The sequence below is a fragment of the Camellia sinensis genome, chromosome 14 (assembly GCF_055761805.1).
Source record: "Camellia sinensis isolate YWXY chromosome 14, ASM5576180v1, whole genome shotgun sequence".
In the NCBI taxonomy this organism is placed as follows: domain Eukaryota; kingdom Viridiplantae; phylum Streptophyta; class Magnoliopsida; order Ericales; family Theaceae; genus Camellia; species Camellia sinensis.
Genome location: NC_138974.1, coordinates 137,332,733 through 137,404,821, shown reverse-complemented (window position 1 = coordinate 137,404,821; position 72,089 = coordinate 137,332,733). Strand labels below are relative to the sequence as shown.

The 72,089-nt window shown below is 42.4% G+C and overlaps 1 protein-coding gene across 1 annotated transcript; it reads left to right on the top strand.

Annotated features, from left to right (window-relative positions):
- Positions 1 to 31,014: 31,014 nt before the first annotated feature.
- On the top strand, positions 31,015 to 53,663 carry LOC145807328 (uncharacterized). Its single transcript, XM_082905312.1, has 3 exons — positions 31,015 to 31,097; positions 51,881 to 52,463; positions 53,649 to 53,663. The coding sequence occupies exons 1-3, from the start codon at positions 31,015 to 31,017 to the stop codon at positions 53,661 to 53,663; spliced, it is 681 nt and encodes a 226-aa protein (XP_082761438.1).
- The last annotated feature ends 18,426 nt before the right edge of the window (positions 53,664 to 72,089 follow it).

Below are 72,089 nucleotides of genomic sequence, written 5' to 3'. Positions count from 1 at the left end.
GCCATCCAGCGAGCGAGGAGGCTGACATTGATGCATGTTGAGACAGTTGAGGAGGAAGTGGACAAACTGTTAGAAGCCAAAGCCATTATCGAGGTGAACTACCCTACTTGGCTGTCCAACATTGTGGTGGTGAAAAAGAAGAATGGTAAGTGGAGGGTTTGTGTTGATTTCACCAGCCTAAATAAGGCTTGTCCCAAGGACAGTTTTCCACTTCCCAAGATTGACCAGTTAATAGATGCCACTTCAGGGCATGGAAGGATGAGCTTCCTAGATGCTTACAGAGGATACCACTAGGTAGCAATATATCCCCTCGACAAAGAGAAGATTGCATTTATCACCTCAAAAGGGCTGTACTACTACAAAGTGAAGTCTTTTGGACTGAAAAATGCCGGAGCAACCTACTAGAGGTTAGTAACCAAAATGTTTAGACATCTGATTGGCAAGACAGTAGAAGTGTACATTGATGACATGGTCGTGAAGTCTAAAAAATCTGAGAATCATTTGGCCGACTTGAAGGCAGTTTTTGACATCCTGAGGACATATCAGCTCTGACTCAATGCTTCGAAATGCGTATTTGGAGACGATTCTGGTAAGTTCCTGGGTACTTGGTTACCAGAACGGGTATCAAAGCAAGCTCAGATCAAATCAAGGCCATCATTGACTTGAAAAGCCCGACATCGGCAAAACAAGTGCAGATGTTAACTGGAAGGGCCGTAGCCTTGAATAGGTTTATAAATAGAAGTTCGGATAAGTGTAAACCATTTTTAGTTTGTTAAAAAGGGTCACAAATTTTTTGTGGACAGAAGAGTGCGAAGTCGCCTTAGCCGACTTGGAAAAGTACCTGACAACAGCTCCAGTTTTTTCAAATCCTGTACTTGGAGAGGAACTGTTCTTATACTTGGCAGTTTCAAAGCACGCAGTGAGTGCAGTGGTAATCACAGAAGAGAAGAGAAAACAAATGGCAGTATACTATGTGACTAAAACCCTAGCAAGAGTAGAGACCAAGTACTTACCCCTGGAAAAATTAACACTAGCCCTGGTAATGGCTTCGAAGAAACTGAATCATTACTTCCAAGCCCACAAGATTGTGGTACTGATTGAGCATTCTTTGAAGCCCTTGTTGCAGTAAGGAGATCTGACAGGCAAGGTAGCTAGATGGGCAGTAGTGCTGGCCAATATGACCTGGAATTTAGGCCCAAAACATCAATTAAGGGCTAGGTGCTAGCCGACTTTATGGCCGAGTTCACACCTGGTGCCATCCCACGTCGGACTCTGGTGAGCCGCAGTTTGGGGTGCCCAGAAGAGCAAGAAGAAATCCAGCTGGGGTCAAAGAACCTCACTCAAGCAAAACAGAAGAAAGAGGAGAAACCAAAACCCTACAACATCTAGATCGGTGACTTCGTCCGCTTGTTTGTTGATGGATGTTCAAACCGTAAAGGAGTAGGGGCAGGAGTAGTGTTAGTATCGCCAAATGGGTGAATGTTAGAGCAGTTAATCCGTTTGGGGTTCAAGGCCTCCAACAATGAAGCTGAAACACCCCAAATTTCTAGCTTAAATGATAATACAACAATCATGGCTCTTTCATGAAAAATCGAATATAAATCTCCAAACTTACAGTACGTGATACAATAGTTCTTCATGCAACAATACATTAATCCAACAACAAGTAAATAAACAAATAAATACCCCAAAGGGTTTATAAGTTTCCAAGGCTTGAGCCTGGTTACACAAAATGGTTATTCAAACCCACACACATACAACCCTTGGCTTACACATAGAGTGACAGCAAAATGAGAGTCTCATACTCTCAACACATTTACTTGCCTTTAGTTAGGCGGCATCACCACATCTTTTTCTGCACAAAAATCCCGTAGGGTGAGCATAAAGCCCGGTAGGAAATCTTTAACAAAGTATATTGTAGACACCCTATTTTTGACCATCCTCAAGACTTGGTTGTGCTTGCAGGTACATCCAGCCACAAGTTCGATTGCTCATCGAGTACTCGACTTTCGCGGAAGAACGTCACAGGTTTGAGCTTTCCAAACCCTGTATCCTTTCTGCCCCATTTTTGGACCATGTGTTGGTCCTTTCAGCATGTTTCTCACAGTGCATTGCCAGCCACTCTCTGCTACTGCCGGCCATGCTTTTGTCCCTACCTGTTATGGATGAAGCCTGCCGGCCATCAATGAGGCATTGCTGGCCACTGCTGATGGCTGGTAGAACACTTTGTCTCAGCAGATTTCACGCCAGATCTTTTGAGCCAGCTGGTTTTCACTCATCCCTTCTCCATACACGTGTGTGGAGGGATGAAGCCCTTTCCAAGCTTGTTTAACAAGCTTCTCATTGCATTCTTCTATATAAGGAGAGGCTCTACCTCCCCAGCAGAGGTTCAGCTTTTTTAGAGAAGATCTCTCTCTATATATATATATTTCTTACTCTCTCTCTATATTGTATTGAATAGTGTCCTAAAGTGTGTTTTCTTTTCACTTTTGCAAAGGAACACTTAGTGATACACCACCATATTTGAGTTGAGGTTCTTGGGAGTGTTGTTTGAGATCTAAAAGTTGGTTTTTGGCCTCAGAGTTTGCTGGTTTCAAAGTTGAGCTTCAAGGGTGAGTATTTTCCCCTTTTTAGCATTTGTTTGTATCACATTTTGGCCATCCTTTCATGTTGTTTTAGGCCTTGATTTCAACTGAAAAAAGTTTTGTATTTAAGTGATTTTGATGGTTGTTTAAAGCCTTTTGGGGGTTGAGGGTCTTCTACCCTCCTATATGCCTTGTTTGGCCTTGTTTTGTACCATGCCTTAAGGCCTTTGAGTTAATCCTTATTTGGCCTTTTAACCACTGAAATCCAGTGGATTTTCAGTGGTAGGCATGTGGTTTTGAGGCCTCAAATCAGAGGGGGTGCCCTCCTTTCTTTTTGTTTTGTTTGCTTGTATTATTTGCCTATCAAATGAGCATGTATCTTTATACTTTGGAGGCTTAGTTCAGGCACTTTTTTGTGAATTTTAGGACCTGCATTGACTTTGTCCATGGCTGGTTTGGTCACCTTATGCATGCTTCTTGTATGTGTAGTGTTATCCCATTTGTGGCACATCAAAGTAGCATGTCTTTCTAGCATGTATTGGCTCCAATTCAGTAGGTTTTTGGTCATAACTCTGATTTGGGCTGGTGTGGTCACCTCTTGCATGCTCCATGTACTTGTAGTATAAATCTTGATTACTAGCTTTGTATGCATGATGTTTTGGCTCATCATTCTAGCATATTTTGGCTATGCTCCAGCATGATTTTATTCATATTTTGGGCTGTTCTAGGACTGTTTTGGGCTTTCATGGTCATATGACTCATGTTTTGTATAGCTATGGTGCAAATGCTTTGACTAGTCTTAAGTTTTGAGGCCCCTACCATGCTATACTTGTGATGTTTGCATGCTTTGGCATCATTTTAAATGTTATATCAGTGCATATTTCATGGTCATACACTTATGCTTGTCACTTTTTTAATGCCTTGGAGGTTTGGCTCTTTATGCCTCAAAAGTGAATCTTTGTGCATGCCATCATGCCTAGGCCTTTGGGCCATCATATCAGTGCATTTTTGGTCTTGTTGTATCATGATGTAACTCTATTTTTATGTTGTCCAAGTCATGCCATGTTGGGTCGAAATAGGTGTAGTGTAATCCCCTTTGTTAGCCTTGCATGCCTCATGTTTTTTGGACTTTTGTTTTAGCTTGTGTTGGCTAGGTTCTAGCATGTCTTTGGTCTTGTCTTGACCTGCTTTGGGACTGTTTTGGTTGCCCTTGGCCCTTTGGAGCTTGCTTGGCATGGCTATGGTGTAAGTCCCTTTGCTAACCTTGAGCTTTGAGCCTCTTAATATGCTATACTTGCTTTGTTTGGTTGATTTGGCATCACTCCATACATGGTTTTAGAGCTTATGGTACTGTCACATATCCATGCTTGTCACTCTTTAAGTGTGCTTAACAGTTGCATCTTTGTGCCTTAATCCTTGAGCCAATTGGCATACATGCTTGTCTTCTATTTTTCATGCTTTTCATACCATCATTTTAGCACTAATGGCCACTGATTTGGGCATGAATGAGGTCTACCCCTTTTGGTTTAAGTCCATTTGGCATGTTCACTTGCATGTTGTTTGTATGCTTATTTTGCTTTGCATTGAATATGCATGTCCATAGCATTGATAAGCTGCCCTTGTTTCATTGCATTGTGCATGCATGCATTACATTAAATTTAGAATCCTAAGTTGCTTTGCATTGAATATGCATGCCATTGAGCATTGAGTATGCTTATCTTACATCGCATTGTGCATGCCATGTAGTTCATAGCGTTGAGTATGCCATGTAGTTGCATGTTTGCATGCTTAAGTCACATTGCATGCATGCCATGTTATTTGCTTGCATTTGTTTGGGTTAAGTGTTAATCCAAGAATGAGAAACGAGGGACGTTTTATACTTCAAGTGATGAAACGTGCCTCGATTCTCGGTCACCGACGCTCTTGATGACGCATGATAGAGTTTTAGGCTTTATATGTTTATTTGTGCATTTATTTTACATTGAATTTGCACAAGTTGGCTCTTTGGCCATCATGCATCGGGATGCGTAATTGATGGTCTTGGATCCGACTATGCCTCTCCCTTGATGTTTTGAGGTGATATGGGTTGGCATAGTGCGTACATACCCATGGGAGACCCTCAATTTTCTCTATTTTGTGCTCTGCTGCAGCTTGGTGTCACAGCCAGTGGCCGACACCCTCTTGTTGTTGGCCGGCAGTCCTTCATTCTTGGCCGGCAGTACCTGCTCGTGGTCGGCAGGGGGGTCGGCAGAAGCTCCTCATGGCCGGCAAGCCACTGGTGCACTCCTCAGCACTATTTTGGTAAGATCCAGCAGCTAGTTTTGAAGGACACCCTGCAGGCAGAGCCTCTTGAGAGCAACCGGAGAGCTTTTCGGGACGGGAATCGAGCGTGCATCTTCAACTTCTTCAAGGCAGAGTTGAGGCAGCCTAGTTTACATATTTTAATGCTTACTTGTTAGTTAGTATTCAAATTTGTAATTTAATTAGTTAATTTGTTAATTAATTAAGTTTTGTAATAATTAGTTGTAGCTAGTTATTCATTCGGTTATGTAATAATTAATTAGCTTGTTAGTTAGTTAATTAGTCGGTTTGTATTATTCATTCGGACCCTCCGTCGAGAGGGCGAATTTTGTAATAAGTGTGCGTGCGTGTGTGCATATCTTCCAACCCCATATCTTTCTCCCTTTTACTTATCTGCTTTCGATGGTTAGTTTTAGGTCATTTTTAATTAGCATCCTTATGCTTTGCATGCGTGCATCCATTCATCTATCTTGCATGCACCAGGCTCGGCGCATCATACAAACTGCATTGTATTTCAATCCCTATTTGAATACACGTATCGAGTGTTGCATTTCATATTCCATTTTAGAATAGCCGAGCCTATTTCTAGTTGCATTTTGCATGTGTTGCATTAGCCATCTTAACATAAGCTAGGATCATGCATTGATTACTAACTAGCTATTGTTTTGGCTCGGAGTACACTGTAAGTGTTTATGCTTTAGCATCTTGCATGAGTGTGAGTGTTGCCATGATAGCATGCTTGCCATGAGGCTAACTGCTTATGTGATATAACTGCTTGAATGCCTGTAGGTGAAGGTTGGATTACTTGAATTGGAACAATTCATTAAATCCCTGATTTAGCCTACTTGCGAGTAGCAAACTTCAAACTATTTTCAAACAAATATGCAATGTTTTGTTCCAAATTAGGCGATCTAATCTATACTTGTTTGCTGTGCGCATCACATAGTAAGATTAGCTAATTAATTGGAATAAGAGCACATGTGTTTTCAAAAATAAGATATCATGTTAGTAAAGGCCGATCTTTGATCGGGCGAGCGGGGGTGCTCATTGCATGACCTTCCCATCTCGTACCCAAGTTCCCGAGCCGAGACAACTTTGGTGATGACAGACACGTGGCCTTAGGCACGAGTCAAGGTTTCCTAAATTCCCCCAAAACAAAATATTTAGGTGGCGACTCTGTATCTGGCAAAGCAATCCATGTTTGGCACTTCTTTATAAAAATCAGTTTTTCAAAACGATTTGTTGGATTTGGACTCTTTGGTAATTTATCAGTCTTGCATTGCACTTTGCGAGATTAGATTTAGAACCGTGACATGAGTCTGAACTGTAGTAGTAAGTCCAATGAACAAAACGGATTTCTGCGCCAATTTCGCGCCCGGTGGCCATGGCATTCGGGCACGTCTACAGTATATACATTTTATACAAGTCTCAAGAGATGAAATGCACTTGCCATATTATACCATTTTGAAAGAGAATCACATCTTCATCTTTGAAAACCATTATGCTCAATGATGTCATGGAATTTCGATTCTTCAAAACTTAACAATTCATTTCAAGAGCGGTAAACACGACTTTGGTAATCCCTAGGTCAGTGTCTTCAAGTAGACTATAGAAGTACTACCAACTTGTCATTTTTACCGGTATTAACCGGAAGGATTGACATCTATCCGCGTGGGTTTTTGGTCTTTCACCCCGGACTCTCAAGCCAACTTATTCAATATCATCTACACCACCTATCAAGACTTACCAACGTATTTACCCCAAAATCATTCCGTGAAAACTTGTTTCTCAACATTCTTTTCGCAATGCAAGTTTTCAAATCAACTTTCAAAGTTTAATGTAATCAAATGAATTGATATGCCAATAACACAAGATGAATATAATTTCAAGATGATATGCCAATAACACAAGATGAATATATCAACCAACAGCAGATTTGAACCCAGTATCCAGCCCTTGACCATATGCCTAGTGGGGAATGGACCTAGTTGGACAACTACCCCAAGCAACTGGGCAAATGAAGTTTCTGATGGTAGGAACTGATAACTTCACAAAGTGGGTAGAAGCTAAACCCTTTGCGAAGATTCAAGATATTGATGTGAAGAACTTCATATGGAAGAACCTCATCACCAGGTTTGGGATCCCAAGGGCGATAATAGCAGACAATGGTACATAGTTTGACAGTAAGCTAATCAAAAGCTTCTGTGCAAAGTACAAAATCAAGAACTACTACTCTACTTCAAGTTTCCCTCAGAGCAATGGTCAGGCAGAAGCATCCAATAAGACTATCTTGGATGGGATCAAAAAGAGGCTAGAAGCAGCAAAGGGAAAATGGGTGGAAGAGTTGCCCAATGTACTCTGGGCATATCGAACTACGCCAAGAAGATCAACTGGGGAGTCTTCATTTGCCATGACTTATGGCACTGAAGCAGTTATCCCACTGGAAGTTGGCATCCTTGGGATCAGAACCCAAGGAATAGAGAATGGGACTAATGAGGCATACTTGGCCTGGGATTTGGACCTGCTAGAGGAGAAAAAAGAGAGAGCTGCAATTCGGCTCGGGGTAAACGAGCAACAACTTGCCAGGGCTTACAACAAGAAGGTCAACCCAAGAGAGTTTAAGGTTGGGGACCTCGTCCTAAGAAAGGTCATCGCCAACAAGAAGGACCCCAGGGAGGGAAAACTTGGCCCAAACTGGGAGGGTCCCTATAGAATCATCTCGGTTGCCAGCAATGGAGCATATCGGCTTAGAGACACTGAGGGCAAAGAGTTGCTAAGACCTTAGAACACTTGTAACTTGAAGTTTTTTTATCATTAGTTTTTTGTTTTTGCAAAATCTATATCATAATTTTATTAGCTGAAGTAATAATAAAATGTTAGTTTGATTTTTGAATTTGAAATTTGTGCGATGTTTCCGAATGAAACATGACGAATAACTTAGACTTATTATACGGTAGAGTGGAATTATACTTGCATATAATAGAGTTGAACGATGTTTCCAAATGAAACATGACGAATAACTTAGACTTATTATATGGCAGAGTTGAATTATACTTGCATCTAATAGAGTTGAACTAAGTCAGCGATGTTTCCGAATGAAACATAACGAATAACTTAGACTTATTATATGGCAGAGTTGAATTATACTTGCATATAATAGAGTTGAACTAAGTCGGTGATGTTTCTAAATGAAACATGACGAATAACTAAGACTTATTATATGACAGAGTTGAATTATACTTGCATATAATAGAGTTGAACTAATTTAGGTTTGCCGTGTCGGCAGAGTTAAACTCAGAATGGAACTAAGTGTGCTTTAGTTGGATTAACAGAGAAACCAAGGTTGAACACCTTAGCTAGTTTTTGTTTGAATTTGACTTTGGCGAAAGACTATAAACGCATAATGTAAACTTCAGTGAAACTTAGGTTCACATTAGGGGGTAAGGAGCTGGAATGATGAATAAACTTGAGAGTTTGGGACATGTTGAAATTTTTTAGAGGAATTTACAAGTTAGAATTGGCTTAACACTTGTTGAAATTTCAGAAAAATTTACAAGTTAAAGTTAGCCGAGGTAATAATGAAAGAAATATCCGAGATACATATTAGCTGAGATGACCAACCAGGTTGCCAAGCTTGGAATTGATGGAAGGGTGAAGTCTTGATAGAAGATAGCAAGTAGAAGTAAAGAAACAGTACTTGACTGAATAAGTTTAAAGAAAAAAGCACTTGTAAAAATATTTCGAAATGTTTTTAAGTGTTAGCCGAGGTATTCCAATTGTTGGCCGAAACAAACAGTCAAGGTTCATATCCGAGGTGATTATACAGCTAAGCTGTGCTTTGAAGACATGCAAAAAATATTCAAAGTATAGAAACATGCATAGAAGAAAAGAAGTTCAACACTTAGAAGGAAATATAACACTTGCATTTAGAAGATGGAACTTGTTCACAGGCAAAAAGGCACTTCGGCTTGGCAAAACGAGAATTTGTTCTGGTACAAAAAAGGCACATCGGCCAAATTGAAGCTAAAACATTGTTTGAACAAAAAGGTTACAATTATTACAAAAAGGAAAAAGATTCTAAGTGTACCGCTTTGCATCGGCGATTGGCTGTGTGTCGACCTTGGCAGATAGTTGGGAAAGCTTCTCGGTAGTCTTCTCCGTGTTGATCTCGGCATCTATCTCGAGAAGAGTTTGGTCGAGGCTTTCTTGGCTATCTGTACCTTGGCTTCTGACGTGGCTCTCTTGGGAGAGGCACTCTTGGAGACCTTGTCCTCCTCATCTTGAGTTAAGTCAAGAACTTGCTCATTCAGAGTGAGGGACTTGGCCCCAACAGCAGCCTCGTCTTCATTCGTAGCCTCTTCCTCGGCGTTATTCTCCTCGGCATCATCATTGGATTCTTGTGGAGCCAGAGGGAAAGGCACTTAGAGTTTGTCAATATCACGGAGTGGAGAGTCCATTGGGACAGACATCTTGTTGAATACCACCGTCCAACCGAGGTAATAACCTCGGTCGCAAGCCAAGTTAACTTGCCCTTTATACTGATCACGGACGGCGGCCTGCCCTTCTTCAAAAGCCTTTTCATCGGCCGCCTTGACCTCGTCATCCTTGGAATCAAGGGCCTCTTGAAGCTTGGCCTCTAACTCAGCTGCCTTGGCTTTGGCAACCTTAAGATCGGCTTTGGCGGCTTCGACTTTGGCTTCATCCTTGGTCGTTTTTGCTTTCTCTTCGGCTTGGTTCTGAGTAGCCTTGGAAGCCTTGGCTTGATCTAACAGAGCTCTATTGTTGGCTTCGACATGGTTGAGCGAGGACAAGAGTTTGGCAACTTCTTGAGTTTTCTTTGCCAACTCCTTTGTTGTCATCTCTGTCTTGACTGCGTATGAATGCGTGTGCTAGATGACCTGTAAGGATTAAAACAGATTAGGAAAAATTTGACTAAATGTTGAAAAACTATAAAAGAGTAAATAAGGAGGCTTACCAAGACTGAGTGCTGCATCATCAGGTCGAAGTTCTCATACTCATGGAGGTCGGCCATTTGATACAAATCTTCTGGTAGGAGCACAACAGTTGACAAGGAGGCGCCGACCTCCACGTCTTGGATCACGCTGTCACCAGCTGTCAAAGGTTTGTCCCCTACCATGACCTCGGGCGCCCAGATCATGTTACAGGGAAAGCTGCTGCTACCTTTAGGGTGGTCAGACCTCGGCTTCTTTGCCGGAGAAACGTCGGGCGATGGGGTCTCGGCTTGCCTCTTGTCGGTAACAGGAGTATTCTTTTTAGTCTCAGCCAGTTTTAAGATTGGTACAGTGTCCTTAGAATCAACTTGAGTCATTGTAGCCTTGGCCTTAGCCTTCTTGACTCTCTTAGGCTTTGGCTTGGATTGAGAGGGAGAAGAGGAGGACTGAACAGTCACTACCCCAGGGATGTTGGCTAGAAGGTCGTCAATGATGGCCGGTTTGCGGCCTATTTCGTCGGTACTGGCAGCAAGTGTAACTTTGGTGCCGAAGTGAATGGCAAAAAGGACGATGGGAGGATTGGCTGGATCGTAGGTCAATGCCTCAGAATTTTGGCATTTACGGCTACGAGTTTGGCCTGCTGGTACATTTGGTAGAGTACGACGTCGACGTCGGCGTTGGCGTTGAGATGGTGGGATTAGTTGAGTTGGAGTAAAAGTGGAGGGTTGCTCTACTAGGTCCGATGAAACGGCTTGATCTGGTCTTGGAGATGAAGCAACTGTTGGAGTTGTTGCTGATGGAGGAGTCTTGCTTTGGCATGGGATGTTGGATAACGTGGACTTGTAGGTCGGGATATAATTAAGCAGCAAAGGGCTTTGCGCTTATTAATATCCAAACCTAAAAGCCTTTTTAGATTGGGGCTGGGGAAGAAGGTCTGCCCGAAATCCTTTGCTGGCTGGGGAAGAGCTGCAAGAAGAAGTGAGAAGAAGAACATTACAAAAAAACAGATAGATACTGACAAATCCTAGCCGAAATATGATTAAAAAGGTAGCTCAGCTCTTACTATCACCCTCTTTAAACACTGATCGGTGCAGATGATAGAGATAACGGTCATCGTTAGGTGCAAATTCTTAATTGCCTGAGACGATAAAGTAATCATCTCCAGCACGCTTGTTAGAGTCTGGGAGGTTGGCTATTAGTTTGTAGGCAGTGGACTTGGGCTTGAGGTAGTATATGTAGCCTTTTTTATGACTTAAGGCCACACATGGCGTAGCAAAATTAGATGTCGGCTAAAGTGATCCTAGCTTTTTCTCAGTGTGCTAGTTCATTTATGCCATTGATGACCCTATATGAATTTATGGCAAGTTGCATGGGGTTAAGTTTGTAATAGTGGAGGATTTCACGAAAGAGAGTGTCAAGGGGAAATCGAAGTCCGCATTCGATAAAGGTAACCACTGGGAAGGGCATGGAATCTCTATCCGGCATGATAGAGTCCTCCTCCCCAGCTAACCTAATCTAGATGTCGACTGGGATAGAAAACTCTCTCCGAAAGTACTTAAGTTTTCTGGGGTATCTACCCTCCTGTAGCACGTCCGCGAGGGACCCCGCTACACGCTACAGTTCGGACTCGATTTTGTTTGCGGTTCTAAATCTGAACCAAAGAGTCCAAATCCGACAAATCGTTTTGAGAAAACAGATTTTTGAAAAGAAGTGCCAAACATGGACTGCTTTGCCAGATACAGAGTCGCCACCTAAATATTTTAATGGGGGAATTTAGGAAACCCTGACTCGGTGCCAAAGGCCACGTGTCCGTCATCACCAAAGTTGCCTCGGCTCGGGAACTTGGGTACGATCGGGGAACGTCAGCTATGAGCGCCCCCTCTCGCCCGATCCGAAGACCGGCCTCTACTAACCGTGATATCCGTTTTTGAAAACGTTATGTGTTCTTATTCCAGTTATTAGCCTAGAATTACTATGTTATGCGCACAGCAAACAAGTATAGACTAGATTGCCTAATTTGGAAATAAGCATTGCATATCCGTTTGTCATGAAAAACACTTTGGAATTTGCTACTCGCAAGTAGGCTAAAATACGGATTTCAACGAGTTTTTTCAACTCAGACAATCCAACCTTCACCCACAGGCATTCAAACAGTTTATCACATAAGCATCTAGCCACATGGTAAGCATGCTGTCATGATAGCATTCACACGCATGCGATATGCTAAAGCATGAAAATACTTACATCGTATTCCGTGCCAAAACAATAAACTAGTTAGCAAACATGCATGGTCCTAGTTCATGTTAAGTTTGACTAATGCAACACATACAGGATGCAATTAGAGTAGGCTCGGCTAACTTAAATATGGCATGTGAAATGCGATCAATTGATGCATGTATTCAAGTTAGATTTGAAATACCAATGCAGTTAGCGTGATGCGCCGAGCCCGGTGCATGTAAGACAAATGAATGGATGCACGCATGCAGTCATACTGTATGCTAATTTAAACATGCCCTGATCTACCATCATAAGCGGGTAAATAAAAGGGAAGAAAGAAGTGGGGATTGGAAGACATGCACACACACGCACCTACACTTATTACAGATTCGCCCTCGCCCGGAGGGACCGAAAGAATAATACAGTTCGAATAATGAATTAACTATCCTAGCTAATTAATTATTACAGACCAACTAAATTAATTGAGCAAATTAATTAATCTAATTAAGCAATAAACAGTCCCGGGATGAAGGCCCAATGTAGTGCACGCTCGGTTTTGCTCGGAAATCCGCCACCATGCACAAGATGCCTCTGTTTTCCCTGCTTTACTCCTCTGATGACAGCCAAAGCCTCAGGGTTTACTCCGTGGATGCTGGGAAACACCACCGGCTGAAGGAGAACACCACCGGCTATGCAGAATGGTCACCGGCCGCAACTTTGGTCCATCAGCCAACAATGGTGGCCGATCGGCACTAAATGTGGCCGGTCGGGCAAAAGTTCCTACAGAAGCTGTTTTGACAGCAGCAGAGGGCAATACTTGGCATGGCAATGCATTTCAAGCAATGTATGCACCAACCCTATCCCTCATCATGTGTATGACTCAAAGGGACATGGTCCTTGGTTCTCGGACCATCAAGCGCGCATTTCCATGCGTGATGGCCCAAGGGACCAAGTGTGCACATTTTGATGTCAAATGCAATGCAAACCAACAAACCAAAGCCCCATTCCTATCACTAGATCAAGGAACAAGACATGCATGCTAGATGGAATGCAATCCTAAGTATGTAAACTAGCATACAATATGATCATGAGAGCAAGCATGCAAGCATGAACATGGGCAATGCACAAACATGCAACAATATGTTAAGTGGCTAAAGGAGAGAATACATGCCAAATGTATTACAACCTAAGCATACAACAACATATCATGCAACTCAAGCACTGCAACAAAATGCAATTACACATGGCATGCAACACAAGGTGAAATGGAGCGAATATGTGATGATATGCAAGGCATGCATGCAATAACATGAGAGGATGGTCTTACACTAATTTGGACAGCCCCATGCTAGGCCCAAAACAGTGGTCAACATGCTCAAGAATGAAGGCAAAATGACATGCAAACATGCATGCACACAAGGACCAACACTTAAGCATTAAAGAGCAATTCTCGAGCACACTCAAGAGGGTGCAAACATGGACAAATGACATGCATTAAGCTCTGAAAATCATGCGAGAACAAGGTACCAAACCAAGCAAACAAGATAGGCTAAACATTAGCATGCAAATGGCCTAAGTACTTGAAGCAAGTCAAGGGGACTTAAACCGTGGCTAAGCCAACCAAGCCTCACAAGGCCAAGAGGGCTTAAAACAGGTCCAAGGCAGACCTAGACCATGCAAAAGGGGACCCCTTAGATGGCGTCTAAGTGGCTCAAATTCAAAAGCATGCACAATGACCAAAACATGGAGCATGCAAGACAAGCTTTCAAAGCTTCAAAGAGGCATCCAAGGCAAGCATACAAGCATGTTAAAGGGACTGAAATAACATGGCAAATGGTCCTAACCCACTAAATTAAGGCAAGGATGCATGCTATACATTCACACACTTAAGGCGAACAAGCCAAAAATGCAAAGGGGCTATACTAAGCATGCCAAAGTCGACCCAAACAACTAAGGACAGACCTCAAACATAGCAAAATAAGCACAAAAGCTTCACAAAGCCAAGCCTAAAACATGCTAGAACAATGGTTTACAACCTAAGGCATGTTAAGGCAACAAAGTGGCATTACAAGGCATGTATGCTAAGCAAGCATGGTGTACCAAAACCAACTAAAAACAGAGGCATATTATGACATAATAAGCACAAAAAACAACTAAGGCATGGTCAACATGAGCCTAAGCTAGGTGCTCATTAAAGAGGCAAAAATGACCCTTTTCAAGGACAATAAGGAGAGAGGGTGGCCCTCCCCTTCTTGGGACTTCAAGGCACCATCCTTACCACTGAAATCTCTCAAGATTTCAGTGGTGAGGAGGCCCAAACACCAAAGTCCCGGAGCTCACTCAAAATAGCACAAAAAGGAGCCCCTCAAGGCTTAAGAGGGGTCAAACACCTCCAAACCACAAAACACTCTAAACAAACTATTTAGAGGGCCCAAAAACAGAACTTTTTTATATTATACACTAAGCTCAAAAATAGTTCTAAGATAGGCAAAAATAGTATGCAAGAATGGAAAATAAAGGGACAAACTCCTTACCCTTGAAGACCTTCTTCACAAATGGTGGACCAGCTGCTTCTTTGAGCTTAAACCAGCCCCAAAACTCCAAGAACAGACCTCTGGTCCTTCAGAACTAAGAAAAGGTGTAACACTATGTGTTTGTGTGCAATAGTAAGCCTAAATACACACTAAACACAAGAGGAAGGGAGATATAGAGCTAGGATATAGACAAACCCTAACCCTAGAACTCAAACCCTAAAAATGGCTGTCTAAAATGTCTAACCTCTTCAACAAGAGAGAAGATCTCTCTTTATAGAGCTTTTTGTCTTGTAAAGCTTACAAGACAAGCTTCTAAAGAGAGAGATCCCTCCATACACGTGTATGGAGGGGAGCCAAATGCAAGACAGCTGTGTCAAAATATCTGCAAAAGCAGATGCACAGTAGTCGACCGGCCAACGATACAATTGACCAAAAAAAGATAACCGACTGGCCATCTATAGTGCCGGCCGGCCAAATATTTGGCCGGTGGCCATAAAACACAGCCGATGGCCTCAAGCCACGACCGGTGATGGGTGGGGATGGTCTACAAGCCCTACCCTGCCTCTCAAAGGAAAAACACAAGTGTTTGGTGTCAAACCAAGCACAAAACAGTCGAGTTCGGAGATCCTGAGGCAAGGCGCATAGCCGAGACCTCCGGGAACTCCAAACGAACACAAACATGGATGATCACCGGGTGTTCAAACGGTGACGTCCAAGTCTTGAGGACGGTAAAAAATGGGGTGTCTACACCTCCACCTGAACATTCCCATTATCTCGGCAAGAAGGGGTTAAGCAACAGAGTGATGGATATAGGTTTGAATACCTCGGCTAAAACCTAAGCAGACACTGGTGTAAGGGTTTTTGAAGATCTAAGAGGAACTCGTTTCGATTTTTCTAAAGAACAAGGTTCTAAAGCAAATCCTAATCCTAGAAACTACAGAAACAAGAATTGGGGGAAAAATCTGGAAATACAATAAGAAAAGTAGAAAATGAGCAGGATTCAGAGTTAAGAAGCATAAAAGGCGAACGAAATTCAAGAATCAAACAAAACAAAAGTCTAGATATGGCAAGAGCAGTGTTAGACATTCAAAGTGACCAGTACAATATGCCAAGGGTGTGAAAAATTACAATCGCTGTGTGAGTGTGTGAAAGCAATGTGCACAAATCACAAGCAAATGCAATGATGAAAGTTTGAGGAACATGACAGATTCAAGAACAGAGAATGTCTCATACTAAACAAATTACAACTATGAAAACATATGTGATTTCCACAGCAACAGATAAGGAGTGGAACATATAGCAAAACTCAAAAGGAAGATATATTGAAGAACATGACCAGGAAGTAGAAATAGGAAACTGAGGACTTAACGAGTGAAGCCGATGGAAGGGATATCGGAATGAGTCTTGCTGAAGTCAAACGGCGTGAATAATCGAAACCAAATGACAAAATGCTCACCGGAGGAGATGATTAGAGCAGTTGCATGAGCTTGGAAGCACGAAAATGGAGGTTTGGGAGAGGAGCGTTAAAGAGAGAAAATTTGAAAGCAAATTGAATTCTCAAGAGTGAAGAAACGGAGAGAGAATGAGAAGTTTTGTCAAAATTATGAAAAGGCAGCAAACCATAATGATATGCCTTAGGTGATGTGTTTGTCAAGTGGCGTGCGTAGAAGCGACATGACTTGATAGCACGTGTCAGGTACGAACCCATGCGAAAAGGATGCGAGGCGGAGACGGTTGAGGAAAACCGTGCGTGACAGCTCATGTGCAGACAAAACTCTTGGAGTGCTTGATTTAATGAAGCAAAAATCTCAACTAAAGGAACAATCTTGGTTAAAGAACTTGGATCTTGGTTCTTGGCCATTGGTAAAGATGGACAGTTGAGTCCTGATTATATGAAACCGACGAGCCATGTTGTCGGTCAGAAGGATAAGTGAATTCTTAGCCGAAATAAAATTTGAATGAACGGTATAGGTTCCATCACCTCAGGTTGCCGAGGTAATAGAACCTAGGAGGCAGTTGTGGGGACATGTTTTGTGGATGACAGCATGTGGGCAAGGAGACGCCGTGCCACGTGGCCTAGTCCTGATGCTGAGGTGATCTCTGCTAGGCCGAGATTATTTGCGAAGATACTGGAATCCGAGATGAGTAGATAAGGGACAAGACTCCAAGAAAGGGGAGGATCTCAGTCTGGGTAAAGATAAAGCTCTTGAGGAGTTTATCCTTATCTAGCTAAGAGTCCAAGATGAGCATTGAGCCTGAGTCCATTGAAGTTAGGCCTCTATAGGGATCAGGTCAGTGCTGGCTATAAAAGCAGGGCACCCACGTGGGTCTAAGGTATGTGTGATATACTAAGAGTAATAAGCTTTTTCTTGTGAGTTTAAGCACACTTTGTTATCTTTGAGAGATATTGATTACTGACTTGATCGTCAGAGTGCCCTCAGGTGGACAAACCACGCCGGATTCGGATTCTTATCTTTCTATGACAGGTTGTTCGGACTTAATCTATTCTGCCGGTGCTCTCCAGCTGAGTTCCCTGTTTGTTTGTGTGGTTGGAAATCAACACCCACAATTACAAATTAAGAATATTAACAAATCAGTTTGAAGTTTTTATGCTTCTAAAACTCATTGATTAAATTTTTTTAAAAATGAACAAAAATTTATTAATTTTAGGAGAGTCCAATGCATACATATAATTGAACAAAACTCAAAACTTGTTTAACAACCAACGAATAAATGTTTAAATTTAAAGATAAACATAAATAAAATATTAATTTTTTAATATTATTAAGTTTGTGTACGAGCACGAAATAATCTTCTCTTATAATCCTGTTGATCAAGTTTGTTCTCTTCCAAACGTCGTCGCTTTGCTACCTGAAAACACAAACGTGAGCTAGCCAGCGGGTGTGTCCGGGAAACCTCTCTGATGCCTAAGTCAGCAAATAGACAATAGACCAAAGCTTTGTATATTTGAAAGTCAAAATTGTGATACCTGTACATAGGTCCTGTCATGAGCTTTTATAGATTCCGCCTGGCACAATCCTAGTAGGACTTCAACTCTCTTTAACAGAGTCCTCCTAGGAATCATACTCCTAAGGATAATGCCTATCCTGATAACATCCTACTCACTACCAACCAAGTAAGATGGCTCAAACCCCTTTACCTCGGTTTGGTAACAGCTCAACTGAGCTAGCATGGTCATGCCCTACCCCAGACTCAACCTTGCTCACACAGCACGGTGCTACTTTAGGCAATACTATAAGTCATTACTTGTTTTGACGACGCCCTGTAGAGCTATCATACACCTCGGTCCTCTTTCTTTCGATACCTCGGTTTAGGACAACCAGACCAGGCCACTAGTAGCCTACCACTGACCGAACTGTCGGGATAAAGGACCAAGCTTCATTACCTCGGCCAGTAGTTTGGCCCAACATCCAAGAGATTGGACCTAGCTCGGTCCATTTCAATAGTTGCACTTAGCTCAGCCCAATTTAGACATAAATTACCCTCTCAATTGCCCATAAATTGTTTCCACGCAACATGAATGGAATTAATTTTCTCAAGCCGTGCTAAGATATTCAACCCAACTGAACCAAAAAGTAACCTAACCGTGATAAAATACCCCTTCCATCCAACCTATAGATATACCCATTTATAGGTATCTCGGTTTATTTAGAATCGTGCTTGTCATACGGCCCGTCGTTTCACGTACCTGACATCGTGTCCTTACTGGGACACGTGGCATGCTTCCATTGGTCATTCGTACTATGACAACCATCTTGCATTTATCAAAAAATTTGAAAAGTCCCGCCGTTTTGATGCCTATACCAAAACCCTTTCTTCGAATACCAACTCCTACTGTTCATCTTCTAGCTTGCAAAAACCCTTGTTCTGAGCTCCAAATCTTCAACCCCTAATCTTCCTATGTTTCAAAAATGGGCTTTCGTATCTCCTACGTTCATTATAACTGCCAGCGTTATTTCTTCAGATTGGATTCGGATCTCATTCCCCAATCGGTAAGTTTTTCATCTTTGTACCTATTTCTGTAACACATGTTCCTATTTACTACTAAAGAATTTGTATCTTTGCACCACATAGGCACTTAAAGACTAAACTAGTGCTAAGAACCTTGAAACCCCATGTGTAACATTGAAAACACATTTAACTGGAACTAAACTAAGTCCTTTCACCGTGTGTTTGATCCAAAACTACGCCGCAACCAGAATGAAATCCCGTTTGTGGCTTTAAGGCTCGGTTTTGACAGGACTAAAGAACACAGGCCGAACAAACCAAGGTAAAATGCTGCCCAAGTCCTTTAACCGAACTGATTATACCCCTGTTCTCCAAACTGAAATAATTATGTTCTTCCAACTGGTCCTTAGCTGAACACAAACCCAGTACATGACCACGTTCTGCCGAGCTTAGACTTCAGTCTTAACTTGTTATTTAGCTTGGTTGGGCATAACCCCTTTCTATTTCCACTTTGCAGACTTTGACTAGGTTGGCCATGCACACCCGTACACTTTGCCCCTTGGTGCCACTGCTCAACCGAGCTATCCAAAGTCACATCAGCATCGAGCTAGGCTGCTGTGCTCATTTTTACACAATAACATTTAAGTTTAACGGGTAAATATCGATTCCTAGTAGACTCGTCGAGGGCCATGGCCAAATTTTGAAAAGATTACCATATTCCCGATGACGTCCACCTCTCCTTAGCTGACCTAGACACCACACCCTGGGGCAAACTGGGCTTCGTCCCATTTACAGTGATATCGATCGCAGAAGCCAGGCTTCGATTCCTTGTACAGCCCCTTATATGCGAGTTCCTTAGGCAAACAAGATCGTGTCCAACCCAACTCTCTGCAAACACTTATAGAATAATAAATGGCATCGCCAAGCTAAACCGCCGGCTTGGCCTTAACCTCAGATTGGCCGAGCTATTTCATCAATATTCATTTGGCCAAAATGACGACGGTTGGGTGTACTACCTCAGAGTAAGAAGAGGCCGAGAAAAATTTTCAAAAACATACCAAACAAAGACTTGAATGATGAAGATTTCTTCTGGGTTTCTGGCCATTTTGAAGATCAGGATGCCCAGATACCGGGCTATAATATAAACTGGAATAAAGGAACTGCCGGTAAGAACATTTTAGTTCAACTTTCTTTGGTATTCCAATAACCACCGGGCTAACCCTTTATGTTCCTTGTCTTTCTTTTTTACAGATTTAAACTAGCTTAAATCACATTAATCTTACGCTAATCAAGACACCTTTCGTGTCGCACTTCGATACCGCTACCGTGATTGGGCCAAGCTACTAAACTTCGAGTCGACCTATCGATATAGCGGAAAGAGAAAGACTAGGGTTACTGACTTTCTTCTCGAACCATCACCTGAACTAAACCCAATCCTACCCTAAATCAACCTCATTCCTCTGACTGAAGAGCAAGAAATGGCCAAGCGACGAGCCATTTGTGCCCTTATCACCAAGCAAACCTCAGCTCCCGCAGCCGAGGTTCAAACCGAGGTACCACAAGTTGGTCAATCACGCGACGTTGTGGTGGCCTTCCCAACTACCTGAGCTGCGTCATCTTGGCCAAACAAACGGCCCCGTACCAATTCTTCCCTACAGCGCCTAATAGATGAAGATTACTCCGAGTCGCCGGAAACCGAGCTGCCAGAAGCCACTCTGCCCCATGGTCACAACCGGCCAGGCCCTTCCAAACCTCCATCTCCTCCGGTGTGGGCACCAATCGTGTCCTTCAAGGGTCGTGCAGTAATAGCCTCTAACTCTGTTAGTGCTCTAACTCTGTTAGTGCTGAGAAGGATCATCTTCTAGCCTTCAATTTATCAAAGAGTGTCTGTCTGCCCACCGACATGGAGCGACACGAGGATTTGACTGAGCTGAAGGCAATCCGCTCGGCGTCTAAGTCTATGATACTGGTAAACTCTAAAATCCCTGTAACTCAATAATTGATACCATTATAGACTCAAAGCTCGGTTTTCTTGTAACCGCTTTGAATGTTGTGCAAGCCCTGTAGAAGAGCCAAGTGGCTCACAAACGTGTGCTTGAGCCGCAGAAGATGGCTCGGTCAGCTGTGGTTGATACAGAAGCCAAGGCAGCCGAACTAAACGAAGCTAAGGCCAAGTTGGCCGAGTTGGAATCTGAGAACGCAAGGCTAACCGACCTGGTCAGCATGGTAGAGGCTGACAAACAAAAAGTTTTAGTCGAGAAAAAAGACCGCTACCTGCGGGAGCTGGCTAAGTTGGAGAGAAAAAAGAACGCTGAGTTGGAGGAGATGAGGAAAAAGATGGAGGATACAGAGGACCGAGGCTTTAAGGAAGGAGATGAGACCTATGTCCAACAATGTGAAGCAACCAAGGACATTTTCTTCGAATGTGGTTGGAAAACTGCTGCTGAACAGCTTGGTCAAGGACATGACTCCGATATCTTCCTGAACCTCCCTCTCCACTTCATACCGGGATATATGTCAGACTATGCGAATATGGTCTAACAGAAGTTCCTTTAGGAGGGGGAGGAGGATGAGGTCCCTATTCCACTTAACACCTCTCCTTCCAACGCTCATCCCGGTCGCCGGTCTTCATCTCTAACTCCGGTGAACTCGAGCCAAGTCTTGCTCAGCGCGGTCGACAAAGTGCCCGTAACCGAGCCTACCCAGGGGGTTGATGCCGAAACCGACCTGCCTATGGGCGAAGTCCGAGTTGATTTGGAAGCCGAGCTAGATGATTTGTTTGCCTGATTTCTTTTTTCTCTAAGAAAATGTAACCGGGCTACAAGCCCCTCATTTTGTACTTACTTTTCAAATGAATGAAGGAAAACTTTTCTTTTTTAGCATGGTCGTTTTTGTTCAGTTTACATCACTCTTCCGTTTTGTAATGTATTAGTTTTGTTGCATGCCCTGCCGGCCTAATTTTCTCGGTTATGCCTTTATCATGCCCACCTTGTTTGGCCATGATACTTATCCTGGCTTGAAAACGACTTTAGGGAACTACAAAACTTTTGTAACCGAGATATGCGCTTGGATCCATATCTCGGCTAAAAGAAAACAGTTTTTATTATACCTGCCAACTTACTTGAGCCTTGACCCTTATCTTGGTTGAAGAACGAGCTAACTAATCGCACCTGCCAACCTTCTTTAGCCTAGATCCTTATCTTGGCTGAATAAGAGAACTAAGTGTTTGATCAAACCTGCCGATCTTCATGAGCCTAAATTCTTATCTCGGCTGAAGAAGAGAGGGCGTTGGTCAAACCTGCCAACCTTCTTGAGCCTAGATCCTTATCTCGGCTGAAGAAGAGAACTAAGTGTTGGTTAAACCTGCCAACCTTCATGAGTCTAGATCCTTATCTCGGCTGAAGAAGAAAGGGTGTTGGTCAAACTTGCCAACCTTCTTGATTGCTCCTAGGTGGCAATAACTATGAACAATTTCTATAAAGGAAAGAATTTTTACTGGAAAAAAACTACTTGTTTTATTGCAAAAACAAAAATTACAAGTGTTTTAAGAAAAAGCTAAAAATAAAATAGTTTGAGATTGGCCGTGTTCTATGGCCTGGGAATAGTTTTGTTATTCATATCTTCTAAGTGATATACCTCTTTTCCCGCTACGCCAATCACTTTGTATGGTCTTTCCCAGTTAGGTCCTAACTTGCCATCTCCAGGTACCAAAGTGTTGCCCATTTTCTGCAATGTGAATCAATGCCCTTTCCTTTCTTTCTTATGCGAGGTTGAGTTCGAGGGCTATGGCCTTTCCATTCAAGTTTGGATCAAAATTTCTGCTTCTAATAGTGGGGAGGCCCACCTCCAGGGGGATTACTGCCTCCATCCCATAGGCCAATGAAAAATGTGTTTCACCAGTTCATCGTCGGGGTGTAGTACGGTAAGCCCATAAAACATGGGGAAATCCCTCAGCCCACTTACCTTTTGCTCTTTTTAACCTCTTTTTCAGACCGTCTAAGACTACTTTGTTGGAAGCCTCAGCCTAGCCATTAACTTGGGGGTACACCAGTGTAGAGTTGTAGAATTCAATCTTGTTTTCTTCACTAAAGCCCCTAAAGATTTTGCCATCAAGTGGACTGCCGTTGTCGGATATTAAAGCCTTGGGTATGCCAAGCCGAGTTATGATGTTCTTCCAGACGAACTTCTTGACGTCTTTTTCTTTTATGGATGCAAGTACTTCTGCCTCCACCTATTTTGTGAAAAAGTCTGTTGTTGCGAGAAAGAATTTTCTGTTACCAGATGCAGTTGGGAATGGCCCAATTATATCCAGGCCCCACATTGCAAAGGACCATGGGCTGGTCAATGGTAGAAGCTCTCTGGCTGGTTGATGTATTTGGTTGCGAACTTCTGACATTTCTCACATCTCTTGACATACTTCTCTGAATCTACTTGCATGTACGGCCACCAATATCCCTGTGAACTTGCTTTATAGGCCAGCGATCTTTTCCCTTGGTGGCTTCCGCAGACGCCTTGTGACAACCCTCACCACTGCTTGCTGATAATACCACTGATTACTGCTAAACTGTGACTGAACTTGATTAAGTGACTGATTGACTGAAATTCTGAACTGATTGATTGAGTGTATTAGTTTAAATGCAAATTTATCTGTTTGACTGCTAAATGATCTGCTCATGTTTTATGTTTTAAACTGCAAATTGAAGGCCTTATCGGCGGCCGAATCCGAAATTGATTAGTGTTTCATGTTAATTAGAATTTATGTGATTTTATGGTATGTTTAATTGAAATTTGATTTGGAATGATTAAATTAGATTAAATAATGTTAAATTACATTAGTTTGAATAAACTACCATTTTGCCACTTAGTGGGCCACTTACTAAGGCACCTTGAGACTTATTCAAACACATTTCCTTAACCATTTGAGACCCATAACCGAGTGAGAGAGGGAGACTTGAGAGAGAGTTGCTTCATCTAGAGAAACTCTTGGAGAATTGGAAGTTTTGAAGAGAGGATTGCATATTTGAGCTTCTACATCTTGAATTGAGACCTAAGGTAGGAGAATCATCTTCTTGAACTTGTATTTAAGTTGTGTCTTGCATGATTCATGGAAATTTGGAGATTAATGTCAAGAATTGGTTTAAAATGTTGAATTGAGAGCTAGATCATGCATGAATGTACATATTCTTGCATTTTGAGTTTGTTCTTCATGAATTTCCACATGCATGTCCATATCTTGACCATAGTTCATGAATTCATCATGTTTTTGAAAGTTTTGACTCATTTGATTATGTACTGGAAGCTTTGAATTCAATTGAATACATGCATGTTATGTTTGAGCTTGTTCTTGAAGTTTATTTAAAAATGGTGTTCAATTGACTCGTCCTTGGGCTTTGATTTCTCAAATTGATCTTTAAAACATGTTATACTATGAGTTTTAAAGTGTTTTCCAGAAAATTAGCCCAAAAGGATTGAATTTGATGCTTTAAATGTTGAGTTTCATGCTTGGAGACAAATCTAGAAATTCCAGATTTTGGATCCACGCTCGAGCAAGGAACTTCACGCTCGAGCGTACACTCTGAGTTCATGCAGTCCGCTCGAGCGAGTAAAGTAACGCTTGAGTGTGAAATGCGTGTATCCAGTACTTTGCATGTGTTTTCAGTCCGCTCGAGCGAGGGAATGCACGCTCGAGCGAGGACTCTTGTCTCACGCTCGAGTGGGGGTCGAGCGCTCGTCGAGTGTGAATTTCATGCATCCAGTACTTTTGTAGTCCGCTCGAGCGAGGAAAGTCACGCTCGAGCGAAGATCCTTTGTCTACATGCCCGCTTGAGCGTAGAAAGCCACGCTCGAGCGAGACCCCTGTTTTTTGAAAATTCTAAAAAGTGTTTCAAAGTGCATCCTTGCATCCTCATTCCATCCTAGGCCTAGTTTAAGGCATCTTAATGAGCATAATGCTATAGAACCACACCGAGTCAAGATAGAGACTAAGTTATTGTTTCCCAAACGTGCAACTTAGTGTGTGTTCATCCTGTAACTGTGTAAGGTTGGCATCCAAGGATGCTCACTAGCCTATCTGTAGCCCAGAACTCTGTGAGTAACAATGTTGTAAAGATATGTTCAATCATGAATATTTTCTAAATGATCTACTGTACTGCTTTCTAAAATGATATTTCGTACTGAATGAATGATGTAGAAACTGTAACAAGCCCGCGGGGGACCTCGCTACAGCTCGGACTCGATTTGTGTCACGGTTCTAAGTCTGAACCAAAGAGTCCAAATCCGGCAAATCGTTTTGAGAAAACAGATTTTTGAAAGAAGTGCCAAACATGGACTGCTTTGCCAGATACAGAGTCGCCACCTAAATATTTTATTTTGGGAAATTTAGGAAATCCTGACTCGGTGCCAAAAGGCCACGTGTCCGTCATCACCAAAGTTGCCTCGGCTCGGGAACTTGGGTACGATTAGGGAAAGTCACTTCGTGAGCACCCCCGCTCGCCCGATCAAAGATCGGCCTCTACTAACCATGATATCTATTTTTGAAAACATTGCGAGTTCTTATTCCGGTTATTAGCCTAGGTTACTATGTGATGCACACAGCATATAAGTATAGACTGGGTCGCCTGAATTGGAACAAAACATTTCATGTTTGTTTTTGAAAGATGGTTTGCTACTCGCTAGTAGGCTTAAAATGCAAATTTTGCCACCCTCGGGTGGGCTTAGAAAAGATGATTTTGCCACTATCTAGCGGGCTTAAAACAAATAGTTGATGATTTATTCCAATCCAAATAACCAAACCTTCACCCACAGGCATTCAGGCAGTTATATCACATAAGCATTTAGCCTCATGGTAAGCATGCTATTCATGGCATTCACTCACACGCATGCAAGGATGCTAAAGCATAAAACTTACCGAGTACTCCAAGCCAAAAACAGAAACTACATTAGAAATCATGCATGAATCCTAAGTATACAGAGATGCCTAATGCAACACATGCAAGAATGCAAACTATAGCAGGCTCGGCTATTCTAAACATGGCATATAGAATGCTACAACTAACATGTATTCAATTTGGAATTGAAATACAAATGCAGTTAGTATGATGCGCCGAGCCCGGTGCATGCAAAACAGATGAATGAATGCAAACATGCTATCATACTGTATGCTAATTGAAATATGCCCTAATCTAACCATCATAAGCTGGTAAATAAAAGGGAAGAAAGACGTGGGGTTGAAAGACATACATCACACTCACGCACACTTATTACAATTATGCCCTCGCGTAAAGGGTCCAAATAAATATACAGTCCCAAATAAAAGAATATTACAGTCCGAATAATATACAAATTCCTAATTAATCAAATTAACTAAGAAAACTATAAAACTGGCGTGCAAACCAGGGACTGCCTTGCTTCTGATGAATGATGTATGTTAGGCTGCTTTGCGCGGAAATCCACCGGGATGCCCCGATTAGCCTCTGTTTAGCAGTTATTCTTGAAACGTGTGCCAAGCTTCGAAAAGTTGCTGATTCTTCATTTTGCTGCAACAGAGAGTAGGAAATGGGCATAGGAATGTATTTTCACAAATATATGCATGCCTCGATCCTCGTGCCACCAATCACGCATACCGAGGCATGATGGCCGAGGAGTCGAATTGCACAATTCAATGTGGGATGAATGCACATGAAAACACAACAAAACCTAACTCCATCATGGATGATCCGGAGTGTCGGTGACTGGGAATTGAGACGCGTTCCGTCACTCGGAGTACGAAATGCACCTTGTTTCCCGTGCCCGGGCTAACTCCTATCCCGAACATGATGCAATATGCATGACATGCATGAAATGCGACTAAGATACAATCCTAACATACACAATGCTATGAAAATAAGATGCCTCGAAATGCGTGCACACGGGCACGCAAACTGAGAAAATGACAGAATGTGATCTAAGATACAACCTAGCATGCACTATGCTGTAAAAATGAGATGCCTCGAAATGCGTGCACACGGGCACGCAAACCGAGAAAATGACATACGCAATGCAAATGACATGAAACTATGATATGGGCTTATACCAACATGAGAGAGCCTCAGCCACACTCACATAGGATGCCGGTGGATGAAAATGAGGTGCCTCGAAATGCGTGCACGCGGGCACGCAAATCGAGGCAATGGCATATGCAATGCAATATGGCTAAAATGGCATATAGAATGCAACATGGACTTGTACTAACATGAGAGAGCCTCAGCCACACTCACATAAGAGGCCAGTGGGTGAAAAAGAAATGCCTCGAAATGCGTGCACACGGGCACGCAAACCGAGGCAATGGCACATGTAATGCAATGCATGGAAAATGATATGCAAACATGTTAATGGATTTTCAGCAATGAAATGTGGGGGAAAACAGCCCCGAAATGAGGCGAAAACACACCCGATGCATGGAATTTCTCCCGAAACATGAATTTTGGCATCCGAAATGGCTTATAGCTATACCAAACATGCACAATATGGACATGCAATGAAAATACAGAAGCAAGGCAATCCCAAGATAAGCATTTTTCCAGTTCAAAACATGGCCAAACAGCAAGCAAAGATAGGGCAACAATGGCATGCAAAAATGGCCCTAAACATGAGATTATGAAGCAACTCATAGCTGCTAACTCCAAATAGGTTAGGGCCCTTCAACAAAGTTGAAGAGGGGCCCAAAATATGATGTTTTCCAGAGCTGTAAAAACCCCAAAAACAAACACAGGTATGGCTGCACTCCCATGCAAGAAAAAGGGCCAAAAGGTGGCCAAAGAGGCAAGTGGTATATGAAAAGCCCAAACTGAAAAATTCCCTTCTACAACATTGAAGAGGGACCAAAAATATGACTATTTACAGTACTGTAAAAACTCCAAAACAGTATACAAACATGCTAGAAATGCAATGCAAAATGAGGCTCAAAAGTGGCTATAACACAAAGTATGCAAAATATTCATCAAACAGCCAGAGACCCTTGATTAAACATGAATAATGGGAAAAAATAAAACTATTTTTAGTACTGTAAAAAGGCCAAAAACCGAAGCAAGATAGGCTAACAAATCATGCAAAAATGGGGATTAAAAGAGAGATATAACATGAAGTGTATAAAATATGCCTCAAACCATGAAAGGCCCTTAATTAAACATGAATAATGGGCCAAAATAATACTATTTTTAGTACTGTAAAAAGGCCAAAAATGGAACCAAGATAGGCTGCCAAGTCATACAAGAATAGGGGACCAAAGATGGATACAAAGACAAGTGGTACATGGAGGTCCCAAACAAATATGAGCCCTTCTTCAATGTTGAAGAGGGGCTCAAAATAAGCCTATTTATAGTTCATGAGAAACTCCAAAATAGATCACACGTAGGTTAGAAAAAGCATGCAAAATATTGACATACAAAGAGGGTATTGAAGCAAGTGCAAGATGGAGGGCTCAAACAGGGTTGAGCCCTTAATGAGACATGAAAATGAGCTCAAAAAAATGACCTTTTCAGTTTTGGTCGGAGCTCAAAACAATAAGCATGTATGGCTTGTAAAAGATACAAGAAATGGGCCAAAAAGGGAAAATTGCAACTCACCCTTGAAGACCAATTCTTTTGTTGCTTCTTGGACCAAATTTGTTGCCTTTTAGCTGCTGGAATTCCTCTCCTTGCTGCTGGATTGGAGTGGTGGTGGTAGAGCTTGGTGGTGTAGAGGAAATGGTAGTGTAGAGCTTGAAGGTTTTCAAGGAAATGAGGGAGATGGAGAGGGAATTTTCTATTCAAGCTTGAGGAGCAAATTTTCTAACCCTTGTATGCAATGTTGCCAGCTGATTATATGGAACAAAAAGGGGGAGTAAAGGAGGGGCAAAAGGTGGGGGAAAATAGGCAAGTTTTTCCCCACAAAATATCCCCCGGATTGGGATATTTTCTGGGGGATAAAGCTATACAGCTGTAAAGTGAACAGTGTGAGGATCATGGCCGGCCAGGTATTTTTGTTTCAGGTGGCCGGCCGGCCACACCCCCTAGCCGGCCGGCTAGGGGTCAAAAGGGTCAAGTTGGTTTAGTGGCCGGCCACCACATAATGGTGTCCTCTCATGTGCCCTCAACACAACCCTGTGGTTAAAAGTCCAAGAAAGTGGCTCAAGGGTGTTCAACATTGGCTCGGAAGGAGGGGTTCAAAAGGGTCAAGCAACATTAGTGGCCGGCCACCAACTTTTAGGGTCCTCCCAAGTGTGTACATCACAAGTAAGTGGTTCAAAGTTCAAGAAAGTGGGCCCAAGGTGTTCAACATTAGCCCGGAAGTGTGAAAAACGGGCATCGGAGGGCGTCGGGGGATATATAACTGGTTGCTGCAACAATTGCTGGCCTCCCACCCTTCTACGGCCTTCCCAGTGATAAAACAGAGGTACCTGCCAAAAATGAACGAAAACTGTCGCAAAACGAATGTTCGGGGGCCAAAACGCGCAGTTCGAGGTCCCAAAAATGGGCTGTTAAGCACCGAAAGTGGCATTCGGCCACGAAGTGGGTTTCTCAGACCCCAGTGTCCCTCAAAAGGGAGAAAATAAGATGTATGCCAAAAATCAGAGCAAATGGAGATGGTTAAGCGGTCCTGAACCGGGGCACACGGCCAATGGTCCCGAAAACCGGGAACCGGGTCCCGAAATGGGCAAAATGGCCTATAGCTACAAAATGTAGCCCCCAGCCACTGAGAGATGGTCTACGGGACCTCTCCCTCCCCTCAGGAAAAGAAACAGCGAAAACCGAGCCTGGTTCGCAAACCGAGGCAAAGCACAAAAGAGGGTTCGGAAGTCCGGAGACAGGGCTCACGGCCGCGACTCTGAGACTTCTGAACAAGCACAACATGCAATATCACCAAGTGCTCAACTGGCGACGTTTGAGTCTTAAGGTCGGTCAAAAATGGGGTGTCTACACCTATTGATGAACTGTTCTCGTGGTATCCATAGCAACTTATTGTTATTGTACTGCTACTGGCACAGAGATCTCTGTCAGTTCCCATGTTGGAACCACTACTGTTTACTATTATGATGGCCATCAACTGACTGTTCGGTCTGTTAAGACCTACTGTACTGTTTTGCTATTGGATATATCACTTATAACTGTTATGGTTTCTAAATGACTGATATGACTGTTTAATGACTAAAAGGACATTCATTCTTAACCTCTTTACGCATATGTTATTCACTGGGTTTTAGCTTACTGTTTATATATATATATATATATGTAGGTGTCTAGGCACCGGATCTAAGTAAGGAGCATTGGGTTAAACTCCCTTTTTGTCAAGCCAACTAACATGCCTCACTGCGAGGTTCCAAGTGTGTTCAAGCTTAGGCTTTTTGGGGTGTCTCAGTTCACCCTTCTGTCTTTGTTTTGTAATACTGTATAGACTTGTACTATACTATTATGGTGGGGATTTGGTCCCTAACTTGAATGATTGTATATGTACGTATATACTGTTTTGGTTCTGAATGTGTGTATGTATGAAAAGTCTTTTTGCATACAGACTGTCACAGCTCATTGGACATCTTTTATTACTATTTTGGCTTCCGCCAGTCCCTATACTCTGTATTACTGTTATTACTGTTAAGCAGGCCTTCGGTAATCACGGATTACTGGCCAATTATGGTGCTAAACTCATAGGGGCGGGTTTGGGTCGTGACACGCCTTCATGTATTTCGAATAAAAATGCCTCGACCTTACTGGGATGGACACACTTCAAGTAAGGTCCTGTGAAGGATTTTTTGTACAATGCTAGTGATGGAGAGAGCCAAAATCACTGTGATTTTGCTCTAACTTTGTCGGCTTTTTTTTTTTTCCAAGTAAGATGCCATCTTTTAAAAATACTATGATGGGGTTCATCCAAGAAGGGCCCAGCTCGGCACAACACACTTTGGCTACTTTGGGTTCTTCAATACTTGGTCTGGGTAGGAAGTCAATCAGCAATGGGTGTAGGGTAGATGTATCTGCCATTGACCCAAAATCGGCCAGCTTATCTGCTTTACTGTTTTCCTCTCGGCCGATTTGCTCTATCTGGACTACTTCAAACTTCATGATTTCCTTTCTGACCAAGTCTTGGTATTTAGCCATCTTATCATCCTTTACCTCGTAGTCGCCTGAAATCTGGTTGACTACCAGTTGGGAGTCACTGTACACCATCAACTCGGTGGCCTTCATGAGAAGTGTTGATTTCAAACCTGCAAGCAAAGCTTCATACTCCGCCTCATTGTTGGATGTTGGAAAGCCAAGGTTGACTGCCTGTTCAATTATTGGGCCATCCGGTGAGATGAGGACTATGCCAAGTCTTGCACCGTGCCTGTTGGATGCTTCATCCACGAAGAGTTTCCACATCTCTCCGACGAATAGCTTCCAGTAAATTGAGGGATCAGATGATGTCTTGGGGTCAGGGGCATTGCTGATGCCATCTTCCAGGTTAATGTCTGCCATTGGGCTTCGATCCTCACTGTCTGACTATCTCAGGATTTTACTTTTGGATGAGTCTTTGCTGGCAATGCTACGGTTTGTTCCTTCTTCCCATTCTTCAGGGCTGAATGGCTTACTGTTTAGTTGATCGTCCTACTTTGGGGGATGCGCCATTCCTGCGGCTCTGTCCCCTATTCTTTTGGTTGCTTCGATCAAATCGATTGGGTAAACATGATGACTTCTTGGTGCGAACTCGGCCACGAAGTCCACCAAAGCTTGGGCCCTTATCACGGTTCTTGGTTAAAACTTAATGTCAAACTGCCCCAACTCCACTACCCACTTCAAAATTCGTCCAGAAAAATCTGCCCTCTCAAACAAGGCTTTTAAGGGGAAAATTGTTAAGACAACCGCGGTGTGGGCATGGAAGTAGTGCAGCAACTTTCTTGACGCCATTATCAAAGCTAAGGCATGCTTTTCCAACGGCAGGTACCTTGTTTTAGCACCCAGCAATGTCTTGCTCACATAAAAGATAGGCAGGTGTTGTATTCCTTCAGCTTTTACTAACACCGCACTAACTGCATACTGGGAAACTGCTAAGTACAAAAAGAGCTCCTCTCCTGGTACTAGGGTTACTAACAATAGAGGAGAGGTCATGTATTCTTTCAAGCTTTCCAAGGCGTGGTCGCACGCTTTATCCCATTTAAACTTGGCCTTCAACGCCTGGAAGAATGGTCGACACCTGTCTGACAACCGACTTATGAGCCGGTTGAGCGTAGCTACTAGGTCGGTGAGATGCTGCACCTCTTTGACTGTGTTGGGCTTCTCGAGATCTTGGATTGCTTTGATCTGAGAGGGATAAGCTTCTATACCCCGGTTGGTCACTAGAAAGCCTAGGAATTTTCCTGACCCTACGCTGAATGCGCACTTAGATGCGTTTAGACGCAACTTGTGGGACTTCAAAATTTGAAACATTTCATCTAGGCCCCTGAGATAGTCCCTCTCATCTCTGCTTTTGACCACCATATCATCTATGTAAGCCTCCATTGTTCTTCCTAACAATGGTTCAAACATCTTGGTGATCATCCGTTGGAATGTAGCCCCTACGTTCTTTAGGCCAAAAGGCATGACCTTGTAACAATATAATCCCCGGGTGTTGTAAATGACGTGACCTCCTGATCCGGTTCATACATAGTGATCTGATGGTAACCATGATACGCATCAAGAAAGCTAAGTCGGTTATGCCCTGCTGTTAGGTCCACCAGTTGGTCTATTCGTGGTAGGGGAAAGCTATCCTTTGGGCATGCTTTTTTGAATATTTTGTAGTCCACGCAAACGGGCCATTTTCCATTCTTTTTTGGTACCACTACAGTGTTAGAAATCCACTAGGGATGGTGTACTTCTCTGATTGCTCCTACCTCCAGCAAGTTTCCCTCTTCCTTCGCCACTATCTCTGCGTGGTGGAGTGCCGATCGACGAGTTCGTTGTATAAATGGTCTGGCAGTTAGATGGACATTAAGTTGATGGAAAATGAAATTAGGGTCAATGCCAGGCATGTCATACGGCGTCCAGGCGAACACTTCGATGTTGGAGGTCAAAAATTCCATGATCTCTATTCTCTCGATGCTAGACAGAGATGCGCCGAGCAAAAAGAACTTTTCTGGGTTCTTTTCATCTATCCTTACCTCTACCAAGTTTTCTACTGCCTTCTGTTCGGCTGTTTTGCCTACGTTTGTGAACAATTCGTTGCTTTCTGGCTCTTCTACCATCTGTACAAACTCTTTTGCAGCCCGACTGCCATTTACTGTGACAAAGCACTGTTTTGACATGATTTGGTCCCCTAAGACTTCTTCAATCACTCCAGTTGCATTGGGAAACCATAATACCTGATGGTAGGTTGATGCTATCGATCGCATGGCGTGTAGCCATGCTGTTCCCAAAATTATGTTGTAAGTGAAAGGGATTTTCAATACCCAAAATTTCCCCTGTTTCGTCATCGTTCCTGCCTTGACCGACAGAATTATCTTGCCCACCAGCTATTTTGGGGAGATGTTGCGGGTGCCAAGTCTCTGTCCTCCAATTTTAGTTGCTTGAAGGTCTCGTAGTACATTATCTCGCAGGAGCTCCCTTGGTCAATTAGGATCCGTTTGATGTCGAAGTCCTTGACACTCAAAGTAACCACCAATGCGTTGTTGTGAGGGCATTGTAACCTTGCTAAGTCCTTGTCAGAAAAGGAGATGACATTCATTGCCTTTGTTTTTTCCCTTTTGAAGATAGGTTGTGCACTTAGTACCTCTCTCAAGTGCTCAGCCTTTTTGAACATCCCTCTGAGCTCACATACCTGCTCAGCGATCCCATGTATCACATTGATTATACCTTGGGGTGGACCATTGACCGGCATCCCCGTTCAGCTTGTTGCGGTCCTGAGGGGCCGGCTGTGTTCCCCCCTTTATATACTGGTCGAAGTGACCAGCGGCCACTTACTCCTCTAGATGTTGCCTCAATGGTGTACAATTTTCAGTTCGGTGCCCCTTTTCATCATGGAAGGTGCAACAGTACCTCTCATTGTAGCCCTTTTGTGCTTCTCCTAACTTGGCTGGCCGCCGAACGAAGGATTCGTCACGTATCTCGCTAAGAATCTGGTAGATAGGTTTGTTTTCAGGCATCTATCTTTCAACTTCCACAGATGGCGCCAATTATACGAGCACGAAATAATCTTCTTGTATAATCCTGTTGATCAAGTTTGCACTCTTCAAAACGTCGTCGCTTTACTACCTGAAAACACAAACGTGAGGTAGTCGGCGAGTGTGTGCCGGAAACCTCTCCGATGCCTAAGTCAGCAAATAGACAATAGACAAAACCTTTGTATATTTGAAAGTCAAAATTGTGATACCTGTACATAGGTCCTGTCATGAGTCTTTATAGATTCCGCTTGGCACAATCCTAGTAGGACTTCAACTCTTTTTAGCAGAGTCCTCCTAGGAACCACACTCCCAAGGATAATGCCTATCATGATAATAGCATGGTTGTGCCCTACGCCAGACTCAATCGTGCTCACACAGCTCGGTGCTACTTTAGGCAACACCGTAAGTCATTACTTATTTACATGATGCCCTGTAGAGCTATCATACACCTCGGTCCTCTTTGTTGGCTCGTCTGCCTCGCCCATTCTTGTTTGGTTGTTCTTCTTACCCGACCGTGTTTACCTTTGCCGCAGGCTTTCTGTCTGACATCGCTGTTGTGCCAGCTTTTGCTTTGGTGCCTACGACACCTTCTTCTACTCGGATGTGCGGATGCACTCTTTCCATTAGGGCCTCCATTGTGAGGGGTGGATTTATTGTCATTGAATCCCTCGATTTATTGCCAGTTGGTAAACCTCGCTTGTACTGTGCGATAGCTAGGTTTGTGGGGCAATCTCCAATCTGATTAAAAGTCTCCCAATACTGGTTATTGTAAGATCTCAATGTTTCCTTCTCGCCCATATCAATGAAGAAAAGTTGTTCAATCTCTACAGGCGTCTTGGTGTTTGTTCTGAATCTGGTCACAAATGCCTCTGCTAGTTGCGGCCATGAAGCTATGCTACCTTCTAGCAACCTTTCAAACCATGATAGACTCAGGTCACCAAGGCTGGAAGGAAATAGGATACACATTAGAGCCTCGTTTCGCTAATACACCGCCATAACCTGGTGGAAATGGCTCAAGTGCATGTAGGGGTCTGACTTTCCTTCATAAATAGTGAATTTGGGGTGGTGGAAGTCGGAGGGTAATGGTGCGTTCTCTATCGCCAGAACGAACGGCGAGCTTTGTAACCTTGCTAACGCTTTATCTGCCGATTCATAGGCAAGGCGCGGCTCTGGCATTCCTACCTCGACACTCCCATGTGTTCTGGGAGCTAACCGTTGTAGTCCGGAGACTCTGCGGGGGTCGTGAGCCTGAGTGTCTTCTCTCTTTCGAGCCCTCTCCTCAAGTACTATCGGCAGGTCCTCCGACCTAGGCAACTCCATGTGCCTAGATATCGTTTGGTGTGAATGCGTGGGCAGGCTTCGGGCAGCCCACAGGTCGCGAGCCAATTCTACATTCCTATCAATGTGCATGTTAACATGTCAATGTGAATATTCACATTGTCAACGGGCCGGGCCAGGCCTACCCCGGGCTGCGAGCAAGCTTCGGGCAGCGGGCAAATTTTACACTCCTATCAATGTTAATGTTAACATGTCAATGTGAATATTCACAATGTCACAGGCCGGGCTGCGGTCGGGCTTCGGGCCAATATTACACTCTTATCAATGTGAATGTTAACATGTCAATGTGAATATTCACATTGTCAACGGGCCGGGTCGGGCCCGCCCTGGGCCGCTGGCCAATTTTATACTCTTATCAATGTGAATGTTAACATGTCAATGTGAATATTCACATTGTTAACAGGCAGGGCCGAGCCCGCCCCGGGCCGCCCACGGGCTGTGGGCAGGTTTCGGGCAGCCACGGGGTGCGGGCTAATTTTACACTCCTATCAATGTGAATGTTAACATGTCAATGTGAATATACACTCCTATCAATGTGAATGTTAACATGTCAATGTGAATATTCACATTGTCAACGGGCCGGGCCGGGCCCACCCCGGGCCGCCGGGGGGGCTTTTGGCCGCCTATGGGCCGTGGGCCAATTTTATACTCTTATCAATGTGAATGTTAACATGTCAATGTGAATATTCACATTGTCAACGGGCTAGACCGGGCCCTCCTCGGGCCGCCGGCCGGTTTCGCGCCGCCACAGGACGCGGGCCAATTTTACACTCCTATTAATGTGAATGTTAACATGTCAATGTGAATATTCACATTGTTAACGGGCCAGGCCCGTCCCGGCTCGCGGGCAGGTTTCGGGCCGCCCACGGGCCAATTTTACATTCCTACCAATGTGAATTTTAAAATATGAATGTTCACATCATAAAATTGCTAGCCGTTCAAAAAATATTTATAAGGGTATCAAAATTAAATATAAGGGCATAAGTGTCCAAGAAAATAGTGTAAATCAAGAAAAATGACTTTATAGAATAAAATTATACATACATGGGACTAAATTGGTTAAAAGCTTCCTTCATGGATTTCTTGGATTAAAACACTTTTAAATGGGATTTATCAATACAAATCCATTGTTTATAAAATTAAAAAAATTAATATGAAATATTAAAATTCTCATAAAATTCCTTACTAAAAAATTCCTTTTTCCTTATATAATATATAGATTCAGACCTTTTGCATTATTGGTGTGGAGTCCACATGAATTAATATAAGACCCACATTAATAAGAAGTGTAAATGCATTGTGTGACAGATATTTCATATACGAATAGAGGGGGCAAATTGGAACAAGGGGGTGGGATATTTATTTGAACACTTCACGTCCAGTTCAACAAGATTATGACTTGTTAATGATATAAATACGTTTGCAGTATTGATTAGGCACAAATATTGATTAAACAATCTCATTTCATGGTGAGGCAAGGAATAGGTTGTGAGTTTATGAGTAGCAGTCGAAGGAGAGTTTGTTAACTTTTCGAGTCTCTCACAATGTGTTTTATTTTTTGTAATTTTAATTTTATGTTTCTAATAAAAAACTTACTTTGCCGATAAAAAAAAAAAAATAGAAAAGCAATTTCATTTCATATATCACAATTTTATAATTTTTACTTTTTCATTTTCTTTTAAATAAAAAATATCCACAAAGGTGATATAGACCATCTACTTTAAAATAAAATATCCACAAAGGTGATATTTATTTATCAAAATGACATTGTCATATCATTTTTGGATGTTTATAGTATTAATTTTATGTATGAATAACCATTTCCAAATCTACCTCACCATCCTACAATTAAAAAGAAATCCCACATGTGCATCAAAATAAAAGAAAGAGGGCTGTTTCATAGCATTGTAGTAGTATTTTATCAATTTTATTAAATTTTTTTATATCTCATTATTTTTTAAATATAATGATCTTACACATATATAATATTTGTTGTATGAAAATACACATAAAATGATAAAATAAATCCCATGATAAATATTATTTCTCTAAAAGATAATTAAAAAGCAAAGAAAAAGAAATTATAGATGAAATTAATCCTTTCGAACAAAACAAATTAGAAGAGCAAAGAAAAAGATACAGATACATATAAATTTTATTGCCAAAAACAAACAAAAATCAACTTTTTTGCAGCCACCCACCAGGAAAGGCCATGGCCAAGGTCGGGCCCAAATCGAGCGAGGATTTATTAGAAAGAAAAAGTATCGTGAAAAGAATATTTTACTATAACGCGTAAATGAAACTATAGGTTTGGGTTACATTATATAAATATATTTTTTATTTTTTTTAAAGTTATATTATTCTTTTATTTTTTTTACATCTTTTTATAAAATATTAAAAAATACATTCTAAATAATCCCATAATATTACATGAAATGATAGGAGCCAGAGCCTTCTATTATTAGATGATGTAATGAATTTTTTTTTATTATAATCCTATAAAGGATAGGATTTGAAAATATAATTTGACTCTTGATTTTGACAGAAATTTCAGGGGGTAAATTGGTCCGCTTGTTGCCATTTTTCAAAGAACATAAAATTGTAGTTACAAGTTAGAAAATGTTCAGCTACCTCCGTCACAATTGTTTGTCTATTTTCATTTTTCCATATATCTTAAAAAATTATCTTGTAATTTATTTTTTTGAAAAATTTGTAATTCAGTGGAAGTTTGCAAAAAAATAAAAAATAATTCAAATTAGTGGTGTACTTTATTAATTTTTTAATAATTAAAATCATAATTTTTTTTTTTATGAATTTGCAAATATTTTGGGATGACACTACTAATTTGCAATTTTCCCTTCTTTTTTCAATGATTTTGAAACTATAAAAATTAGTTGACAGCTTTTAACTTGTGGAAAATAATTTGAATATTTTTTTTACAAAAAATATTATTTATTGACCTAATTAAAAAGCATGATTGCCGAAAATACCTGCATGAACCGTGCGACCGTTGAGAACACCTGCATGTGGGAGCTCTATATTAGAAACTCAATATGAGTCAGCATAGAGACATCAACCCAAAATGAACAGAAATAGTGTCTCATGTACCCAGACACATCTAGCTACAACGGTCCAAAAATATCTCTAACCCCTCAAAGAGAATGTTTGACCCTCTTAGGTCCCGTATTATATTCACACCCAATCAGCATCCCATAGAGAGCGATGTGAGTTGTCAATAGTGAATATAAAGCAGAGATGTAGAACTAGATGATCTTCCCTTCACCCTTATATCATTTAATTCAAAATTAACCGCTTTCCCAGTAATGTCCCTTAAAGCCGAATCATACATGGCCGCAGGCAACATACCAAAGTAGCTAAACATCAACTCCTCATCTTATGACATAGTCAAAGGTCACAAAAGGCACAAAGTGAAGTCATTTAGGAAAAAATGACTTTTAGGACTCACACGGTGAAGAAGTAGAGATCCATTCTCTCATCTCGCTAACGGGTCGATAAGCACATGTAGTATTGTAGACTCGACTTCCTTCGCGCCCCTTTTCGGAGAGCTTGAATTGGTCCTACAGTTTAGACTCCTGTCACGGTTCTGAATCTAGACTCACAAGTGCAATGTGAAACTGATAATCACCAAAGAGTCCAATCCGACAAATCATTTTGAAAAATCGATTTTGAATCAAATAATGCCAAAACTAGACTGCTTTGCTAGATTACAAAGTCGCCACGTAAATATTTTGTTTTTGGGAAATTTAGGAAACCCTGACTTGTGCCAAAGGCCACGTGTCCGTCATCACCAAAGTTGCCTCGGCTTGGGAACTTGGATACGAGAGGGGAAGGTCCTGAAATGAGCACCCCCACTCGCCCGATCAAAGATCGGCCTCTACTAAGCATGATATGTTGTTTTATAAACACATGTGTTTTTATTCAGGTTATTAGCTAACTTTACTATGTGATGCACACACAAGTATAGACTAAGTCGCAAGACTTGGAACAAATCAACTCATGTTTATTTTCGAAAATGGTTTGAATTTGCCACCCTCAAGTGGGCTGAAAACGCGGATTTGCCATCAAACATGATGGGCTTAAAACATGATTTGCCACTTCGCAAAGTGGACTTAAAACTCACATTTATTGAATTGTTTCAATTCAAGCAATAAAGCCTTCATCCACAGGCATTCATGCAGTTAATGACTTAAGCACATAGCCTAATGGCAAGCATGCGAAACATGGCATTTATGGCAATTACACTCATGCAATATGCTAAAGCGTAAAAGCTTACCGAGTACTCCAAGCCAAAACAAAAACTAGTTAGAAAAATACATGATCCTAACTATACAAGATGCCTAATGCAACACATGCAACATGAAATTAATTGGCTCGGCTACTAATATAGAATATGATACAGTTTGATAACATGCTTTGAAACACGTATTCAAATAAGTGTATGAAATTCAATGCAGTTTGAATGATGCGCCGAGCCTCGGTGCATGCAATACAAATGAATGATGCAAACATGCAAGCATAAGCTATGCTAATCGAGACATGATCCCTAATCTAACCATCAAAAGCAGATAAATAAAAGGGAGAAAGACGTGGGGTTGGAAGACACGCACACATGCACAAACGCACACTTATTACAACATTGTGCCCTCGCGAAGGAGGGTCCGAATAAATAAGCTAACTAGCTACGCTAATTAAGCTAATTATTACAAAACAACTAATTAACTAACTTAGCTAATTAATTACAAACCGAATTAATTAATTAAACACTTAACTAATTAATTACAAAACGACTAAGCTAATGAACTAATTAGCTAAACAATTTAAATGAAAGGCCTCGGGAAGCGAGGGATGCTTGCATGCTCGGTTTGCTTCCTCCCGGAAATCCACCGCCTTGCCTTTGGATGCCTCTGTTTGCACCTGTTTGATCTCTGAAAATTGTGCCAACTCCTAGAATGCCTCTGCTCCAACTCAGGAACATACTGATGCAAAATTCATTTCTGGCCGGTCAGCTACCAATGGAGGCTGGCGGCTACCATTGGTGGCTAGTCGGCCGCTACAACTGGCCGGTCGGTTACTGATTTCCTGGATTTCCCTTTTTGCTGCAACAGAGAGCAAACAGAGGAAAAACAGTGTATTCCAAGGAATATATGTGCGTACTTCTACCCTCCTTATCATTTCTCAAGCTCAAAGGAGTGTTGTAACGCCCTCAAAATAATACATAAAACCCCACATTCTTGACATGCATTGATATAAGAGAAATAAACAATTTTCCATTCACCAAAGTAGTCCTTACAAATGTATTACATGTTGACAACAAAAGTAAATGCCCAACGGCTTACAACTTTCTAAGGGCCTGAATTTACATGTAATACAATAAAAGAAAACAAAACAACAAAAAGTGTCTTCAACTCCCAAAACCTTCCAAGCTATGTTCTTGGAGGTGGCATATCACCTGGACCTAAAAATGATGTCCCATATAGGGTGAGCCACAGCCTAGTAGAGATATACTAAACCAAATATAAGTAATGACTAAAACAATAGCATTAGATAGATGGTTAACACTTATAAACCAATTATATCACAATACAGTTCCATGACACTTGTGTCCATGTTACATTCCATTTTCCTTTACCTATCCAAATCATTTCATATACATGGCTCAGAACCTGGCCAAACAATTCAATAAGACTATAACTCATATACTAACACTTCCATATTTCACAATAGATACACATATTTGCTGTATCAATATCATATTAAAACACTTCCATACTTCACAATAGATACACATATTTGCTGTATCAATACTTCAATTTATTACACATATTTACTGTATTAATGGAGTCCATTTCCTATCTCCTCCCAAACAGGTTTGAGAGTTCATCCCCTATCTTCCCTCACACCATGGAGTACATCCCCTATCTCCTCCCAAACAGGTTTGAGAGTTCATCCCCTATCTTCCCTCACACCATGGAGTACATCCCCTATCTCCTTCCACACAATACACATATTCTAAGTATATAAACAATTATCATATACAGGGATCACTCAATACACAAATTTAATGTATTATTCCAACCGTCATATTCAATGACATATTCAATGTGATTAGTTTCAGTTTTCCCTAATCAACATACAGTGTCTACAACAATCAAGACTATCCTCCACCGATAGTCCAAAGCAGTTATTTCTAAACTAAAAGTAAATGCATTAAATAGATATAATATCAACTTACTCCATAGGTGAGTGATTAATTTATTCAACTACACCATTCAATCCCATAATTTCCCAATTTCATTAATCTCAACTCAATTCCATATTTCCACATTTTTCCAAAATTAATTATACAAATTAATTTAGTTCATAATTAGGGCATTTTTCCCCCTTTATCACATTTCAACCCAAAGGCTCAAATTCAACAATAAAACAACATTAATTCCATTTTTGTTGGTCTCAAACACCCATAGGATTTAACATTTTGAAAACCCCATTTTTTATAAATTACAAATCAAACCCTAACCTTTCCAAAAATTACCTAACAACCCCAACATATCAAAATGCCCAAAATTTATGACAAAACTCATAAGATGGAGTAGGGTATCCCTACCTCGAAATTAGAAGCCCAAAGGAGAAGATGGTGAACACCCGAAATGCTCTAAATCCACAACTTTTCCGATTAAAACAAAGCCCAAGCCACCCTCTATCTTTCTTACAAAGGACTTAGGGTAGAAACACACTAAAACTAGATGAACCCCTAGAGAGAGAGAGAGAGAGAGAGAGAGCTCGGATCTAGGGTTTGCAAAACAAAAGAGATGAAAAAGTGAAGTGTTTACTCATTGCTGTCTACTGATATAACACAGGCTCGCTCGAGCGAAGGATTGGTCGCTCGAGCGACCAGACACAAAGAACTCTCGCTCGAGCGTAGAAAGCCTCGCTCGAGCCAACAATGCGAAGCTTCAAGTCTGCAACCCAGAAGCACGCTCGAGTAACAAAATGCTCGCTCAAGCGACGAAACCCAAAACATACACCTCGCTCGCTCGAGCGAAGAATTGCAACCTTCAGGTCCAGAACCAGACGCAAACGCAAGCTCGAGCAAAGGACTTCTTGCTCGAGCCACCAGATACAAAACTCAACTCTCGCTCGAACGAAGGAACCTTGGCTCGAGCAAAGGATCTAAAACACAGATCTCGCTCGAGCGACAAAAGGCTCGCTTGAGCGAAGGACCAAAATTCTGGACAGCAACCATTTGCTCCCAATCACACCCAACCTGTAACAAACCTGCCCGACACATCCTATAACTCAAAAATAAGGAATCAAATGATGACATCAAGATATATACAACAACAAGCTCCACGGAACCTAAGTCCGGATACAACAACCAAATAGGGAAAGACTGGGATCGCTATAAGTGTAGCTCTTAGCTCTCAAGCCATCAACCAAGCATTTTCAATGCATGATGGCTAGAGAACCAAGCTTGTACAAGTTAATGAATGCACAAATAAGACTTGAAAGACCACCACCCCATCATGCATGATCAAGGGTGGCGGTGACCAAGAAAAATGACACGTTTCATCACTTTGAGTATGAAACGTCCCACTTTTCTTGTGTTTGGATTAACGTTCGATCCAAACACAAGCAATGCAACACAACATGCTTAACTTGCTCAAGTTTTACTTGTCATGTTTTATTTACTCATTTTAATTACTGATTAGTCCTTTAATCGATTAGGTCCAAGGTGATTGTCCTCTAATGGAAAGAGAGCTTGAACCACAAGTGCCTTGAGCATGAAAGAGGCATCACGCTATTGGTTAGTAGAAACCCTCAAGAGAGGATTAAAACCATTAGGCATGGGGTTCTCAATTCCACACTCAAGCCAACAAGAGGCTCAAAGCCACTTTCAAAACAATGTAAAGAGTGAAGAATAGAGGGAGGTTGCAGATATTTCAGTGCTAAAATGACATGCAAAATGACAGTAAATCATGCAAGCAACAAATGGAAGTCATGTTAAAAAGTTTAACTCACTAAGCTACTGAAGATCACAACACTATAGCCATGCAATACAAGCCTCGAAGGGCCAAACCAACTCAAAACAGAATTAAAATATGCCAAAACAGTGGCTAAAACTTGCTGAGATTAAGGCACAAAAGGCTAGAAAAATATGCTCACATGTTAGCTTGCAAACAAGACTCAAGACACAACTCTCAAAAGCAGTGAAAGAGTGAAACAAATGAGCATGTGACAGAGCTATATACACTGAAATTACATGTTAAAAGACACTACAACATGCAATCATTCCAAGCAAAACATGTTTAGAGGGCTAGAATGCTAAGCTAGTGAAGCTATTTGCACTACAACTATGCAAAACAAGGCTCATATGACCAAGACAGCCCAAAATAGAGCTAAAACCAGTCAAAACAGTAGCTAAAACATGCTTAAATTAAGCTAAGTTAAACCACAAAAACATGCTACCATAGGATGCTAACTAGGCATGCAAGTGAGACACAAGGAGGGGAGGCCAACCCCTTCATTTTTGGACTTCAAAACATGCTTTTTACCACTGAAATAACTCTGAACTTCAGTGGTTTAAAGGCCCAAAAAGTTTGATTTTAATATGCTAGAAGATGGTGCAAAGACTCATAGAAATAAACAACAAGAAGGGTAGATAACCCCTTGGCACAAAATAGCTTCAAACTACCATATTAAGCTTCAAAAATCAGAGATTTTTGTAGTTGAAAACTAGGCCAAAAACAGTATAAAAGGATAGCTAAACAAGTGGTTAAAACCAAGCTTACAAGGTAAGACTCATACCTCTTGAAGCTCAGCACAAAATAGGCACAATTCTGAGCTAAAACCACCTTTAGGAGCTCAAACTAAGCCTCAAAGAACCTCGCTCCAAGATGAGGATGTTTGGTCAAGGGTCTAGTGTGCAAATGTGTAGAGAATTCTAACTATCAAGCATAAAACAAGAGGAGAGAGAGAGAAATTTGCTCAAAATTGTGTAACCCTCCAAAATGGGGGAGAGACCCCCCCCGTATATAGAAAATCAAGCTAAAGGCTTGTATTCATCCCTCTATACACGTGTATGGAGATGAGCATCAGTGAACAACAGCTGTCACAGCTGGCAAATAAATATCTGAAAAAGGAGAAAAATGGCCGTCGACCATCATCAATAGCCGACCGGCAATCAATGTAGCCGACCGGCCATAAACATAGCAAACCGGCGACCACTGGTGGCCGACAGGCCACTCTCTCCTCCAGAAGTGAATGTCACGACCCCATTCCGCCCCTAATAGAATGGTGCCATAATGGCCAGTAATCTGAGATTACCAAAGGCCAACTTACAAAGTCACACACAATCAGAGTATACATATGGGGCTTACATGTGCGGAAGCAATAAATTTAAATCTAAATAGTCTATAAGAGTTGTGCATAAATCAAATGAAATGACATATATTTTAACATGGTGTACAACTTTGATAAAATAAGTACATGTTACATCTTAATCAACAGGCTTCTCAAGCCGACATATACAAAAGAAATGAATTACAAAGCTAAGAAGCATAATCTTCAAAATGCTAGCAAAACATGAATCCAAAACAATTTACAAGTAACATCTAGGCATCATCGCCTTCTTGCTCGTCACCTACATATATATAAAGGGGAGGGTAAGCTTGGATACTCAGTGAATGATATAATTAATAAAGGTTTGAATGAATGATATCCAAGATCTTTATCAAAACAATACATAGCATATCTTGTACAAAATCAAGGGATGAACCAAGTTCATCTATCAAGTCTTTCAAAGCTTTGAGGGATGCTTACTAGCATCAATATAATACAAGGGATGACATTCCTGACAAAACAAGGGAATAATCTACCCGGAATCGATTAGACAAACCCACCCGTACAAGACCATTGGTGGCAAGAGAGATATCTCAAATAAGGGTACTAGTTGCATTATAGTTCCCTAGCACTAAGGACTTTCCGAGAATGTCATCAAAACAAGATAATACTTGATACAAAACTAGGAATAATCATTCATATTTGAACAAACACTTTTCTAAAATGAAACAAGCAAAGCTTTTATCAAAACATTAGAACATAGCCTTATTAAAAATACCACTCACATAGCTCTTCGGGTGCAGGGATTAAGGCAAGAATCCAAGGAAAACATGCTGGGTGTCAAAACACTGTTTTTCTTCTAAGGAAAACATGCTGGAGTAAAAACACTAATTTTCTTCTAGGGAAAACATGCTGAGTACCAACCAGGTCTTGGAATGGATGCACAGAGATGATCTAGGCAAAAGTGGCCTAGTTGGGTGAACTCAGGGGGTCTTGGCCGAGGTTCCACACCTCTTGCCGAGGTATGGTCTCCTAGGCCTAGATGCACATGCAAGGTAGACTAAAGTGCAGGTGATCATGCAAGGTAGGCCAAGGTGAAATACGATGCTTGGCCTAGGTGTGAGATCTAGGCAAGAGTGGGTCTCGGTGACTACACTTAAGGAAATGAAGTCTGGAAAATCTGGATTTCCTCTTGAAGAACATGAAGAACATGAATGCTAAAATCATAACTTGTTATTACAAAATCTGAGATTTCGTGGCATGAGTTCAAAAATATGGACCTGGGTACCCGTAGTTGAAGATCTCTTGGAAATAAACACAAAAACGTGGAACTTGTTTTAAACTCTCGAATCAAAACAAGGCTTTTCTTCAAGAACACATGAACATCATTTTCTCTTTCTAAAACCAACTTCAAATCAATGCATGGCTCATGAATCATGCTAGATCATGCAACGTGATCATATATATACAAAGAACAACTAGAGAAGATTAAGATTCTAACCTTAAAACACGGATCAAACAGTTCAAACTCTAAGGATCAAGCTTGGAAATCTACTTCTCTCTCAAGAACTCTCTTCTTCCTCTTCCTAGAGCTTCTCTCTTTTCTAGGGCAAAGATATATAGCAAATGATATGTTTTCTCAATAGCTTACTGACTTAACCCTCTGCTGGGACACGTGGCAACGTCTGGTTAGGTTTCCTTAAAAGGTAACTGAATGACAAGACAAGAGCATGACAAAGGTTGTACAACAAGTAAGGTGACAAGGGCACTCTGACAAGGCAATGACCTCGGATCAAGACATAGGCTTCGGGCAAGAAGGTTTCGATGATCTCGGCTAGGAAGGATAACACTTGGCCTAGCTGTGCCACACCTCGGTCTAGGTCATACCAGTCCAAGATCAAGATCACTAGGTGCAAGGGTCAAGGATGTTGGATGCCTAGGTGATAACATCTCGGCCTAGATGATACACATCTCGGCCTAGGGGATGCACACCTCGGCCTAGATGATGACATCATAGCCAATACGCCAGGGTGAAGGTGGAGGTTAACCAAAGTGGTTCCAAGATGGTCCTAGGTATAAGAGGTTCAAGGGTGTGACCTAGGCTACACACACCAAGCAAGGAACAAAGCATACAAGAAATACTCAAGTAAATCACATAAGCACAAAACAAGACAAGGACCTTTACTTTAGGCAAAACAAGTCGAAATCCACAAATGCAAGCTTAACAAAACAAAATCATGCAGATGCACATGAACATGGCTAAGACGAGGGTGAGGGTCATTACAGTGAAGCAACAAGCTCTTGGTCCACAACCAAGCACAAAATAGATAAGATTAGAGGCTCCAAGGCAAGGTGCTCAGTCGAGACCTTCAGGAACTCAAAACGAGCACGAGCATGCACAATCATTGGGTGTTGAAACGATGACGTCCAAGTCTTGAGGACGGTAAAAAAATGGGGTGTCTACAAGTATGAATGCATATTTTAGTGGAGTAACTCTTCCAAAGAGTGATGTTAAACTCACACACCATACAAATCTTAATCTAGTCGCTCGGAAGCACGCAAGTCACTTCCTAGCATCTAACTCGAATTCTCTATTTGCTTGCCTCTCAGGCATCAAATGAGATCTCGCTCTGGCTATCCATAACTGGCACATCATGGAAAAGTGGGTACTCTCATATCCATGGTCGGTCTCTAACAAGACCTCATCTTGGTTCCAAACAAGGCGACATAGCTAGTGAATAATTTTATTTTCTCTATTGGCTCCAAATACAATAAGCCACTAGTCTCATCCTTGCTCGCTAGCTAGCGCTAAGGGCGATTGCTCATGTGAGTGAGCCAATCTTGCCTGCTAACATCAATTTATTTATTCTGTGTATGCTAATTCTCAAACCATTGCAAAAAGTAGTAAACATAAATGTGTAATAGAAACAAATATGAATACTAATGGCATAAATATCCCAAAAAATATGAGTTCAACTGAATACACACATATATATCACCACCTACGTAGTCCTAAAGCCCTAATATGAGTAAGATAAACATCTCTAGCAATGGGCTTAGTCAAAGGGTCCGCAACCATGCGACTCGTAGGGATGTGCTCCAGGATCATTTCTTTCTGCGCTACAATATCTCTGATAAAGTTAAACCTCACATTAATGTGTTTGGTTCTCCCGTGGTACTCAGGATCCTTAGCGTAAGCGAGTGCAGCCATGTTGTCACAATGGATAGTCACAGGGTCTGAAGTGTGTGTGACAATATCCAAATGCTGAAGGAATCTCCTCAACCAAACGGCTTCCTGAACGGCAGATGAACAAGCCATAAACTCAGCCTCCATAGTCGATAAAGCGATACAGGATTACTTCTTATTGCTCCAAGAAATAGCACCATCGCTAAGCATGAAAGCATATCTTGAAGTATACCTACGCTCATCTAAGTCTCCTCTTCAGTCAACATCACAATAGCCAACTAGATGTAGATTTGAACTTCGGTAACAAAGTGTGTAATCTGCAGTCCCTCTAAGATATCGTAATATCCTCTTAACCACTTTCCAATGAGCTAGTCCTGGGTTGGATTAGTAACGACTCACCAATCCGACTGCATAACAAATGTCAGGGTGTGTACACATCATAGCATACATCAAGCTTTCAACAACATTTGCATAGGGAGCACGGGCCATCTTTTCATTCTCTTCTAGAGTCTTAGGACCCATATCAAGGCGTAGGCTCTCGCCTTTCGCAACAGGAGTGTCAATGGGTTTGTAGCTCTGCATCTAGAATCGCTCTCGGATAGTCTTAATGTAAGTCTCTTGAGACAAACCGAGAAGTCTCCTAGAGCGATCCCTAAGGATCTTAATACCGAGCACATACCTAGCTTCACCCATGTCTTTCATCTAAAATGTAGAGAACAACCACTTTTTAGTGGCAACAATCATCTTTTTATCATTTCCAGCCAATAATATGTCATCCACATATAATGACAATATCAGAATAATGGCCTTGGACCGCTTAACGTACATACAGTGATTTTCATCGATCATCGTAAACCCATTAAAAACAATGGCTCGATGAAATCTCAAATTCCACTGTCTAGATGATTGCTTTAAGCCATAAATAGATCGTTGAAGCTTGCAAACTTTGCGCTCCTGACCTACTAACACAAAGCCTTCTAGTTGATCCATATAGATCTCTTCATCCAATTCTCCATTGAGAAATGCAGTCTTAACATCCATCGGATATAGCTCTAAGTCCAACTGAGCTACTATGGCCAAAATTAGGCGAATAGAGGCAAACCTCACAACTGGTGAAAAAGTTTCCTCATAGTCCACACCCTCTCGTTGGGTATAACCTTTCGCCACTAGGCGAGCCTTATACTTTTCTACGAAATCATCCGTCTTGCGCTTGATTTTGAGAACCCATTTGTTAATAGTCTTGCTCCCTGGTGGCAAATCAACCAAGTCTCAGACATGATTTTTCGTCATAGACTCTATTTCTTCATCTATTGTAGCACTCCATTGTTTACTAGCAGGGGATGATAGAGCTTCTTTGAGATTCTTAGGCTCCATCTCATCACTCGAAGCAATCATGAATGTTTCCCCTTCAATCTCAAAACGACGACAGAGTATAGCTCCACGTTTGCTTTTATGCAGTTGAGAATCCTTAGAATCCTTATCCATTGGATCTAATTAATGGGCAGGTAGATTGCTCCCATTATCCCTAGGAGCTTGAGGGATTATCTCCTCATTCTCTACTGGGCTACTAGGTGTGCCTTCAAGTAGATTCTCCATCTCATAGAGTTCTACATCTCTAGTTACCTCACCTCTGCTAGGGAAATCCTCTTCTAGGAAATCCACATCTTGTGACTCAATTTCAGTCACACTTCCATTCGGATGCTCCCTAATAAACACATAGCCCTTAGAATGCTCACTATAGTGAATGAAGATACACTTCTTTCCTCTAGAGCCTAACTTCCCAAACTTAAGAGAAGCATTGTGTATGTAAGCTGCTGAACCCCAAGGTCGCAAATTGCCCAAATCAGGCTTTTTGCCAGTCCACATCTCATATGGGGTGGAATGAACTGATTTGGAGGGCACATGGTTAAGGATGTAGGCAGTAGTCAACAAAGCATCTCCCTAATGAGAAATGGGAAGATTAGCTTACGCTATCATAGATCTAACCATGTCAAGCAATGTACAATTCCTTCTCTCTGTTACACCATTTTGTTGTGGAGTCCCAGGAATTGTCAATTGCTTGATAACTCCTTTTTCCTCACAGAGCACTTTAAATTGCTCAGATAGATACTCGCGTCCCCGGTCAGTCCTTAGAGCCTTAATGCTCTTGTCTAATTGATTCTCAACCTTATTAAGATATTGTCTAAAGCAATCTAATGCTTCTGACTTGTGAGAAATCAAATAGACATGGCCAAAACGCGTGCAATCATATATACATGTGATGAAATAAGGGGCTCCATGCCTTGCTCTCACATTCATTGGTCCACATATATCAGAATGAATAAGTTGTAATGGGATAGATGCGCTTTTGGCTTTCCCAAATGGTTTCCTTGTTGCCTTTCCAGCAAGACAGTGCTCACAAGTAGGCAAAGTGACTCTAGCGAGTGGGCCTAAAAGACCTTCTCTAGCCAATCTAGTCATCCTGTCTGGCCCCTATGTGCCCTAATCTAGCATACCATCTCATAGAATCATTATCACAAAAAGATGCAATATTAGAAACAGAGCCATTGACATTTTTATTAAAACTAGAAACATTCACATCCAAAACTAAAAAACCATCTGAAAGATAACCAAAACCATAAAAAATTGTTCCCAAATAAATGCTAACACCATTATTCTCAAAACAAAAGCTAAAACCAAGGCTCATCATGCTAATAACTGAAACTAAGTTTGGTCGAATATCCGGAGCATAAAGAACATCATGAAGATACAAGGTGCGCCCTCGTCGCATTTCCAGCTTGTATGTGCCAATGCCAAGCACCTCCATACTAAACTCGTTTCTTATGTAAACTTTTCTACTCCCAGCAGTTACTTGGCGATACTAAACGAACCCTACTTTGTCCCTCATGATGTGGTCTGTTGCTTCGGAGTCTACAACCCAAAAATGAGGAGAATGAGCAATTAAATGATTGACTAGAAACAAAGCATTGAATGCGAGAAATTAAGTAAGGGAGTACCTTTCTCTGCTCAAGGCAATCCCGAGTGAAGTGTCCTTCTTTGTTACAGTTAAACATGTCAATTTAGCCTTTACATTCTTGCCACCTCTCTTGCCCCTATGCTTGAAATTTCTAGTGCCATTGGGCTTTAGCGCAGCTGCTACTTGCTTCTTAGGAGACTTGACTCAACCACCATAGCAGACCCATCAGACTTAGCCGCCTCAAGGTGCTCAACCTCTAACTCCAAATGACGCGATATGTCTTCGAATATTTTCACACTCTCATTATGCATCATGTTTTGCTTCATCTGCTCCCAAGAATTTGGCAGAGAGCGAATCACAGCTTATACTTGTTGCTCTTGAGTCAAATTGTGCCTAGCAGCTGCAAGCTCATGTATCATGATTAATATGACCCTCAAATGCTACTTCATCAAGTGATGCGCCCTTTTCTAATAGGAGTCAAACTTCATAGTCAGCCCACGTAGCTTTGCCAAAGAGGTAATACCAAACTTTTTCCTGAGAGCTTCCTATATCTCAAATGTAGTTAGAGCATTGGCAATGCTCAAACTCACTAATCAAGTCGTTATGTATACTGCTCAACATAGTAAAGCGCATACACCGATCTTTGTTATGCCTAGTCTGAAAAACTTCAAGATCACGACGATGTTGAGTTGTATTGCCCAACTCAGGCTCAACCATCACTTTTTCAAGTGTGGTCAACACTTCTTGCTCATTGAAGAGGTATTGGATCTTGCGGCGCCATATGTCATAATTGTCGCCATCCAATTTCTCTCCCTTAGTTAAGTCTGCCACCACTGTCTTAGCAGCCATTTCTACATACAGACTAAACAAATGCACAGGGGATATTAATGATAGTTGTTGGGTCTATCCCACATCGACTCGGGAGGGACTCCTCGTCTACCATATAAGCGTACTGGCCCCCTCCATCTGTCAACAGGCCTTTTCCCCTCTTCTAGGGGGAGGAACAAAACCGTGAGGGGGCAAGCTCTTAGCGGCCCAACCCCAAAGCGGACAATATGTTGACACACCGCGAGGGACCAGGCACGTGCATTGGCGCTTATTGGGTCTTCTGGGTCAGTAGGGGTTGGTGGGGATAGAGGGGGCCAGTACGCTTATTGGGACAGGATCTCGCCGATTTCATCTTGGAGTTCACTAAACCTACCCCAACCATGGCCCCTCCACCCCCACCAACCCGTACCAACCCAGAAGACCCTCACCCTTGGACTCTCAACGTCGACGGGTCATCCCGCAAGGAAGGCAGCGGAGCTGGTCTCATCCTCACCGCCCCTGAGGGTGGTTATTTCAAATGTGCTCTCAGTTTCTTGTTCGAGGCCAGCAACAATGAGGCCGAGTATGAGGCATTGATAGCAGGTATCTGCCTAGCCAAGGATATTGGTGTCAGCCACATCCGAGTGTTCAGTGACTCCAAGCTCATTGTCAGACAAATTACGGGGGAATTCGATGCCAAGGAGGACACAATGCGAGCTTACAGGGATGTAGCCCTCCCCCTTGTTCGCCTCTTCAATACCTTCCACATCAAACACATCCCTCGGGCAGAAAACTCCAAGGCCGATGAGATGGCTCAATTAGCCTCTGCAGACCAGTCAAATCTCAACCACGATGTTCGCCTCGAATACCTAACCCACCCTGTCATCTCCCCCGACCAACAAGCGGTCCACTTCCTCCAAAATGAACCTATCCCCTGGGCATCCGACATCTTTCTATTTTTGACAACGGGAGAACTACCAGAGGACAAACAGCAGGCTGCCAAAGTCAGAGGCCGGTTGTCCAATTACATTCTTGTCAATGGTCTTTTGTACAAGAAGGGCTTTTCACGCCCATACCTCAGATGCCTCAATCCTGCTCAGGCGGCTTACGTGATGAGAGAAATCCATGAAGGCGTATGTGGCAATCATTCGGGTAGCAGGTCCCTAGCCCACAAAATACTTCGCACTGGTTATTTCTGGCCCACTCTCAATCAAGATGCGACAGATTTCGTGCTCAAATGTGATAAGTGCCAACGCTTTGCCAACATCCCCCATGCTCCTCCTACAGAATTGATCACACTCTACAGTCCTACCCGTTCGCCAAATGGGGAATCGACCTGGTCGGCCCATTGCCCACTGGCCGGGGCCAAACCCAATTCGCCATTGTCGCCATCGATTACTTCACTAAGTGGGTGGAAGCAGAACCCCATGCCACAATTACCGAGCGTAACACAACCCGATTCATATGGCAGTCGATCGTCTGCAGATTTGGCATTCCTCAAGCCATCGTCTCCGACAACGGTAAACAATTTGACAATGCCAAGTTCAGGAAATTTTGTGCAGAGCTCCAAATCCAGCCATGCTTCTCCTCTCCAGGCCATCCCCAAGCCTATGGCCAAGTTGAGGTCACCAACCGCTCTCTTCTGAAAATCATCAAAACTAAACTGGAAGCTGCTAAGGGACTCTGGGCTGAGGAATTACCGAATGTGCTTTGGGCCTACCGCACTACCGCCCGAACTCCCACCGGGGAGACCCCCTTTCGCTTAACATACGGCGCTGAGGCAATCATCCCAGTGGAAATCGGTCTGCCCACCCCAAGGGTTCTACATCCGGATCCATAACTAACTGAAGAGCTGCGTCGGGTAGACCTAGATCTGATCGAAGAACTCTGAGAAACCACTGCTGTCAAACGGGCCTCCTATCAATAGAAAATGAGAGCACACTACAACCGCAAAGTCAGACCGAGGGACTTCGCCGTGGGGGACCTTGTTTTGCGAGAACTAACTCTTGCCACTAAAAATCTGACCGAGGGCAAACTGGTAGCCAAGTGGGAGGGACCTTACGTCGTAAAAGCCAGACCTCGTCCAGACACTTACCGGCTTCAGGACATGGAAGGCCACTTGAAGCGCTATTTTCAATAAAAGTCCAATTCTTGTATCAATCTTTTGCTGTATTTCTTTTTTGGCCATTTGCACACTTTATTGTTCTCATCCTTCTCTCCTATGATGTAAATTCCTGATCAAATGGGTTACACTTTAATGACGACAAGCTTATATTCCAAATATGTGTATGATTTTTCAAATAACGCTTTGATTGCAGCCTCAGCCAGACTGAGCATAAAAACCTTTGCCAGACCGAGCGTACAAAGCCTCAGCCAGATTGAGCATGACAAGCCTCGGCTAGACCGAGCATACAAAGCCTCAGGCAGACTGAGCATAAAAGCCTCGGCCGGACAGAGCGTACACAACCTCAGCCAGACTGAGCATAAAAGCCTCGGTCAGACCAAGCCTGCTCAGCCTCAGCCAGACCGAGCATGACAAGCCTCAGCCAGACTGAGCACGACAAGCCTCAGCCAGACTGAGCATAAAAGCCTCGGCCAGACCGACCATACAAAGCCTCAGCAAGGCTGAGCATAAAAGCCTTGGTCAAACCGAGCCTACTTAGCCTCAGCCAGACTGAACATGACTAGCCTCAGCCAGACTGAGCATAACAAGCCTCAGCCAGACGGAACATGACTACCCTCAGCCAGACTGAGCATGACTAGCTTCAGCCAGACCGAGCATGACACAGCCTCAGCCAGCCTGAGTTACTTCAAGCCACTGAATTATTTGCTAAGTCAGTTAATCATAGCTTGACCCCAACTGAGCACGCATGCAGAACTCGGTCAAGGCCATTCATGCAGAATTCATGCTTGTGGCATTAGTAGACACACTTGGTCAACATTCCAGGTCCATGCTATTACACCACTCTTCACTTAGTCAAATTCTAAAACTCTTGCAACATGATTTAAAACTCCATTTTTGGGAATAATTTGAAACTCCACATCTTTGACATTCTTAAATGTTTCCTTTACAAGTCAAATTATTTTCTTACTCTTTCCTTACCAATCAAGCCTAACTTGAATCAACCCCCCCTCGCTCACTTCAGACTCACCAAAATAAAGACAGTAGTGTGACAAACACAAACTTATAATTTTATTACATTTTTAACTTCACTCTGCATGGAGTTTTTCTTACAAGTTCAACTTCACTTAGCATTGCGTTCTTCTTAACTTTACTTTGCATTCAGTTTTTCGTTCATTTCACCCTTGGCTTTGCATTGAGTTTCAAGTCAACATTTTCATTCATCCCAGATACACAAGCAAAAACAATGGAATGAAAACACAACTCAAATTTTATTTATTCACAAACTTGTACATACGTTCCTTACAGCAATCAAAAAAAAAACAAAACAAAACAAAAAACTTGTACAACTCACACCAATCACTCTTCCTCACTTGAAACGAGGTCTTCTTCGTCAACGCCCTCATCTAGGGGGGTCTGGGCCACGTCATCTTCATCAATCCGTACACCACTTAGGTCCAAGTCTGGGAACAGTTCTTTTGCCTTCCGCTTGAACATCTTCCAGCCACTGTCCCAGAACTCAGCCATTTCGTGTTTGTAGAAGTCCGACCGCTGGAAGCTCTCAATAACTTCTGCTTCAGTCCTGCCGCCAGCGGTCGTTCCCGACGGGCCCGCCCCCCCCAGACACCTCCCTTGCCAAGTTGCTGGCGACTGCGGCATCGACCGCCATCTGAAATTCAGCAGACCCCTTGAATTGCTCCACTGCTGCGACATACAAATCGGGGTATGTTGCCCTTGCAGAGGCGGCCTTGGTTTTTTCCTCCTCTAACTCCTTCTCCAATCTCGTCTTCTCCTCCATGGCCTTGGCACACTCATCTTCCAGCTCCTTCTGCAGCCCAACAATCTTCAAGTCTGCTTCCTCCTTTTCTTTGATCTGCTGGGCACGCAGCTCTTCATTGCTGGTCATAGCCTCTTCAAACCGCTCAGTGACGACCGTGCAGGCATTTTGAGCATCCCCCAGTTTCTTCTGCTTGCCAGCCAGCTGGAACTTGAGCGACACTACCTTGCGGCATTCGTCCTCTAGCTCCAACTTGACTGCGAGCAGCTCAGCATGGGCTCGCGCGGCAACATTGCGCTGCACGATCGCCAGTATCTCCATCTTCTTAGCCTTTTCAGCCTCTTCCAACCCCCTTGCACAAATGCTCCGTGTGGTCCTCCTCCACCCCGCAATTTCACTCCTCAAACTTGCAAGTTGGGCCTTCGCCTCCTCCAACTTGGCCTTCTCAGCCGCCGCATTTCTCAGCAGAGCTCCTGCTATGGTGGTTAGCTCCATTTGGGCAGAGCACAACCCCCTCAGCAGCTCAGCCTCATTGAGCCTGGCCACGGAGCGCACCGCTGCGTCGTCCACAATCCCCACAAGGCGATCTGCAGCCGCCCTGGCTGGGCCTTCTTCTCCCTCCAGCCGCCCAGCCACTGCACGAGCATGGTAGATCGCAGTCCTCAGCCTGGCCCCTTCTCTTTGGGGCGCAGGGCCTCCCTTTGGCTGTTGCTCCATCACTTTCTTAGGACCAGCTGACCCACTCTCCTCTGGCACTTTAGGCATGGCACTCAGGTGCTCTTCTTCCTCTTGGCCTCCTTAGCCTTTGTCCCTTTCCATGTCTGGGACAACCACACTTTCTAGGGTCACCTCCACTCCCTTCTCCCTTGTTACGATCGACTCCTCCACCATGGGGGTAACCTCCTCCCCAAACCTCACCCTCTTTAACCCAGGCTCACCTGAGGCCCCCTCAGGGCGAACCCTCATTTTTTTTTTCTTCTTCAAAGCCTCCGCCTCCCTGTTTGCCCTTTCCTTCATCGGATCCACGGGAGGCGGTCGTGGCTCAAAACTACCTAAGTCTTTTTCCCCCAGTGGCTTGGGGCACGGTCGGATTCTCTCCCTCGCGACCAGTTTTGGTGGTGGGCCTAACTGCACCCCTTGAATTTTTGGGCTCTGGCAAAAATGGTCCGATCTTCCGCCTCATGCGCCTTTCTTCTTGCCTCTATTTCTTCCGGTGACAGATCTCCACCGGTCGGCTGAGGGCCCAATCTTGCGGCAAACAAAGCGGACGGCTGGACGAGATCGTCCTACTTGATGCCCTCCTTCTACCTCCAGGCCTTCACCTTTTTCACCCTCTCCTCCGCTGCGGCCCCCAACTTTGGCTCCACAAACTTGGTAGGCACTCTCCACACCGTGCGCACCCCCACTCCCCCATTCGCAGACACATAGAACCACCGCAACCTCCATCCCTAAATTGATGACGGCAACCCGCCACCAGACCCCTCCCTTCCGCCGCCTGCAAAGTGACCCAAGTTTCTTGCTGGCTTGAGGCCTTGTAGCACGCAAAAAACTCGTCTACCGTCATATCCGCCCCCTCGTTCGCTTTTGGCCACGCACTTGCACAAGCCAGTACAATCTTCCACGCATTGGGCATTAGTTGACCTGGCGCCACTTCCAGTCTGTTTAAGACATCCACTACTACCTGCGGAAGCGGCAACCTCAACCCACCCTTCAACGCCTCCTCGTAGAGGGCAAATTCCCCCGGCCGGGCGTCGGACGGCCTCTCCGTTGGTGTTGGTAGCATCAATTCTATTTTTGCGGGAACCTGGTATTTTTTGCGCATACCCTCCAACTCCCCCGCAGTAACAGTCGACCTGCCGGCTTTCGTATGCCAGTGATCTGGCTCAGCCTAGTTGATTGGCTTCGGAGCCGCCATCAATGTCAACGAACGCCGCGGTCCCGTCGGCCCCTCTACTCTCTCCACTTGCCTCTCTGTCCTGTACTGTTCCGCCAACTCCACCGCATCATCGTCCCCTAGTGGATCAACCCTGGCAGTTCTAGCTTCTTCCTGGGCCATTTTTGTCGTGTGTCTGCGAATGGCTTCGGATGCGGGCGCAAGAAAGTTCAAAAAATGTCGCAAGGGTGTATCACTTGCAACGAAGGAGTCTACACTTGGAATGTTTTGATTTTTCAAAAAAAGGTAGGTAAAATGTATAATCCCAAAAGCCCAAGGCTTGCCTGTATTCCAGGGGTCATAATTAATTGCCGCCAGTTTGAAAATTTTTCAACCATCTGCCAAAACTGTCTTTTCAACACCCATTATGACCTATCGTTTCACCTCTGGCCCAACGCCTAACCTCCCCCACCATGAGATGATGCCACGTGTACGACCACGATTCACTACACCCTTCCCCTACCCTGTCTTTTTCACTTCAAGTCACCACGTGACCCACCGCCTCTTGAGCCCCGCCCCTGCCACTTCCCCCTTCACGGTCGACCCTCCTCATGGTCGGTCCCTCCACTCGGCTACCCCTCGCAGTCGGCCCTCCTCATGGTCGGCCACTCCACTCGGCTACCTCTCGTGGTCGGCCCTCCTCATGGTCGGCCACTACACTCGGTTACCCTTCGCGGTCGGCCCTCCTCGTGGTCGGTCACTCCACTCGTCTATCCTTCGTGGTCGGCCCTCCTCGTGGTCGGTCACCCCATTCGGCTACCCTTCGCGATCAGCCCTCCTCATGGTCGGTCTCTCCACTCGGCTACCCTTCACGGTCGGCCCTCCTCGTGGTCGGTCCCTCCACTCAGCGACCCCCCGCGGTCGGCTCTTCTTCTGATCGGCCCCTACGCTCGATCACTCCTATCGGTCGGCCCCCCTCTTGCAGATCTCTAACCACCCTCATTTTCTTCATTATTCCCTTCGTTGGACTAAAGCTGCACTCGGGAATGGGGGGCTACTGACATAAGTAGGCCCATAAAGGCTACAGCCCACCATGAACAAGTCAAGCCCACCACTTAGGGCCCAATACATAACCCAACTAATAAGGCCCAGCACCATCTGGAAGTCAACATGGCATGAAGGACCAATGATATTCAGACACATGGCAGGTAAAGGGCAAGCCACATCAGTAGAAAAAGATCTACAAAGTTATTGCCACTGCACATCGCCATTAATGCAGCCCCTCACTGCATTTATTACGACAACACCTCTCTGTCGGGACAGTACGCCCTCACCTTGAACAAGGTAAGCTATAGCATAGACTTTTGGCCAAGGTGACAGGTCGGAAGAGACAACGAAATGATTACCAAAGGATATAAGCAAACGTTGAAGACAAGAAGAAGGTTAAGCTTTCTATCTCTAATTCATCTCTACACTCTACTTCTCTCTCTAACTTGCTCGTCGGAGGGTTCGCTGGGGGACTCCCCGTTCCCCGTTGAACTCATGTGCAGGTTCTCTGGTGGGTTTGATCATTCAGATACCGGTTCGAGAAGTGTGGATCAGTCCGACCCGCTCTGTTTGGAACCCGTTACATCATCACTGTATCATCAATAGCAACACAAAAATTATTTTGCAGCAAAAGAATCTAAATTAAATAATGATAATATTACACGTCTCAAGATCGAAAATTTGATATGCTCGTAATCATTTCTTGCGTCTCTGGTGACAATTATCAAATTTTAATTTAATTCCATGCGCAAAAAAAAAAAAAACAATCAACCTCCCACTACTTATGGCATGTACAAAGCATGATAAATTCCATACAATAGCATCTTAATGTAAATTTACAATTAACTCATGCTATATTCATTTAATAATGGAATTTAAATAAATAAATAAAAACTAATCATGCTTCTCTAATCACAACATATTACAAACCCAAAAAAAATAATATACTGTGCTTAGTATTCAGATTATGCCATAATAGAAAGTACATCATTCTTGAATTTTCTGAATTTTTTTTTTGAAATTTTATGGAATTTTAAATAACTAATAAACACACATAAAATCAGAAATAAATATTCTAGAATCTGGTAAACTGCAACAATTATACCAGTAAATAGTAAACCATTATAGTAGTCTACGATAAAAATTTCAGCCCCCAAAAACTTAGTCATGCAACACCAGAAGCATTTTAAAGCAGAAATAATGAATTATTATCTCAGGAAAAATGTTTTTTTATTTTCATAAAATTTCGAAACTTTTATAGAAGATAAAAAATTTAATTCTACGTCCAACAGTACCAATCATGCTCAAAACAAAGCTAAAACGAATTATTTATGACCATTTAATGCGATTCAAAATTAAAAAAAAAACAAACAGCGCCTTAGCACCCAGCAGCCAAGCCGGCGTAGAAAACGGTGCGGCTCGGCTCGGTGCACGGCGCGCGCGAGGAGTTCTCGGACGGCGTGCGCGTGCGAAGCGCACCTAGCGCGTACGGGATATGGCTGACGCGTGGCGGCGCTGACGTAATCAGATGGCGCGTGCGGATCACGCACCGCCTTCGAAGATGTTTTATGGTCCAATTTTGGTACTGTCGAACTCCATTTTCCAAAATAAAAACATTTGTGGTCTCAAAAATTACATTTAATAAACATAAATGATGACGTGTATTATACTCTCTCTCTAATAAGAATGGAAGTGCAGAAACCCTGCACCTCATCTTCCTCCTTAAGCCATCAAAAATTCAAAACGAACCCAAATTAGGGTTTGATGTATCTCGTCAATCTAACAAATAATATATGGTTTCGAAGGTCTCGAAACAAGGATTCTAAATATGTAATATTTATAGAATGAAATTAAAGCATATAAAACCATCATGCATGTAAAGTTTCAGAAATATAAAATGGGTCTCCATTTTTCTTGAAATCTAACCGTTGGATTTTCATGAAACTTTGCAGATATGTTCTACATTAAATATACTACAACATATATAAATTTCAGGTCGATCGGAGATAGTTCAAAAAATTATTAATTTTCATGCATATATCGTGTATATATTTATATAAAATTATACATATTTTAATGCATAAAAATAAGCACAAAAATACCCATTAATGCTCTGATACCAATGTAAATCGAGTATAACGCAACGGGTAAAAATTTTAGATCATACCTTAGGTGATAGAACTTGAAACAAAGAATCTTGTGGGTAAATCACGTGCTTCACAAACCACGAACAACAAACACCCAGTAGCGAAGTGATACTACAATATGAGTATCACCCACACGAGTCACAGTACAAAAAGCTTGATTGCCATTCTAATGGGATAGAGTCAGTATGGAAAAAATCATTCGTTATTCGATACATCCCATATCCGATATATCTTATCAGATATATAGGCTGAGTATCCCATCTATCCATATCATTTGATATGATACATATAGATATCAGGAGTGGGTTATCCAAATAGTATTCAAATTCAAATTCAAATTCAAATTACATGGATAATTTAAATGGGTCATGGGTCATGCCACATGGGCGTCTAAATTTGGGTCCCATCTCGGCCCAATTTCTAACATCAATAAATTCGAAGGCATGGGTTTACATGTACGAAAAATACTACATATAATCTCATATTTTATCAAATTTTCTCACCTTTGAACACTAGTTGTGAGTCTCACATATATTTATTCAACAATGTTACATATTCAAAAAATTGCTCAAAAAATTATATCAATGGACCATATATATCACAAAAAATTACAAAAAAAAAAAAAATACTAAAAATTCTAAATAAATTATCAAATATTTTACACAATACTTACATGAGTGTGGGATTCATATCACACTTGAGTATTGTATAAAATATTTACTCCAATAATTTATTTAGAGTCCCTAACATTGCTCAATACTTTTAAGTCTACAACATACACCTTGCTTTCAAAATAATTTTCGAAGGACAAATTCCCGGTATATAGTATTTTTCATATTCATTAATGTTCGTCATATAAATGAGATTATTAATGTGAATTCTATTACTGTCTTGTAATAAGAAAATGAGATACTGTTGGCTTTTTGGCTTTCGAAGGTTACTTTTGTAATTATGAGCGTGCCAGTAAGGATCAATCAGTCCTTACAGAAAATTAATTGCCAACCAATTATCAAACGATTGTGTTTTAGTTCTTTTAGCCTCAATGAAGAGGACTTTTACTGGTGGCTTGATTTAGGAGAATTAAGCAAATAACAATTAAATGAAGAGCAATTGAAGCATTTCATTAAAATAAAAAACTTACAATGATCCAAACTCAGCCTCGTAGAGGTTTACAGCAATAATCTACTTGAAACTACTCCTATAAACGAAGTGCAGTGCAGGAATTTTAAAGTACAGAAATGTAAAGAACAGGAAATGTAAAACTGGAAAGGAAATAAAGTAGAATAAGACTGGTTTTTTGGATCTGAGTCTGGGGGTTTTTTCTGGGGCCTTCTTTGCTATTTATACTTCTCAAGGATGACCATCGAACTGCATTTCCAACCGTCGAACTGCTCCTCCATGATCGCTGATCATGTTGCCTTATAATTGGCTCCACTATGCCATCACTTGCAGTTAGGCTTCCCTTCTAATTTTGAATTTGAATGTGAGTAACTGTTGAAGCCACATCACTTTGCATCTCTTTGCTGATCCAATGCTACTCAGATCTCATAATAAGCAATACTAATTGCCACGTGTACGATCATGATCGAAGACTTAAATAGTCTTCCTGTATTACCCTTATTTTGCCACGCGTCGAATTGTAATTGGCTTATACAAAATATGTAGCCAACATTACCCCTCGCACTAATATACCCAATACTTGGTGATATTAGTGGATCAAGGTCTTTTATCCACGTCTTAGAACGTGTATGAGCTTTGCATTCTTCCAGAAATGCAACCGTCATTCATCATTTGCATTAAACTCTCTTTCAATCTTTTGAACACCCCCACTACATTAGTATTCGAACAGACTGATATATTTTTATGGCCAAATCAATTTTCTCCTATATTGATTGAGCACACGAAGAGTCATCTGATGATGTTGCTCCTCCTCGAAAGAACCTCAATGCATTAATTAGCCACCTTTACCCACCTTTCTATATTCAAGTCATGGAAGCTATTGCAAATTATCAACCCTTGGACTATGAACACATTGCCCTTAATCCTTTGATTCAGAAAGTTACAAATATGGACATGGGAAGTTCTTCTTCTGATTCACCCTTGGACTACGAACAAATTGCCCTCAATCCTTTGATTCAGAAAGTTGCAAATATGGACATGGGAAGTTCTTCTTCACAACCCTCTGCAGGGGATAAGGCTGTGGCTTCTTCTTCCGCTGGGGCTTCTGACTGGGCAAGTTGGTCAGAACCTGAGGCCTGTGATTTAAGGGAGCGAATTAACCATCACTTTGTCGAGTTCACTGACCCTTTAGAGTTTCCTTCCTATGCGCGAAGCTCGGTGGTTTATCCTTATGTGCCCATCGACCGCCGACGCAATTTAGAGGGCAATCTACTTGTAGCATGGTACACATCCTCCATGCCTACAAAGATAGTGCACGCTACCCGACACCCAAAAGAGGCACAAGGGTACAACCCATCGTTCTTGGCCCAGAAGGCGAAGCTTTGCTCTTCTGAATGGCTCGATTATATTAATGCCCTTGTTCCTTCTCCCGAAATGGAAGCTTTCATACCTCCTCCTCCGCCAAATCCTTGCTGGACAAAGAGACTGAGGCTTGCCCTCTCTGCGGATACGGTCGTTCCTCCTTACAAGCCTCCACCTTCCCCTACTCCAACTGAGCGGAAGCAAGCCCAACTTCTGCTTGCGGCCTTCTCTCACTTGCCTTTCAATGTTTTTGAGGATAATGTTCCTCTCAAGAACCTTCGATGGGCTTGTGATATTCTGACTCGGGGTCACGTCCTCAACCCCCTTGCCCAAGCAGAGCTTCACATGTTTTTAGACCAACTCCCATTGCTTCTTCACTGGCATCGGACTTCTGTGGCCACCACTCAATATTTGGACCAACTCTCATCCCTTCGAGTTCATGCCCAGTACGAAGCAGAGAACCTCATTGAAGAATTTGATAACTTCAAGAATAAAGACTCTACATACTGGGATGACTTGGATATGGACGAGTTGGAACAAGGATTGAGAGAAACAGTGTTCGAAATAAAGACTGAAGAGCTCTTTTATGAAGTGAGAGCACATCAACTTCAGCAGCCAATCCTAGAAGAAATAGAGGATAGAATAAAGAAAGAACAGAAATTCATTGATCATAGTTGGACCAAATTTTATGACCTTGTTATTTATTCTATTCCTTACTTTTATGAACTTGAATTTGTACCCAAATAGGGCCATTCGATGTAATTGCTTTTGCTTTAATACAACTAAGACTTTTCTCTTTGTTTGGCATTGTTTGATCTTGTTCTCGTTTGTCTTTAAAAGAAAATTTAGGGCTTCGAGCTGAACAATCTTATCCTTCGAATCTGGACTCAATCGTTTTAAATGAAACACTAAAAAAACCAACATGAACTTTTCCAATTTATGGAATAAAGTTGACAGTTTTTGCTGATTTTCATTTAAAATCATTGCTTCGAATTGAACAATCTTACCCCTTAAAGCTTGTTTTAATCATAACCAACATATGGTCATGGTTAGTATGATCAATCAGTTTTAAATTGACCATTTTTGCTTCGAACAACAATCCATACTTTCAAAAATATGGAAACTCCTTTTGAGGGCTGCACTGTTTTAGCCCAAAAAGACAATCTCTTTCTGTATATATATAAACCAACTATTGGTTTTGATGTTTCGAACACCAATTCCCATCCTTAAGGAGTCTCAAGTTTTGCTTCGAAGGACATTACTTTCATTAAGAAACCTAAAACAGGTCTTTAATCCCTTTGAAGTAAACAAATACTTGAGCATTCTTACATCTTTAAGTATAGAATGTGCTTCGAAGCCGGCTTCTCAGTTTCGAAGCCATTGTTATTTGACTTTTGGAGCCAAAATCTGGTTTTGAAGCCAAATATTTTACTTCGAAGCTGGCATCAACATCTGGGATGTGTTTTTCTCTCCAAAAGTATCAATATTGAAGGAAACTTTTCATATATGTACTTTTAGTACTTAACGAATTACGTGATATATTTTTTAGACACAAAGGTTTTTAAAACCCTTTTATTTTGTGTTCTGAAATCACTCGCTTGCTTAACACACAAACCCTTCCCTTCTGTTAACCCTCTCTCCCTTGCTGCTTGCTACCAATGGATTCTTCCTCTCTGAAAGTACTCGCTGGTGATCGTATAAACCCAACCATGGCTTTGAAAAGATGTATTGATGAAGAGATCGCTAAGTTAACGGCTGATGGGTCAAGTTCCATAGATGGATGCCTTTTTGTTCCTCACCATAGCAACAAACAAGAATATGTCTTAGGTCCCATCTTTCGAGAAGCTCCTGCTCAACTTCCAGCTTTATACCCTCACTTGGAGGACCACTTTCTTCTCTATGAAGGGGGGCTCGACTGGGGAAATTGGAGAATGACCCGACCTCACCGTTGCTGGCCGACATTGAGAGCTAAATGGGAGGAATGGTATGACAGAGTTGTGCCTGCAAGAGAAGATGACCTGCAAGAGCTATGTATTCTCGATGCCCTCCGTCTTTCCAGGTTTATCATTCCTGAAGACCCTTTCTTGATTCCTGTAGCTCTTTGCTTTTGGAACATGGCTTTTAATTTTTTTCAATTTCGGTGTGGCATCATAGCCCCCACCTTTCTTGATATTTTCCATCTCTTAGGGCTTTCACCCCTTGGCACTCTTTTTACTCCCAGCTACCCAGACCTCTCTATTAAGTTTCCTCTTCTACCCTTAAATTCCTCCTACAGTGACTTTGTAAAGGCTGAAAACAAAAGGGTAGACCTCGTGAGAGATAGAGAACTCTTTTCCTTTATTTTATACTGGTTGTGTAAATTTCTCTTTTGTACATCATCTCAAATGATTATGCCTGAATTCGCCCCACTTGCGAAGGCCCTTGTTTTGAAGAAACACATAGCCTTGGCCCCATATCTCTTAGGCCATGTTTATAGGGCTTGCTCCCAATTTTGTGAGAAACCTCTTGACATCAACCAAGGAGGCCCCCTTTGGGTGCTTCAACTCTGGCTCTTCGCTTACTTCACTGATTTGCATCCCAAATGCTTAAAATTCCTTGTTCAGGACCCTAGCACTTATGGGGAGAAATATGCTAGAATTGTTCTTTATCCTGCTTCCTTTGCCTATTACCTCACATTTTTTCACCAACTTCCTATTTCTCCGTTTGTCACCTTCTTCTGCCCCTTTGATGCCAACAAATGAGCTACTTGGCTGCAAACATTCTTGGCTCATAAGGAGTGTTCCACCCCACCACACAAAGATATGTGGGCTTCTATTTTGCTACCGAGGAAACTGTTCATTGGCACTTTAAACCCTCGAGCTTATAAGTGTATAGCTGAGGTATACTGCCCTTCTCAATTTGCCAGGCAATTTGGGTTTACACAGGGGATTCCCATTCCACTTTGCAGCCTCTTGAATGTCCATCTTACAGCCAGAGACCTGAGAATACCCAAATCAAAACTAGAAGAGGCAACATTTAAATTGTTAAAAGAATTGATTGAGTTCAAATTCGTCCCCTTCCTTCCTTTTGGCTTGGCTTTGAAAATATTTCAAAACTGGTGGACAGCCAATATGGAAGTGTGCCTATCCGTACACCCTCATGATTTATTGATAGGGTTAGGAGTGCCTTCGAAGGCTAAATCAACAACAATTGAGAACATTCCCTCTCTTTCCACAGCTGCCAAAACTGCTCCTGCAGCCTCACCCCCTCCTGCTAGAGTTACCAGAGCTGCTTCAAAAAAGGGTAAGTATTTTCAGGTTTCTTTTCTTTTAGACTCTTTTGTTTGTTTCCTTTACATTCATATCTCTTGGTTCAGGATCTCCATAAGAGAAATCTCCTAAAAGAGCTGAAACTTTAGCTACTCTCAAAGACAAACAACAACAGAAAAAGAAAAGGAAGCTATTACTCCCTCCTGAAGAATCTAAATCTCAGACTGAAGAGAAAGAGATGGAGGAAAAGCAAAAAATACCATTACAGAGATTAAAGAGGAAAAAAATGATTGTCTCTCCTTCTAATTTGGTTGAAGACCCTTCTCATGAGACAACTACCAAAGCAGCAGAAAAGGAACTTACACCTGAAAAGTCTAAATCCCAGATTGAAGAGAGAGAAACTGAGAAAGAGCAGGAAATACCATCACCGAGAAGAAAAAGAAAGAAGATGACTGTCTCCCCTTCTGATTTGGTCGAAGACCCTTCTCATGAGGCGGTTGCCAAAGCAGTAGAGGAAGAACATTCCAAAGAAATAATTGTTTTTCAAAGAGCTAAGAAGAGACGACAGTAGCAATTATTAAGAGATGAAGCTGCTGCTACTGATGCAATCCAAAGGGAAACTGCAAGGAGGCAACACATTGTTGAGCACTGTTCCCTTCGTAGCTCTGCCATTGTTGCTATCACTTCTGAAACAAATAATTCCTTTCATGCCTCTGCTCTTTTATTCTTTTGTCAAATTCTTGGTATTAAGACTTGACATTATTTTATACTTATTCTTTTGCAGCAACAACTACTGAGCCTATTCTTCCAACAAGGACTCCCTCAGTTTCAGTTGAAATTGATCAATTGCAAAATGTGAAGTCTATTCAGATAACACTCCCACTTCCTAGGCCTACATTCTCTATACCCTCCTTGAGGCCCAGTATTCCTGCTCCTTTCCCTTCTGGCTTAACTCCATATCTCCTTCATTTGACTTTTGATTTATCTCAATTTAATTCTCTTTCGAGCCTTGCTTTTCCCCTTCCTCCTGAGGGAATTCCAGCTGCTGCTCCTTCTCTGATGGTAGCTGATTCCCCTATAGAGGGTGCTGGTAGCTCTCCGACTCATAGTTTATTATCTCTGCCTAGTTCCAGCCCCTCTTCCCTCGACCTATTGGTGGCTAGAACTATAGAAACTGCTGAAGATGCTTCACCCATTTCTCCTGTCCCTATGCGGTCCATTGTGCCTTCCACTAAAGCTTTTTCTGCACCCTTCATGTCCATGGACGAGGTAAACATCTTCGAAGCGAGACTAGCTAGTCTCCTCGACATACCTTCCACCTCTCCAATAGCTAATGATGAGACTGAGCCATTAGTTCTGGCTGATTCCTTGGTAGAAATTTTTGAGAGCTCTTCCACCAGTAGTAAGCCTTCTTCGCCTCTGATAGACTTGGACAGCTGCCTGAGCTGTTGACATCCTTTTCGAGGATCCCTTTTGAGGCCTTATAGAGGCCTATAATAAGAAATGGCTTCCTTCAGTGCTGCAAAATCGTTAAGCAATCCGGCATGACTGTCTTAAGTCATTTATCTCATGTAGCAGCCACTATTGACTTTTACATCAACATTTGCCATCTGGCCAAGGCTGATGTAAACGCGCTCCCGGGAACTCTCCAACATTCGCGCTCGCGAGGGGGGTGCGAATCTCGTTTCATTCCGAGCTTACTGCTACAGTTTGGACTCAATGTCACGGTTCTAAATCTAATCTCACAAAGTGCAATGCAAGACCGATAAATCACCAAAGAGTCCAAATGCAGCAAATCATTTTGGAAAACTGATTTTTGTAAAGAAATGCCAAACATGGACTGCTTTTCCAGATACAGAGTCGCCACCTAAATATTTTATTGGGGGAATTTAGGAAACCTTGACTCGTGCCAAAGACCACGTGTCCGTCATCACCAAAGTTGCCTCGGCTCAGGAACTTGGGTACGAGAGGGGAAGGTCATGCAATGAGCACCCCCGTTCGCCCGATCAAAGATCGGCCTGTACTAAGCATGATATCTTGTTTTTGAAAACACATGTGTTCTTATTCCGGTTATTAAACCTAGAATTACTATGTGATACGCACAGCAAACAAGTATAGACTAGATCGCCTAAGTTGGAACAGAACATTGCATTTCCGTTTGTTTGAAAACGGTTTGAAGTTTGCTACTCGTAAGTAGGCTAAATCGCGAATTTCAATGAAATGTTCCAATTCAAGTAACCCAACCTACATCCATAGGCATTCAGGCAGATATAGCAAATAAGAAATTAGCCTCATGGCAAGCATGCTTTTATGGCAACAATAACACACATGCAGTATGCTAAAGCGTAAACACTCACAGCCAAAACAAAGAACTAATTAGTAATCAATGCATGATGCTAGTTCATGTTAAGATGACTAATGCAACACATGCAAAATGCAACTAGAAATAGGCTCGGCTATTCTAAGATGGCATATGAGATGCAACTCAGTACATGTATTCAACTTGGAATTGAAATACAATACAGTTAGTATGATGTGCCGACTCTGGTGCATGCAATGCAGATGAATGGATGCAAACATGCAAGCATAAGGATGCTAATCAAAACATGCCTTAAAACTAACCACTGAAAGCAGGTAAGTAAAAGGGAGAAAGAAATGGGGGTTGGAAGACATGCATACACGCACGTACACTTATTACAACAATCTGCCCTCTCGACGGAGGGTCCGAATGAATAATACAGACCAACTAATTAACTAACTAACAAGCTAATTAATTATTACATAACCGAATGAATAACTAGCTACAACTAATTATTACAAAACTTGATTAATTAACAAATTAACTAATTAAATTACAAAACCAAATGCTAATTAGCAAGGAAAACAGTAAACAATGTTGTTCCAACTCTGGTTGGGGGAGAAGAGGATGTATGCTCGGTTGCCGCTCCGAAAAGCTCTCTGGTTGCTTTTTAGAGGCTCTGTCTGTACGGTGTCCTCAAGGAATTCCTGCTGAACCTTACCAAAACCAGTCTGGGGAATACACCAGTGGCCTGCCGGCCATGGGGAGCCACTGCCGACCCCCCTGCCGGCCAAGAATAAAGGACTGCCGGCCATCTACAAGGCACTGCCGGCCACTGATGTGCTGTGACACCAAGCTGCAGCAGAGCACAAAATAGAGAAAAATGGAGGGTCTCCCAAGGGTATGTACGCACTATGCCACTCCATATCACCTCAAAACATCAAGGGAGAGGCACAATCGGATCCAAGACCATCAATCACGCATCTCGATGCATGATGGCCAAAGATTCGACTTGTGCAAATTCAATGTAAAATGAATGCACAAATAAACATATAAAGCCTAAAACTCTATCATGCATTGTCAAGAGCGTCGGCGACCTAGAATTGAGACACGTTTCATCACTTGAAGTATGAAACGTCCCTCGTTTCTCGTGCTTAGATTTAAGACTTAATCCAAACAACAATGCAATACAAGCATGGCACACACATTGCGACTCAAGTATGCAAACATGTAATGCAATGTGAAGTACCTAACAAGGCTAATGGCATGCACAATGCTAATGCATGCAACACCTAAGTATACACAATGCAAATGATGGCATGCTCAATGCAATGTAACCTAAGCATACACAATGCGAAGTGTAAGGCATAGACAATGCGATGTAATGTAAGCATGCAAACAACATGTAATCAACCATGCTCAATGGACTTAAACTGAAACGGACAGACCTCAGATATGCCCAAATCAGTGGCCAAAAGTGTTGGAAAGAGGGCACAAAAGCAAGGTATGCATGCACAATGCATTAGCCCAAGAATTCAAGCATAAAGACACAACTCTCAAACATGAGCAAAGAGTGATAATCATGATAAGATGGCAATGAGGTAAACTCTAAAATATCATGTAAATGGATGCCAAACCCACTAAACAATGTAAGCAAAGCATGCTAGGATGTTCAAAGCACGAAACTAGCAAAGGGACTCAAGCCAAGGCCACATGAATCAAACCCCAAAGGGCCAAGGACAACCAAAACAGTCCTAGATCATGCCAAAATGAATCTAAAATATGCATAGACCAAGGCCAAAATAAGTCAAAATGGAAAGCATAAAGCATGGTGTAAGTAAGGCCAACAAGGGGGATTGCACTACACCTATTACAACCAAACATGGCATGACTTAACCAATAGAAAATAGAGTTATGGCATGATAACAAAATCCCAAAAACCCACTGAGATGGCATCCTAAGGGCCTAAGCATAGAGGCATGCACAATGATCCATTCATGAGGCATAAAACGCCAACTCTTCAAGGCATTGAAAGCATGACAAAGGCAAGTGTTTGACCATGAACCATGCACTAAAATAACATTTCAAATGATGCCAAAGCATGCAAACATCACAAGTATAGCACGGTAGGGGCCTCAAAGCTCAAGACTATTCGAAGCATTAACACTATAGCTATACAAAACATGAGTGATATGACCATGGCAGCCCAAAAAAGTCCTAAAACAGCCCAAAATATGAATAAAATCATGCTGGAGCATAGCCAAAATATGCTAGAATGATGAGTCAAAACATCATGCACATAAAGCTAGTAAGCAAGATTTGTTCTACAAGTACATGAGCCACTTAAGAGACTAACAAACGAACTTTAGACAGAGTCATGGCATGTCAAATGATGATAAAAAACCCACTGAAATGGGCCAATACATGCTAGCAAGACATGCTACTTTGATGAGCCACAAATGGGATTACACTACACATACAAGATGCATGCACAAGGTGACCAAACCAGCCATGGACAGAGTTAAGGAAGGCCCTAAAAGTCACAAAAAAAGTGCCTGAACCAGGCCTCAAAAGTATAAGGATACATGCTCCTTTGATAGGCTAACAACTCAAGCAAACAAAACAAAAAGAGATGGGGGTCAGCCCCCTCTGATTTGAAGCCTCAAAACCACATGCCTACCACTGAAAATCCACTGGATTTCAGTGGCTAAAAGGCCAAACCAATACTATTCCAAAGGCCTTAAAGCATGGCACAAAACAAGGCCAAACAAGGCATACAAGAGGGTTGTACACCCCTAACACCAAAAAGACCTTAAACAATCATCAAAAGCACTTAAAAAAAAAACTTTGTTCAGTTGAAAGCAAGGCCTAAAACAATATGCAAGGATGGCCAAAATGAGATACAAACAAAGGCTTAAATGGGGAATATACTCACCATTGAAGATCAACTTCGAAACCAGCAACCTCAGAAGCTAGAAACCAAGTTTCAGAGCTCAAGTAACCCTCCCAAGAACCTCAGCTCAAAGATGGTGGTGTATCACTATGTGTTGTAGTGCAAAAGTGCAAGAAAAATGGACTTTAGAGCATAAACAAACACAATATATATATATAGAGAGAGAGAGAGAGAGAGAGATACAGCTTCTCCAAAAAAAATTTCAACCTCTGATAGAGAAGAAGGGCCTCTCCTTATATAGAAGAATACAAGAAGAAGCTTGTTAAACAAGCTTGGCAAGAGCTTCATCCCTCTATACACATGTATGGAGGGGAGATGAGTGAAAACCAGCTGGCTCAAAAGATCTGGTGTGAAACCTGCTGAGACAAGGGGTCTGCCGGCCATCAGTGGTGGCTGGTAGTGGCTCATTAATGGCCGGCAGGCCTCATCAATGGCCAGCGGAAACAAAGGCATGGCCGGCAGTAGCATAGGATGGCCGGCAGTGCACCAAGAGAATTATGCTGGAAGGACCAACACATGGTCCAAAAATGGGGCAGGAAGGATACAGGGTTTGGAAAGCTCAAACCTGTGATGTTCCATCGCAAAAGTCGAGCACTCGACGAGCAATCGAACTTGTGGCTGGATGTACCTGCAAACACAACCAAGTCTTGAGGACGGTCAAAAATAGGGTGTCTACAGTTGCCCCTCTTTGACAAAACTCGAAAGCCACAAAGTGACGGGAGTGAATGTCAAAGCCCAGAGACGACCCATTTTTGACAAAGACGAAGACTTAGGCTAACATTCAAAATAAACATGTAGAGATGCGCCCGTAG

Coding starts and splice junctions, on each gene's coding strand:
- LOC145807328 (XM_082905312.1), top strand. CDS start 31,015: ATGTCTGCCATTGGGCTTCGATCCTCACTGTCTGACTATCTCAGGATT. Junction 31,098..51,880: donor TCTTTGCTGGCAATGCTACG/GTTTGTTCCTTC, acceptor ATGTGCTCTCAG/TTTCTTGTTCGAGGCCAGCA.